Source organism: Lethenteron reissneri, chromosome 71, assembly GCF_015708825.2.
Source record: "Lethenteron reissneri isolate LAM-NWPU_2019-01 chromosome 71, ASM1570882v1, whole genome shotgun sequence".
Lineage (NCBI taxonomy): Eukaryota > Metazoa > Chordata > Hyperoartia > Petromyzontiformes > Petromyzontidae > Lethenteron > Lethenteron reissneri.
In genome coordinates, this window is record NC_083849.1 from 2,573,978 (window position 1) to 2,634,952 (window position 60,975).

Here is a 60,975-nt window from a genome sequence, read left to right on the forward strand (position 1 = left end):
AGGCCCTATTCACGTAAAAAGAAAAATACTAATCTACTTCAACAGCTGATCGCCGAACGAAAGATACTCTGGAGTAAATGTCAACTGCGCGATGTTATTTTAAAGTAAGACATTCGTATTTCATTTTAGTTGTTTCAGCATTTCTCAGCAGCCGCGTGGATTTGTAGATTGTGAAGATACAGTGGGCACCGACACAAATTAGCATTTCAGTATTTCAATGGGGAGAATATAAAACTAGAAATGTTTTCTTGGCTTGGTAAGTCTTAAATTTCGATTTAAAGCTTTCGTGACTGCAGGGATTCATCTTCTTGGTTCTTTCGGTAAAGTCACGTAGAATGGAAATAATAAAATAATAAAATACAACATAATAAGATATAATTAAATTTCGATTTAAAGCTTTCGTGACTGCAGGGATTCATCTTCTTGGTTCTTTCGGTAAAGTCACGTAGAAGGGAAATAAAAATAAAACATAATAAAATAATTCTCACGACGTTTCGGCCACAACGCAAGCAGCCGTCCTCAGGTGGAGAACAGGTCTGTCGAGAAGACAGAGTCTGAATGTCGTGAGAATTATTTTATTATGTTTTATTTTTATTATTTTATTATTTCCATTCTACGTGACTTTACCGAAAAAACCAAGAAGTTGGTAAGTTTTGTCGCGAACTGATCATTGTTTTTCTCAAATTTTTTTACGTGATTCCTTTCATCAGTCCACTGCTAGATGAAGGCCTCCCCACACTTTTATTCATGGTGGGTTGTTCGACATACTTCACCTTCAGTTTAACACGTGTGAGGCTTTCGCGACCAGTATTATTCATAATCAACGTTTTTGGGTTTAGATCGCGTTATTTATAAATGTGTCGTAACCCTCCACCACCCGACACGGCCAATCAGTAAAAAAGTGTCACGTTGACAAAAGACAAATAGTTCACTGCTTTAGCCCACCGGTGTGTTGAAGCGTGAAACCACAACATTTCCAATTTGAGTTGTACGACGTTTCGCTGGTAATTGCATCCATGGTAATTGCATCCAGCACCATCGGGCAATTCGCCCGATGATGCTGGATGCAATTACCAGCGAAACGTCGTACTCACAAATTGTAAATGTTGTAGTTTCACGCTTCAACACACCGGTGGGCTAAAGCAGTGAACTAATTGACTTTTGTCAACGTGACACTTTTTTTACTGATTGGCCGTGTCGGGTGTTGGAGGGTTACGACACATTTATAAATAACGCGATCTAACCCAAAAACGTTGATTATGAATACTTCACCGTGCTGGTCAGTGCGAGTTGGCAAAGGGAGACACCCCAGAACTGGCTCCCAATCTTGATTTGAATTTCACTTGTCTCTGGGATGTTAGCTGTCACCAGGAAACCACTCCACCCCCCCTCCCCCCTCAATTTTGTCTACAGACAATTTATGTGCAATGCCGATAAAGTCATGAGTCATTGTCCTTCGTTTTATTTTAGTCGTGTTCATGAAACGTTAAAATATTGCCAAAAATTCTCTATGAATTCTTGAAAAGAGAACGTGAGATATTTGTCATTTTTACAAACTTTTTTTTTTCGCGACGTAATAGGACCTCCCACCACATACTATCAGTGTTGTGTATTTTCCACGCACGCTTGAAATATGAAACAAGCTTCTCAATCAGTGTTTGTCTTCATTCAAATCGCTTTTTATGAACACAATTTTGCTGTCACCACCCACTCCAGTCCATGAATCTTGGCCAGACTAGGCAAATGGTCTCATGAGTCTATAAATGTGTGGGCCAGTTGACAAACTCAATTGGTGCATCTTTCCTCGGCAATTTGGCACCGCGGTGTTATTATATCAGCCAAGAAGTCCACGGCAGCAGGTAAAGGAGGAGTCCTGCAATTTCTTGCTAAGGCCCCTGCAGAGAGAAGGGCCTTCACTCGAGGGAGCTAAAGGGCATTTGGCCTCTTCTTTCACACTGACCAGATGAGTTGTAAGAGTTTCGATTTAAAGCTTTCGTGACTGCAGGGATTCATCTTCTTGGTTCTTTCGGTAAAGTCACATCATTCAGACGCTGTCTTTCCGACAGACCTGTTCTTCACCTGAGGACGGCTGCTTGCGTTGTGGCCGAAACGTCGTGAGAATTATTTTATTATGTTTTATTTTTATTCTTTTATTATATCCCTTCTACGTGACTTTGCCGAAAGAACCAAGAAGATGAGTTGTAAGAGGTGAGAGTACGCCCACCTTACCCCATCACAGGTGACCAACCAGGCAACTGTACCCATTTATATTGCTGCTGGGTGGACAGAGGCGTGAGGGCAGGGGGGGGTGAGGGTTTAAGAAATCCGGCCCCGTGGTTTCAACTGCAGTTGCCTTGGGATCGAACCGGCGATCTTGGGATCGCAAGGCCAGCGAACTCACCATGAACACCTCGGCAGCATTCCCCCGAAATCCAGGGCGCGCTCCTAATTAAATCCCTCGCAAGTCACGTGGTCGCGTGTCAGCAGCACCAGGGTTCATGAGCTGCAGACAGAGGTGTGCAATTTGAATTTGAAAGAGAGAGAGGGGGAAAACAACATTACTCGCGAAAAGGAGCACATTTTTAATTATATATTTTCTACAATTCAGCCACTGTGCTTATCTGAGGCACATTTTGCTGGCTATTCTGTCCGAGCCAAACCTCAAAGCCTGGGTGTTTGCGTCGAATATTATCAAAAAAAGCGAAGACGTCATCCTTATCTCTGACGCCGTCCTCTGGTCAGCCTGTGTCTCTAGATTGAGCACAGCCTCAAGACAACTGCCATATATGAGACGAAATAATCACTCATTTTAAAAAAAAACGTGACATTTTATTATTATTGTGCTATAAAGTTTTGCACCAAACCAGGACGTAATTATCTTACAAAAAGGGTATTTGCGTTGGTTCAAGCAAGCCTGCCTCACGCTGATGAGACACTTCAGTGTAAACACCGGTTCAGAGCTTGCTTGTATTGAACCATTGCTGAGAATATGCATTCCCACAATGCCGAGCAGCCAAAGGGTTGTGTACAACAACAAAAAACACCCCACGTGAATGCTGTATCCATAATACAGGTTTTATTTTGGGTTAGATCGCGTAAATATAAATGTGGCGTTAAACCCGCCACCACCCGACACGGCCAATTATTAAGGTTTGTCACGTAAACAGAAAATGCCAATTCGTTACTAATACACCACACCGGTGTGTTGGAGAGCAAATCAACAACATTTACAATCTGAGGACGACGTTTCGCCGGTAATTGAATGTTTTAATGCGGAAGGACAAATATGGGAAGGATGCATGGTTTATTTTGCTACAGATGACGATCACACTAAAATGATTTGCATTGACTACGTGTGAGAGCTTGCGTTAATGCATGGGCGGTATGGTCGCCATTTATAATTAGTTTTACCCAATGTTTTGTGATTGCGTGTGTTTATGAGTTGCTATTCTAATGCAGTTATTATCATGCTTATGTACTCACGGCAAGTATTTTCCCACGAAAGCCTCACTGAGTCTCAAGACTCATTTTCAGGAAGTTTCCTGCATTGGGGGACGAATAGCCAGGAAGGTTCGTGAATGGTGAGACTCGGTCTGTGACATTTCTTGGAAATGGTCTAAAAAAATTATACTAATGTCCATGTCGTTTTTGAAAGCATCACCATCATCCGAAGAAGTTTCCGAGTGCGCGTGAAAATATTGTAAACTGCCCTTGATATAGTCTGAAAAGAGGGGGGGGGGGTGCATTTCGTGAAATGTAAGACTGCTATTGTCTTAATTTGCCAGAGTAGTACGCCGTTCTTTGGCCTTTGCCAAGTGTTTTGTTCCAAAAAAGTGGGCTCATAGGCTTTCATTTAATGGATATCAATCGGCAAATTAATCTTTAACAAAAAAATAAAATCATAACAACGTAATATCAATGACTCTTGTTCTCGTGAAACGCTCACCCAAAAGAAAATTCCACGTCAACTGTATCATTATTATTATTCACATTCCAAGGCTTTTCCTTTCGGTGACATCATTCCCATCGGCATCCGTGGCCAGGACAAACTGCTCAGGAGGTGGTGCGCTGCTGCGGCGAAGCGAGTGCCACGAATGTTCTGATACCACGTGCTCGCGTGCCTATTTGTTGAACCGGTCCTGGGCCTCCCCCCTAGGTCGACTCAGCCTCAAATGAGTACCTGGTGCGGTGCGCAAACATCGCCACTGTGGAGACAAAGGCGGCCGGGCGAGGTGCTGGCCACCACCCCCTCGTGTGCCGTGCCGGCCTTCATAGGTGCTCGCTAACAGCACTTGCCCCAACATTCTGTTCAGGCGACACGGGGAGTGTTTGTTGTCACGAGTAGCGGGTTTATTGGAAGGGCGACGCGAGTAGTGGGACGCACGATCTGCCACCGAGTGAGACGAGCCCCACCATCACAACAACAACAACAAAGACAACATTGGACGCGCCGCGTTTGTGCGACGCCTCCAATCGGTGTTCTGCGACTGTTGGCCGTGAATAGACTTCACCTTGTTTCGTCACGTGCACTTAACGTGTTGTTACGCTGCTGCAACAATCGTAGCGAGTGGTAAAACAACAAAAAAGGAAGCCGTTGAACCGCGCATACAGCTACGCCGGGAGCGTAAATGTCCTTGTAATTTTTGCACTTTTTCTTTGTCACAATCAGAACTCCCACTCGAGCACAATGGGTGACGCGAATGAGGGCACGGTGTGACGTAGCGGTCCCATAATGGTGGGAACACATGGCTGGCAAATAAATCCCCATGACACTGAATGGGATCTGAAAACCTCCCTTGATCTGGGAAATTACCTCAAAAGGAGGGGTCGCGCAACGGGTTCAAAGGTCACCGCAGATGTTATTGTTTGGCTACAGCTGACTTTTCAAAGTTTCCTCCAAAAAAGCACACACTCTCACTCAGTCACACACTCACACATTCTCACTCACTCTCTCTCACTCACACTCACACACTCTCACTTACACACTCACACTCTCACACACTCTCACTCACACACTCTCACTCACACACTCACTCACACCCTCATACACTCACTCACACACTCTCACACACTCACACACACTCACTCACACTCACTCACCCACTCTCGCTCACACACTCTCACTCACTCTCACTCAGTCACACACTCTCACTCACTCTCACTCACTCACACTCACTCACACTCTCTCACTCACACACTCTCACTCACTCACACTCTCACTCACACATTCTCACACACTCTCACTCACTCACACACTCACACATTCTCACTCACTCACTCTCACTCACTCTCACTCACTCTCACTCACACTCTCTCACTCACACTCACTCACACACTCACACATTCTCACTCACTCACTCTCACTCACTCACACACTCACACATTCTCACTCACTCACTCTCACTCACTCACACTCTCTCTCACTCTCACTCACTCTCACTCACTCACACTCTCTCTCACTCACACATTCTCACTCACTCTCACTCACTCACACACTCTCACTCACTCACTCACACACTCTCACTCACACACTCACACACTCTCACTCACTCTCACACACTCACACTCACTCACACTTTCACTCACTCACACACTTTCACTCACTCACACACTCTCACTCACACACACTCTCACTCACACACTCTCACTCACACACTCTCACTCACTCACACTCCCTCACTCACACACTCACTCACTCACACACTCTCACTCACTCACACTCACTCACTCTCAATCACTCACACTCTCACTCACTCACACACTCACACACTCTCACTCACACACTCTCACTCACACACTCTCACTCACTCACACTCCCTCACTCACACACTCACTCACTCACACTCACTCACTCTCAATCACTCACACTCTCACTCACTCACACACTCACACACTCTCACTCACTCTCACTCACTCACATACTCTCACTCACAGACTCTCACTCACACACACTCACACACTCTCACTCACAGACTCTCACTCACTCACTCGCCCACTCACTCACTCACTAACACACTCACTCACTCAAACACTCACTCACCCACTCACCCACTCACTTACTCACCCACTCACTCACCCACTCACTCACACACTCTCTCACTCACACACTCTCACTCACACACTCTCACTCACACACGCCCTCACTGACACACTCTCACTCACACACTCTCACTCACTCTCACTCACACACTCTCACACTCTCATACACTTTCACTCAATTACTCACTCACTCTCACACACACTCTCTCACACGCACTCACTCACACTCTCACACACTCGCACGAAAGACTAAAACAAATGGAGACGAGTCAATGCCCGGTCGCGTTTTTGAATGGCGCGTTGACCACACGGAGAGAAGGAGGTGGGGGGGGAGGGGGGGAGTTCGTTGGGGGCACGGGGTGGTGGGCACAAGCGGGTCGAGTGGAGAGAGCCGTGCGCGCGCGTGCCGATGTCACTGCCCCACTTTCCCCGCGAGGTTCCTTATTCTATTTCCGATTTTTTTTTTCAAGCTGCACGATTTTGCGTCACGCATGCCCCGCTGGGGTTACTGTCCTTTTTATTCTTAGGTTTTTTTTCGGTAAAGTCACGTAGGTAAAAAAAATTTAAATTAATAAAATAAAATCAAAATCACGACGTTTCGGAGGCAACACAAGCCTCCGTCTTCAGGTGGAACCGTCACAGCACGATAGCTGTATCAAGAGAAAGTTACTGTCCTTGATCGGATAATGTGTTCGCTTCGCCTGGTTAAATAAGCACGCACGTGTGTGTCTGCGTTACGTACGTAATCATTACCATCAGACATGATCGATCCACTGCTGGATGAAGCCTCCCCCCCCGTTCCAAAAGCCCTCAACATCCCTCATGCTTTCGCAATGTAACAATCTGCCCAGCACCTGGCACGCGAGCTGGTCTTATCGCTCCATCGCCGTGGTAAAGGCGTCCTCTTGAATGAATTCCCTGGAATTCCCTGGAATTCACCTCGGTATTCGCGTATTAGAGTTTGCAGAAATAATAATTGAATAATGAGCATCGTAAGGGTTTATCCACGCATCTCCAGCAGGGCTCTCTTGATTTGTCTTTAGAATCGGCAAGGCGTCCATACGCAAATAAATTAAGATTATTATTTTGCGAAAACACGCCGTAATATCTGCTTTGCTGAGTGTACAGTGTGTAAAATGTGTCGGTAAATTTTACGTGAAAATTAAGTAAAAATGTTATACCCCTGACAAAGAGATTATTCAGAATACTAAGGGGTTTTTTATACCTTGCAATTAATTTTCAAGTTATGAAATCACCAAAAAAGTTCAACCCATTGTGAGCAAAAAAAAAGTTAAATAAAAAAAAATGTCCGTCCATTCCCAATCCACCAATGGGTGAACGCCTCCCCGAGTAACGTCAGTCAGGGTGATTTTTTTTCGTGACCATACTTCACCACGCTGGTCAGTGTGGTTCGTGAAGGAGGTAGGCAGTGCAAGGGCCCGTTGTGATGTCACTCGTCACCGGCTTTAGCCGTGAACGGGAATCAAACTTGGCGGCCGGGTCCCAAGCAGCGACGCGCCAACCACAGAGCTACCACTCAACCATTGGGGTGTATATATTCTTGGTTCTTTCGGTAAAGTCACGTAGAAGGGAAGTAATAAAATAATAAAAATAAAACATAATAAAATAATTCTCACGACGTTTCGGCCACAATGCAAGCAGCCGTCCTCAGGTGAAGACCAGGTCTGTCGGGGAGACAGCGTCTCTGCTGTCATGCGCTCTGATGCCCACTTTATTGAGGCCGATATTGGCACGCAAATTATATATTATCCATGATAGAAATTTGTTTTGGGGGGGGGAGTTGCATGGTGTAAATATAAATGCGTCGTTAAACCCGCCACCACCCGACACAGCCAATTAGTAAAGTTCTGAAAAGTTTAAATTTCGATTTAAAGCTTTCGTGACTACAGGGATTCATCTTCTTGGTTCTTTCGGTAAAGTCACGTACAAGGGAAATAATAAAATAAAATAAATAAAACATAATAAAATAAAATACAATTCTCACGACGTTTCGGCCACAACGCAAGCAGCCGACCTCAGGTGAAGAAACGTCGTGAAAATTATCTTGTTATGTTATATTTTTATTATTTTATTATTTCCCTTCTACGTGACTTTACCGAAAGAACCAAGAAGATTCTGCAAGGTTTGTTAAACGTTACGAATTGGCTGCATACGGTGGTGGCGCGTTTAAAGTTTTTGCGATCTAACCCAAATGAAAACCTCTGTAATGGATAATATTGGTCTCAAAAGCCGACGTGTTGATTGATTGGTCCAATGAAATGTCGCAAATCGGTGTCATGATTTGATCCCCTTCATTTTTGTCTCTGTTTCTCCTTTTGTTCCGTCTCATTTGTACACTTTTTGTTTCAGCCCCATTAGCCTAAGTGTAGCATTAGCATAAGGTTTGCATATACCGCAATTTGCATGCATCCGTAAATAATCAATTCTCACGCGCGCAATTTGATGCGTGTATGGTGAGCGTAGGTGGCGATTTTAATCAATTATTCGATGCATCACTGCACGCCCCTGCTGTTGATTCCAGGGTTTATTTGAATTTGGCAGCCCCAGGACAGCATTCATCGTCGTGCAAAATGCAACAAAGAAATGAACAGCGACCATCAGAGGGTGGCAATATAAGTAGAGCACTCAAATAGCCGATTAGAGCTAGTGAGGTCGTGTGTGGTGGCCAACATCAAAAAGAAATAGGCCAAAATATCATGGAGAGGAATCTACTGAGCTATTAAATAAATACAATTTATTTTACCAGGTAAGGCCCACCTGAGCCATAGAGCTCTTTTTCAGAAGCGACCTGGTCACAGATGATAACTCAACGAATTGGCTCATCGTATGGAAATCTATAGCAGCCAAAGACTCTAAACACAAGTTTTTATCAATGTGGGGGACAACACGCAAATTCCAAATATACAGCAGGCGTCAGGGTGGGGATCGAACACACGGCCTCCTGCATACCAGGCGAGGTAGTTAACATCTCCTAGCCACCGTGGCGCCCCAATAAAACTTCCTATAGTGGAAGCCTTTCCACCAGGAGTGGCATGAGCAAGCAATTGCAGGGCTGCACCTTTATCACCTTTACCATGAAAATAAAAAAAAACTAGATTTGGTTTCACAATTTTCGCATTTGGTATTTAAAAAAATACTTACGTAAATTAAAACTACATGCAATCTTAATAAAACTACTATTACATTGATATGTCTTGATGTGTCTTCATCACGGTTTGAATCATTTTGCCGTTGAAGCAATTTGCTGCACTACGAGCCCAGCGACCCGAGTTCGATTCCCGCTCGCGGCCAACATCGCTGACAATTACTGGAACCGGCCCTGCGCCTCCCCTAGGTCGACTCAGCCTCAAATGTGTACCTCGTGCGATGTGTAAACATTGCCACTGGGGAGACAAAGGCGACCGCGCGTGGTACACACCCTCGTGTGCCGTGCCGGCCTGCCTACGAAGGCCGGTAGGGTGCTCGCTAGCAGAAATTTCCCTCGAGAAGTCTGTTCAGGCTATACGGAGGGCGGTGTGAGCGGGGGGGGGGGGGGGGATCTTTGTCTTTGGTGTCTGGGGTTAAGCATGTGCATTGGCGTGTATGCATGTTAGACCCCCCCCATTCCCCACTACCACAACGCCTCCCCTTCCCCCCCATCACCTCATGCCACCCATTCTTCAAGCAGGCAAATACATGCAAAAAAAAACCCGGGCAGACATGACAATAGCATTTTTTTCCCCTCCCCCCTCCTCTCCCCCCACGGCTCCGCGAGACATCCATTCTCACTGTGGGGCCCCTCGGCACAGTCAGCGAGAGAAAGTTGTTCTCTGCGCCATTGTGTGAAGGAAATAGGTAGAGAGCCCCCACCCACCCACCCACCCCACCACCACCCCCGCCCCCACCCCGAGCCCATTGAGGGGACCTGACGCTCAGAAAAATGTGGCAAAACTTTGTATTCAGGCCAATGAAGAGGGCATATTGTGCAGGGCCTTTGCGGCAGCAATGAATGAGCACACTTTGTAGTTTTTTTTTGTGGAGGGCCCGAGGTTTTTTAAGAAAGCCTTTTCCTTCCAGACTCTTTTAAAAAGGCAAATAGACTCAAGCGCTTGTGCCCAAGACCGCTGCTCACCCCCCCCCCTACTCCCACCTCATGATTAATGCAGATAAATATGAGGTCCGAATTCTTTTCTCATACTCTCTCAAGATGACCACAATCGCCATTCTTCCAGTGCCCGTCACAATGGCCCGCTGGTGTTCCGCCAAGAATGTCCACTCTGAGAAGCATGAAATGAAAAAAAAATGTTGAACTTAGCCGTGTTTAATGACGGGGGGTGCGGTGTTGGTGGTGGTGGTGGAGGGGTGGGGGGTGATTGATTAACTTTTTCGCTGTCTGTCTGATGCATCTGCTTGTCACATCTTAATTTCATAGTTGTTTTATCACAAAAATCGATTCCTCGCCATGTCTCTCTCTCTCGCTCTCATTTGTTCATTTTTAGCCGTTGTGGATTTTTTTGTACGCAACAGTTTGCGCACTCACTTTGCTATTAGTTTGTCACGGTATGTAATTTATATTACATTGATATTAAATAGCACCGAACAAAAAAAAAATCCACCCTTGTATCATAACTTTTGAGTCATAACGTATCTATCCAATGCACGCAGTACATATTTAAATATGAAACAAATATTGACCCAGTATTTCACATGAAGACAAATACTCAAATTGCAATATCCTCGCACAAAACAACAATACACTTTTAACGTTACGAAAACAGCGTCTCATTTACCACGCACGGTTTAAACCAAACAGGCCCCACGACGTACAAACACCGTCGCTTTGCAGAAAACTTCCAAACGCGGTTCGCTCGCGATGCGATGATCACATCTGTTTCATGCGTCTTATTTCGCCCGACATATTAGCTGTTGGTACTTAACATATCCATTGGCCAAGGCCCTGTGGATGAGTTATGTGGGGGTCTCCCGGTCTCTGCTAACACCCCCTTTTTCCCAGCCCAGAGCCTCCCAGCAAAAGGGGAATTTTCTCATAACAATCGCACCCTTCTGATCACAGAGCGTGCACACATTCCAGCGGAGCACAGGCCTAATGGATTGCACTGAACCTCTCCTCCCTGCTCACTTCTCCATTCACTGAGGCCGCTCGCAGGGACACCGTATACTTTCTAGCGGTGGTGCCAAGGACACACCGCTAGTCCATTGGGGCACTTTAACTTTTTTTTTACTCTTTCTGTTTCTTAAGAGGAAAAAGGATGTCTCGTTTAAGCCATAGGCCTTGCAAGAAGCTATTTGTTTGAATTAATTTCACCTTGATAAGGCCCCACTGAGCTCTATAGCGCTCTTATTTTCGAAAGGCGACCTGGCCACAAATGATAGCTCAACGAAGTGACTTGTCACGTGGACATTTCTAGCGGTCAGAAACCGGAGGACCCGGAGAAACATTCCACGTGACCACGGGGGAGAGAGAGAGAACATGAGCCTGAAAAGCAATTCATTCATGTTGGGCCATGATCAATCCGCCGCTGGCTGAAGGCCTCCGCAAGCTGCAGACGTCTCTCAACATGCTGTGATGTAGCAATCCACCGAGCACCTACACAGGAGCTGATTTCACCGCTCCATCTCCCTTCGGCGAACGTCCACGCGGACGTGCTCCGTTCCCTGGCTGCAGCAATTCATAAACTAAATTTCAGACTCTTTATTTAAACTGCAGGAGGAATCCGATGAGCTGTGAAACTCTTTTACACGGATGTCCAGTGGGGTCAAGGTGCACTTGAAGTTGCTGCAGGAGTCGATGCAAAACACAAAATGAATTGATAATTGGTTTTTTACCCTTATATCTGGCAACAAAACTGACACCTTTTTACAAGGAGTCATGTTTGCATAGACTGCAATACCTGCAGTCATAATACAAACAAAAAAACATAACTCTGATAATATATGCACTGTCCTTGAAGTTGATTGGTCCACACCACAGACAGCTTTCCTTAGAGCCTAGTCTCACATGGTGTTGGACCAGATGACGCCAAAAGGCGCACAACTCAAAGACAATGCACCATCAGAGTATGAGAGCTCGGGGCAAGCATCTAGGTTCCCATAGTGACAAAATGAATTGTTCTTATTTATATATTATCTAAAATAACAAAGAATACAATTTGCAACTGACCTTTACAAAATTGTAATTTGCAATATTTATATCAAAAACATGCCACTGATGTCCACTTTGTATTCATGCTAAGGCTACAACGGTTGCACACTTCGTCTTTAATTGCAATGCATTGCTACAATTGCAATTAATTTGGTCATTGAACATAACTGGCAAAAACACAATTAATTTGGTCATTGAACATAACTGGCAAAAACACAGCATCGGGTTGAGACTTTATTTCTGAGTATGAGAAGTCATTAATGCGTGCACATCTTCTGCTAATTAAAAAAGAATACATTCAATCATTTTCAAAATGATTTCGCTAACATGCAGGACACATCCGAGTGGCTGTTGACAAGCATCTCCGAAACGCGACCACGCAACAACAACAAAAATTAACCCGTAAAAACAAAGTTTTTCACTATAAATCCTTTATATGCGTGGCGGCTAGAGTCCTCTCGTCCTCTGGCTTGAGATGGCTGCCACCTATGGGTCAGATGATTGCCTGCCACCATTAAGCAATTGGTAATTAAATATAATTATTTTTTTCCTAAAAAGTGTAAAATTTAGGAGAAAATTTTTTTTCACGAAAATTAATTGTCACGCACAACGAGTCTGTGTGCAAAATGTCAGCTCGATTGAATCACGGGAAGTGGGTTAAAAAACGACCGAAAGATTTGCACGGTCGTAAGCGCGCAAGCAAGCAAGTGAACTTAATATAAAGGATTTAAAAAGAACAAAGCCTCCATGGGAACAGGACGGATCATTCACGCTGGCTCCGCACACGTTTGAGAAACGTAGCGGTGGAGAAAGTTCCAAGACGCATCTTGAGACGCACGCTGCACTCCGCTTGCTGTACGTGCGGCATGGCGGTGTACACACACACACACACAAAAGTTTATTACTTTGAGAATGAACAACTTGTTTCATTATGCAAAAAAAAAAACACCTCCCATTCATGCCTTGTTAGTTCCCTCTGAGACTCAGACATGTAAAGTATGCCAGGGCCTTTTAAAAGGCTGGCCACCCAAGATGTCTCCCCCCCCCCCCCCCGCCATTGGCAAGAGGCCTAATTTAATTGTGAGTTGGGTTGTAATTTTGTAGTTGTTTTGTAGCTCCTTTGTCTTAGGTTGGCCGCATGAGCCATAAATAATGTTTGTTTGGTTTTCGTCCTTTTGTTAAAATGCTTATACGTGCAATGGCCAGTGTATAGTTACATACGTCCTTTTCATACGAGCGCATTCATTAAATATGAGCTAATGCGCCAGCACATCGAGATACAATATCTCTTAAGGATGGGGGGGGAGGGAGGAAACCTGGCTAACCATCTAAGGAAAGGCTCCTATTATTCTTTCCTGTAATTTAATTGCGGGTAGTTTTCAATTCCAAACTCGAGCTATGGACTATTAAACCAGCGCACAATTGCCTGGCCTTGCGAATGATGTCAGAGGGTCTTTAGTGTCCACTTTACAGCAGACGGCGTGTTTTCATAATGCCCCCCAGCATTACCGCTGAGCCAATTTGCGCGAAACCCTCGCAAACCGGCTCCGTGGCAAGTCGGACAGTTATGCTGTCCGTACCCATCGGCCTTCTTCAGCGAAATAAATCGCTTTCATATTCATCTTCTTGGTTCTTTCGGTAAAGTCACGTAGAAGGGAAATAATAAAATAATAAAAATAAAACATAATAAAATATTATGCAGGGATTCATCTTCTTGGTTCTTTCGGTAAAGTCACGTAGAAGGGAAATAATAAAATAATAAAAATAAAACAATAAAATATTATGCAGGGATTCATCTTCTTGGTTCTTTCGGTAAAGTCACGTAGAAGGGAAATAATAAAATAATAAAAATAAAACATAATAAAATATTATGCAGGGAGTCATCTTCTTGGTTCTTTCGGTAAAGTCACGTAGAAGGGAAATAATAAAATAATAAAAATATAACATTATAAAATAATTCTCACGACGTTTCGGAGGCGACACAAGCTTCCGTCTTCAGGTGGAACCGTCACAGCACGATAGCTGTATCAAGTAAGAGAAATTCCAAGATAACAGTCCTTGTATATATACTGGTTGAGGGTGGGAGGAGCCAAGGTAGGCCCTGAATATTATTATTGTGAGGTTCGGTGCGGCTGAAACACGCTGTTGGGAATGCGCCTTTGTTGTGTAGACTGGTTGAACTCGGAGATTCCAAGAGTTGATGGGCACTTTCATATTGTGCTTTTTGTTTGAATTTCCTGCATTTAAATATTGCCTCCCGATTATTCTAGGTGCCCATCGACCGCCATGGCCAATCCACTCCTGGAGAAAGGCCTCCCCGAAGCCGTCGCGACCCAACTCGCTTTCCTGAGGTGTGACCATCCACCGAGCACTTTGCCATGAATGCGATGCAACGATTCACATTCGTTGCTGCACGCCAGCTGATTTCATCACTCCGTCTCCGTGGTCAATGTTCCCTCGGGTGCATTCCCTCCTCTTTGCTACCACTCGTAGGCTTCCATCCAGAGCAGTGGATAGATCATGTATGGCGATTGATGGTGATGATTGATGCATTTGCAAAAAAAAAATGGCCTTTCAGTAACAAAAAAAAGAAAATGAGCCTTTTTTTGGGTTATTTTTGTTCGATTTTTTTCGCATTTTATTTTTTCATTCATGCAGTATCGCTCATACAACCCAAGACATTGTCCTTACATCTGCGAGATGTCAGATCTGGTATGTCCATCTGATTAACAGTGCGTTTTAAGTTAATCAAAGAGGACATTTCTCATTTTAAATCTGATCCAATGTCATGTCTAACGTCCTCATCTTATACTCACGCTGTCAGAACGCTCAGGGTAACACAAATCAATTACTCTCTTACCAGCTCTGATCCAGCAGCGTCACTTGAGTGAGCTACCCGTTGAACATCTGTGGATGATACATTATTAACAAGCTAATATCCGTCGATATTTTAACAATCATTTCGTTTCAAAAGCGTCATTCATGCTAATAGCATCTCATAACACTAAAACAAAGATCGTGCTGAACCTAATCAGGATAGTAATGGTCCTGGTTGCATAAGACTGTGGATCACGTGTGTAAATTGAACGGCCATTCATGAATACATTAATTAATTTGTTTTTTATTGCTTATTTATTTATTGCGCGTGCACGATGACTGTCATGCCCCATGGTTTCAACGTATCCGCCCGTGCACACAAACGCCTTTGTTGACGAGAAGGCCCCGTGTGTGCGTTGCGTTTCGGTTAATATGTAACGCCTATTTATTGTGGGTGGTTAATTTGGCCATGACACGGCACACAATGACCCAGGCTTATGATCACGGGGATCTTTCATGTCCACGAGTGAGTCGATGGCATCCGGAGGGTTTTTTTTTGTTGTTGCTGTTGTTGGTATCGTGCCCACAATACATTATCAGGGAGCCGCGGTTGGGGACTTGAACCAGGAAACTTTGGACTGGACCTGCACACCACCCCAGCCAACCCAAGCGTCAATACACAAGTACCGTAGATAACGATACGGCAGTTCCCGTGTTGATGAACGTCGAGAACTCTTTGGACAGGAGTCGCTGAAGAAACAGCACGCGTATCCAGCCCCAGGATTCATGAGGTCAAGTGGGCCGGCAGCATCGGACCCGTTTAGACTGTGGTGCAGTGGTTCGCTCAATGTTCAAAGAACCTAGCAAACTGAGTTTGATTCTATTCTTTGGGTCTTTCGGTAAAGTCACGTAGATAGGTTCAAGAAAATAATTATTTAAAAAAACCTACGACGTTTCGACCGCAACACAAGTGATCGATGGATATCGATCATCAGGTGGATGTTGATCGCTTGTGTTGTGATCGAAACGTCGTAGTTTTTTTATTTAAAAAATTACCTATCTACGTGACTTTACCGAAAGACCCAAGGAATGTGAATATTTGGAGTTTGCATGTCTCTCGTCGATTTTTCTCCGGGTCCTCCGTGTTTTTCTCTCCGCATTTGGAATCAACGTGTGTTTAGAGTTATTTGGCTGGCTGCTGTACAATTCCACATGATGATAAGCCACTTCGTTGAGCTATAATTTCTGATTTCCAGGTCCCTTATGAAAAAGAGCTGAACAGCTCAGAGGGCCTTACCAGGTAAAATAAAAATACTCTATACTTCTTCTTGGTTTTTTCGGTAAAGTCACGTAGAATAATAAAAATAAAACATAATAAAATAATTCTCACGACGTTTCGGCCACAACGCAAGCAGCCGTCCTCAGGTGAAAACCAGGTCTGTCGAGGCTGCTTGCGTTGTGGCCGAAACGTCGTGAGAATTGTTTTATTATGTCTTATTTTTATTATTTTATTACTTCCCTTCTACGTGACTTTACCGAAAAAACCAAGAAGATGAATCCCTGCAGTCACGAAAGCTTTGAATCGAAATACTCTATCCTTCCCTCTAAAAATACAATGCGAGGTGGCGTAAACCCCATTATTCACAATTAGCGCGTTCCTCCTTTAACGATGCATTCCCAATGCGGAGAGGTCGCCAGAATAATGTCAAGGGCGCGATGACCCTGGCGGAGGCCCTTGCAGGGCACTCGTAGCATTGCGGAGGAATTCTGCAACTCTGGGCAGTCATCATGGCGCGCAGACTTCGAGTCACATTTTTGGGTCACCTTTAGGGAAGGGGCAAGAGAGAATGCAATTTTTGGGGGTGCGTTGACCATCGGACGGGCTCTAAATGTGATATAGAGGTTGGTACTTTTAGCGGCTACAGTCGATTTAATTTTGTTGATGTAATAACTTTAGGAGGTCATCATCCAGCAGTGGATAGAGCATGGCCAATTGATGATGATGATGATGATGGCGTGCTAAACTGGTTTACAAAGAAAGCATGGTTATTGAGAGGTTATGAACTCTTAGCTTAATGGCATGCAGAGACAATGATGCATTTCTGCTGAAACCATCGTTAAGAATCTGCATCGAGCCTCATTAATTATTTGGCACATTATTATAATGCATGGAAGCCACTCTTTAAGAAGGAATTGGCCAGACATTCCATTGCGATAACCTCAAAAAAACAGATCCTTCATACTTTGCAACAAAAAAATCAGTGAACAAATAGATAAAAAAATATAACATGTATCGAAATTAAGTTTTAATTGCATTACTACTCATTCGGGCTAAACGTGGACATTGCATACTCAACTGCAAAAAAAGATGAGAATTACTCCACATAATGTATGAACGTAGATGACAATGAGCGTTTGCATGCGCAGCGTACATTATATTTAAAGTATCTAACAGAGTAGTTATCAGATGCGTCCACTAATTCACGTCTTGGATATTGCTCTTGAAATTAGAGCTTCGCGTTCCTGTGGAATGGAAGAGAGCAGTCTTGCCACGTAATTACAACGTGTGTGCGGTTGACGACCACAAACACGTTAAAAGAAGGATCATCACGGCACTACTAGGGACCTAGACATTGCCAGCGCAGAAGCAGCAGCAGCAGCAGTGGCGGCAAGGCCATCAACAAACGATGCTCAGAGGGAATTGCTTTAGTGCAGCGGTTCATCACCTTTTACTGCAGCCTTGCACCCCTTTGGTTCTCAATCGCAATATGTGTTTCATGTTAATAAATAAATAGGGGTTTGATTAAACAAAGTAGTCGTATCTTCTTGGTTCTTTCAGTAAAGTCACGTAGAATGGAAATAATAAAATAATAAAAATAAAACATAATAAAATAATTCTCACGACGTTTTATTATGTTTTATTTTCATTATTTTATTATTTCTATTCTACGTGACTTTACCGAAAGATTTCGATTTAAAGCTTTCGTGACTGCAGGGATTCATCTTCTTGGTTTTTTCGGTAAAGTCACGTAGAAGGCAAGGGAAAGAACCAAGAAGATGAATCCCTGCAGTCACGAAAGCTTTAAATCGAAAAGTAGTTGTACTTACGTGGCCGTACTTAATTTGTGCGTTTCGATTATTTACCTTCTAAAATAATCTGTCCCACGTCTCGCACCCCCAGAAAAGGGCATCTCGCACCCCCAGGGGGTTCAGCGTGCACCCCAGGTTAAGAAGAAGAAGAGGAACCACTGTGTAGTGTAAAATAATCAATGCCCTGGATGAATGAACGAGTGAATGAATCAATTACAAGGGGGTGGGCAAAGACATTGGGGGGCAAATAAAATAAATGAGGAGGGGGGGAGGGGCTGGTGGTGGAAGTAAATAATACATTTCCAGGGGAATGGTTGGCGGGCCGACTTTTGTGGTGTGAGCTTACGTGGCCCAATGCCCTTGTGTGGGGCAATAGGGAACAGAGAAAAGGAGAGAGGGGGGGTAGTGGGGGTGGGGGAGAGGCTAAGGAAGGGGATGGGGGGGTGAGGAGGAGGTATGGGGGCGAGGGTGGAATGCCTCTGACACTGTGTGGCCTTGGATAATTGCAGGAATGTACGAGCTTAAAAGCAGGCATGAGAACCCGACCCGCCCGGGCCAATGGATCGAGAGAGGAGGCGGTGGGTCCAGTCTGCTGACAGCCTCCAACAGTGACCTTTACGAATGAACGCTACTGGCCGCACATGTTAATGACCCGGCCAATAGTATAAAATTCATACATTTTCAATTGACCCACAGTCCTTCGACGGAGAAAGCAACTGTCTTGTTAAACGACGATCTCAAAAGCGTGTTAGTTGACACGCGTGACGTGGGGGGGGGGGGGGGGAAGCGATGATTAGCTGAACAATTGCGCTTGGCGAACGAACACGGGTGATGAATATTTTTTTTGCTTGGCTATGAAGTGCAACGTCGCATGTCCGACTCGCTGGGGAATGAGAGTCGAGGTGGACACGTGAAAAGGACAGAATCAGAATCTGCATTTATACCGGAAGAATCCGATGAACTATGAAGCTCTTTTTCACACATGTCCAGGTCAGACATATATACGAACCCACGCGTCGAAAATGACAATCCCGCCGGGCAGAAATATTGCCCTGGGTGTGTCGAGGGGCGGACACGTGACGGGTCTCGGATATTCGACGGACTGCACAGAGAACGTTGGCCGCGATGTACACTGCGTGGTTGTCTTCTCTTACGCCCACGGAATGACCTGCAGAACGCTCAACTAGGGGCAAGATCATCTCTGACGCACGTTTTCGTTGCGTACTTTTACAAACGACGACCCCTTTACATCATTGCGCACACACACGCACGGCCGTTTCGAATCAATATTGTTCATTGAAAAAGAAGACACGCATGTCCAGCTCTCAAAATAATCACGCCACGGTCATTATTTTGACAAGCAAAAGAGAACCCCCACAAATCGATGCACCGAAACGAACTTCGATCACGCGATAAATAAACAAAATCTACATTTTCGGCGTCTTCCGTAAATCGACCGCGGCTCTTCTTAACCACGGTACGTATTCAGAGTTTACTTATGAACGTGTGCGAAGAGTCGGACGGTCAGCCGCTGCAGTTTTTGCAATTGGCGGTGCGCATTGCTTGAATGAGAGAGAGAGAGAGTGACATCGTGGACAGGAAGTTTTGGCGTAATTAGACCGTCCCAGGTGACTCCCTGACGCAGTTAACGGGGCCACGCGGTGCACGAATTCGCGTGACTTCTCACAGTCCTGCTCCAGTGTGGGGGGAGGTTGGAGGGGTGGATTTTTCTTCAACCTCTGAGCCAAAGGGTGAAAGAGGTGTCACTGATGACTTGCAGGCTGAGATAGATCTCATAGATTTTTTTGCGCGGGGGGGGGGGGGTAGTCAGCAATTGGAATGTGACCAGTAAATACTCTTTATACATCGTAAATTCCATACTTGAAATTGCTAAAAAAATATATATATATATATGATTTTACTTTTGCAGTGGTTGGGGGAAAATGCGGTGTGTTGAAATCTAGCAGGTCACGGTGCAATCATTTGATCTGTTTTTCGGTCACCTGATAATACGAGGGACTTCTGACTGCGTATATTTGTCGTTCATTGATAGTCAAATTATTTTTGTAAAAAAAAAAGTAAAGTACAACTTTTAGCAACGTACATCTTTATTGCATGTGTTAGTGTTTTATTATTATGAGGATGATCATGATAGTTGTAGATTCCAGGGGTGGGGCGGCGGGGTAGGGGGCGATGGGGACAATCTCCCTCCCCCCAGAAAATGTAAGGGACCACTCCTCCAGCCCCACTGGGAAATTTCTAGATCAACCTCTGGAGGATGATACAGTCATGATGAAGTAATTAATTATGATGATGATGAACAAAGGTAATGATGATTCCTCCACCTCCTCTTTTGACTGAAACATAAAACTTTTTCATGAGAATGGTCAATTCTTTTCCATTCTATTGGGTTTCATTTTCCCCCTGTTGTGCATGAACACACACACACGCGCACGCGCGCGCTCCACTATAACTCTCTTCAGAGTAGGACCCAACCTCGTGGCCTCCTCATTGTGTGTTGTGGGGAGCGTTCACAAAATTAGGGCTGTCCCTCTTCGAGCAAAGTCCCATCTGCTTGCTTACGAACATTAAAAAAAACGGGCAGAGAAATCTGACATCATCGCGCGTGCAAGAAAAGGCCCATTGTGTGGCAATGTCATGGCCAAAGTTGAACCCACAATTTGGCCCACATTTCTCCAAATTCACGACTGGAGGGTGCCATCAAAAAAGTCAGCTCATTGCCGCCGAGCATGCTGGCGTGATTAAACGAAAGCCGCGATCGGTGGCACCAAAACTTGGTGCTCTGCCCAAATCTGCACAAAGCCCCACCTTAGCATAGTCAATGGGGTTGTAGCAGGCATGGGTGGGGTGGGGGGACCTGAAATAATTCATAGATTATTTTTTAAAATATATATTTATGTGTATACGTATCGTCGTACTTATTGCTTTATTTCCACATGTGTTAGCGGCTCACATCAGTGAGACTTCCTGCAATCAGTTATTCCGTATATACTCTTAAAGGAGGGATTGCGTTACTGCAAGCCTGACTTTACGTCGGTTTAACATTTCTTTAAAGTGTCTCATTCAGAGCAAGCCCTCAATATACAATATATATTTACATACATGTCTTTAATAACCCGTACTTAAATTATCACCCTTGTGCACATTCGCCATTAATAAAAAAAAAACCTTATTGACATTATAAACCAATAAGCCGCTGGATGCCTTAACAAAATTCGGAATTTACCATTATTAAGTCTGCAAGTCGTTAACCGGAGCACTCTGGGTTTGTGTAACCACCCAGCAGCAACCATTCTTTATTATGCTTGTGCTTACAGCCTTTGCTTATAGTCACAGGAGCAGCTTTCCAGTCAGCTTAGCTACAGGATATTAAGCAAAAGATTACAAAAATACAGCCTCTGGCCCTCAGGGAAGGTATCCAGGAGGGAGGGCATTTTCATATAAGAAATAAAGGCATTATATTCGCCGGGTTTCGCACACTTCCTGCACGCGCGCGTGTGTGTGTGCGTGCGTGCCGTGTTTTTGCATGTTCTAAGTGCTACCTCTTGCCCCTGCTTCCACACAACACTTTGCACAAATACCGGTTTGAGTGCTCGGTGAAAAAAGCTAAATAATACCTTGAAAATGGCACCCATTCAGAATTGTTCTCCACGAGAAGGGTGGGGGGGGGGGGCAAAGTGTTGCGGCCCCCTCTATTGATTTAATGATGGAAAGTTGTGTTTTCTTAAATGTATTGGTTGAAGTGCCATTTATCAGATGCTGTAGATGAAACGATAGCTGTATGTGTTGCATATAGTCATGCAGAGTTCATTTAGAAAATGTCTATTGAGCAATAAAACGTATTGGTTCATGCTTTAAGGAATTGCAATCATTTGTTTACTTAATATTTTTGCGGGCAGTAGATGATGCTCCAAAGAGCCTATTTTACAGAGTATGCGGGCACATCGATGATGATACTTTGCATCAGTGGAAAGGTGGCATGGTGTTTCGCACACCGCAGTGGCGAGTTCAATTCCTGGCGAGTGACATCTGACTGTTGCTGAGCCTCCCATCCTAGACCCACGTGCTCTGACCCGAAATGATGGTCAGTGAAATATGGTCAGGCAAACCCCACCACTGACACAGCATGGTGAGGGGTGGGGGGGCATTCATCCAGCAGTGGATTGATAAAGAGCCCTACACTATTATTATATTCATAATCAACGTTTTTGGGTTTAGATCGCGTTATTTATAAATGTGTTGTAACCCTCCACCACCCGACAAGGCCAATCAGTAAAAAAGTGTCACGTTGGCAAAAGACAACTAACTAGTTCACTGCTTTAGCCCACCGGTGTGTTGAAGCGTGAAACCACAACATTTACAATTTGAGTACGACGTTTCGCTGGAAATTGCATCCAGCATCATCGGGTCGCGGTGAAGAAGGAATGCGAATTGCCCGATGATGCTGGATGCAATTTCCAGCGAAACGTCGTACTCAAATTGTAAATGTTGTGGTTTCACGCTTCAACACACCGGTGGGCTAAAGCAGTGAACTAGTTAGTTGTCTTTTGCCAACGTGACACTTTTTTACTGATTGGCCTTGTCGGGTGGTGGAGGGTTACAACACATTTATAAATAACGCGATCTAAACCCAAAAACGTTGATTATGAATAATATTGGTCGCGAAAGCCTACGTGTTCCACTGACTATTATTATATGCGGCTGCATTCATGCAAACGTTCATTCATTGGGGGGCGCGCATTCATTCACATATCTACGATCGGCGAGGAAAGGGAAATCAGCGGACAGAAAACATTGGGGGTCCATGAACAGAATGCTTTTAATGCACCCACTTACGCACACAATGAACTACGGGACAGGAAGGGCCGCATGCCCGCATCGCGTAGCACTTTTGGAAGAGAGGGGGGGGGGAGAAAAACGAGTGACCAGAACACAGACAACATTTTTTGAGACTTGTCACCAATTCATCACTCTCGCGGTGCCCTGCAACTGACGGGTCTGCTCTCGCCTCCTCTTTATTATCGAGGAGCAGCGCCGATCGAGAAGCGGCTCACAAGGCCCCCCGTGAGATAGAGAGAGGTGGGGGGGCGACGGTGGCCGAACCCACCCCCCCCACCCCCGCCACCACCTCCGTGTCCTCCCAGCAGGGTGGGTAACGGGTCGCGTTGAAGAAGGAATGCGAGCGCGGAATGGGGGGCGCCACAAGCGATGGGTTTCCCTCGACCAGTCCGGCTGACCTCCGGGTGCAGCTGTTAACTCCGTGTTTAGACGCGCCGGTCTCCCGCACTGACCCTGCCTGTCACTCCTTGCCACTTAAGCCCGTTACTCTTTCACGCTTGCCTCCCCTTGCGCTCTCAATCTTGGTGTTGGCCTGACCGCCCTCGCGACCGAGGGGGGAACGGGGGACAAGACACGCCAACTTGGTTGCCCTCCCAAGCCCCCCCCCCCTTTTTTGCCCCCCCCACCCACCCACCTACCTCTCTACAGCCAATTGCGTTCCCCCAAAATCGAATTACTGTACCCATTCGTTCGTCGTCCATCATCTGTGGTGCCCAACGCGCTCGCCATTGTGGCCGGGAGCCTCCCCCCGCCCGCGTGTCTCTCTGGCACGGCCTTTGTGCGTCGTCGTCGTCACGTGTGTGCGTGTACGTGTGTGTGCGTGTGTGTGTGTGCGCGTGTGTGTACGTGTGTGTGTGTACGTGTGTGCGCGTGTGTGTGTGTGTGCGCGCGCGCGCGTGTGTGTGTGTACGTATGTGTGTGCGCGCGTGTGTGTGTGTGCGCGTGTGTGTGTGTACGCGCGTGTGTGCGTGTGTGCGCGCGTGTGTGTGTGTGTACGTATATGTGTGCGCGCGTGTTTATGCACCGAACAAGGTGCGCTGCTGCTAACCCACCGGTCCCATTGATTTGTTTGTGTTCATTTCCTGTCCGTCAGTCCCCACCCCCCACCCGCCGGCCCAGCCGCCGCACCTCCGCTTGGCACGGTTATCTACGTACGGCGCGAAAGAAGTTCGGCGTACATGCACGAGGAAAAGAGCGAACCGCGTCTCAATTCGCGTCGGCCGCTCTCCCCCGCCCCGCTCCCCCCGCGTTGTTACCTGTTGTCGCGAAGAGCTTGGCTCGTGCCCTCGTTTCCCGCTTACGTAATGTCAAAAAAAAGAAGGGGGCTGTTTCACTTGGCCGGGTTCCCGAAAAATATAACGCACGCACGCACAGCACAGCCCCCAGCGTCCACCGGTCCCCCAGGGGACCAGGGCCATCCTTTATTTTTTTATTCAGAGGCGCTGCCACGCTTGCAGGATGCGACGGCGACGCACAAGGCCAAGCAATGAAACACTCTCCGCTCGTTATTCTTTGGTTCTTTCGGTAAAGTCACGTATAAAGATAAACTAATAAATTAAATACTAGCATACGACGTTTAGATTGCAACACAAGCAATCATCATCAGGTATGAATGAAATAGCGACATAAAATCTAACCAGAAAACTATAGACAGACATATAAGCAGACAGACATCACCAAGATACATTGTATTTGCGCACGCAAATATACACGTCGGCGTGCGTGGAGCCCGCACGAGGGGCCCGGACAGTGGCCCTGTGGTTAGTGCACTGCGCTTTGACCCCGGTGACCTTAGTTCATTGGTGGCGAGTGATATTTGACCTTGCCCCCCACCCTTTACCAACCCCTACTCCCACTCACCAGCGCGGTAAAGTGTGGTCAAACTAGCCTTTGTGACCCAAAACAAATCTGGGAAAGGCCTTGATCTAGCAGTGGATTGACAGAGCGCTGTAATTTTTTTATGAATGTGTACAAATGTAGAGATGTGCCGTTATGAATCACCACATTAAAGGAAGCACCATCAGCGTTTTGCCCGCGCCAAACTTTGTGTAGAGCAAGACCACGTGGATATAGGAGCCTACAATACCACACACGTGCAAAATACAAAGATCTCCCATATCCCCGTATAAACCACAGAGGAAGTCCTACGCGTCAGCGTTCATTGAGGCCAGCATGGCACACAAATTGAGTTGTGCGGCTAATGCCACGCCCAGTCATCTTTGTTTCCCAAGTGCTGAGGTGTTCACACCACACTGTCGCCTCGACAGACCTGGTTTTCACCTGAGGACGGCTGCTTGCGTTGTGGCCGAAACGTCGTGAGAATTATTTTATTGTTTTATTTTTATTATTTTATTATTTCCCTTCTACATGACTTTACCGAAAGAACCAAGAAGATGAATCCCTGCAGTCACGAAAGCTTTAAATCGAAATTTAACCACACCAAGCCTTCATTGAAGGATGCGTAGACATAGATGATGCCAAGGACAGGTGCTATTTATACGTGCAATCGATATTGACCGTGGCCGGGAATTGAACTCAAGACATTGGGTTACACAGTGCCACCATTTTCCACACACGTGCACACAACACTCCACTGGTGACGTGCAAGTGCACGCGTGCACACATACCAACAATAAAATACATTAGAAAATACAATTCTCACGACGTTTCGGCCACAACGCAAGCAGCCGTCCTCAGGTGAAGAACAGGTTCTTCACCCTGTCTTTCCGACAGACCTGTTCTTCACCTGAGGACGGCTGCTTGCGTTGTGGCCGAAACGTCGTGAGAATTGTATTTTATTATGTTTTATTTTTATTAATTTATTATTTCCCTTCTACGTGACTTTACCGAAAGAACCAAGAAGATGAATCCCTGCAGTCACGAAAGCTTTAAATCAAAAAAAAATTACATAAATCCACCCTTATAGCCTTAACAGACTGTTGGGGCAAGGGCTGTTAGCGAGCACCTATGAAGGCTGACACATAACACAAAGAGGGGTGGGTGGCCAGCACCACGCCCGGCCGCCTTTGTCTCCCCAGTGGCGATGTGTACACACACCACACCATGTACTCGCTTGACCTTGGAGAGGCCGAGTACCGCTTCAGGTGTTCGTCACTTGCCTTGGCCGTGAGCGGTAATTGAAATCTGGTCACCGGGCTTGTAGTGCAGCGAGCTAACCACTGGCACTACCGCTCCTCAAAAACGCACGAGCCCAACATGTTATTAAAGTAAGTGCGAAATGCAAACTGGTGCATTGTCTTTGAGTTGTGCGCCTTTTGGCGTCATCTGGTCCAACCCATGTGAGACTAGGCTCTAAGGAAAGCTGTCTCGGGTGTGGAACAATCAACTTCAAGGACAGTGCATACATTATCAAAGTTATGTTTTTTGTTTGCATCATGACTGCAGGTATTTATGGTCTATGCAAACATGACTCCTTGTAAAAAAGGTGTCAGTTTTGTTGCCAGATAGAAGGGTAAAAAAACAATTATCATGGCCAGTGATTATTATTATTTTTACCAAAGTCTTCAATTTTTTTCGCAGCCTCAAAGTTGTAGGCCCACACTGCTTCGTCTTCTTCTTCTTCGACTGACCGAACGCACGTGAGGAAAGGCCCTTTGCGGGTAACCTGGAAACTCCCAGTCACTTCCTCTCCCCCCCCACCACCACCTCCCCATGACTGCATAAACATGCCTCGCTCTTCGAAACATGCCGTGGCTATATTTTACTCTTGACAGACAAATTTGCTTTCCTGTTTTACAGGCCAATTAGAGCGGAAGGGAGATTGTTGGGTCCAGCGGGGGCGTTTCTGGGCAAGGGAGAGAAGCCTCAGCCCCCCCAGCCCCCCCCCCCCCCCAGGGAACAATACCTTTCAGTGGAACACAAAAGCGGTGATGGTGTCCGTTCATAATAAATAAAAAAATCTCTTCGGAGGGTTTGTGTTTGTAATCCCCGTTTGTTTTTCCTCCATCACCAGGCGTAATCCCAAAACACCCAGAACACACGTACGCCATGGTGGGGGCTCTGTTTATTTCCTGACTTGAATTGGGAATAAAGATGGTTTTTTTTGTTTGTTTGTTACTTAAAATAAATAAAATTGCTCTTATCTTGTTGGTGCTTTACTTAGACTGCGGTGTCCTCGGCCTGCCCGATGTATATTCTACGCTTCGTTGATGAGACAGGAGATTTCAAAGTTGTTCTTGTGATGCGCTCTTGTGATGTTACCGCAGCCGTATTGTCGTGAAATGCTACGTGACGTGGGATGTCATGAGAGCGATTTGGCGGAGCGCCTGAAAGTCACTTGAAAGCGTGTTTTCTTTATCTCGTTAGGGGCCGTCCATAAATGACGTCACGCGATTTTGAACGATTTTTGACCCCCCCCCCCCCCCCTTCGTCACACGGCGTCACAGTCAGACCCCCCTCCTCAAATATGACGTCACAAAGCTCTGCCCCCCCCCCCCAAAAATAAAACATGCTTCAAATCGCTTTAAACTACTGTCATTATAGTGCGTATTTAATGTGGTGCTGCACTCTGATGTTGTAGGAGAATTTTTTTTAAGTCTATTTAATTAAGTAGAACGTGTTGTCTATATTTATTTAAAGTTGCGCATTTTAATGTGAAGTCACATTTCTCAACCCCCCCCCCCCGTCGTCACACATCGTCACAAATGTCTGACCCCCACCCCCAGGTGCGTGACGTCATTTATGGACGGCCCCTTAACAAAGCTTCAGGTGAGTATCTGCCCACATGTGATTGACTGGATTTTGTTTTAAAATTGCAACTTCCTTCAAAAAATACGTAGTTGGATGTCATGTTCATTTGTATCTTGTTTTCAGCCACACACATTCAACAATGTCATGTGTTTAATGCACATGCATTAGCATATGCTTCTACATGCCAATTGTGACAACACTGATGCAGCAGAGGCTGGATATAAGCACACCCCTTGGGAGCAAGTCCAGCTGTGCTTATATCTGATGTAGTGTGCTTATATCAGAAGTTTATCTTTGCCTTCCCCTGCCAGTGTAATGTGAGGATGTGTTGTTTATTTCAGAACTTAACTTATATAAGGTGTGCCTATATACAGGTTTTACTGTACATGGATTTTAATGTGCATTTTTTGCAAGATCCGTAGAACTGTCAAGACGTGTACATTTATTTTAGTGCAGATTGGCCTAACCAAAACTACTCTTGAAAGCTTCAACAAACAAACACATTCCTGCGGAGGGAGCAGGTAGGAACGTTGGGTTGCTCGGTTAATGGCCAGGGTCAACAGCGGCATGGTGTATTCCGCAAATATGCCCGACTGTGAGGGCGGGCACAAGCCGGCGTGAGTAGGTTAAACGTTGAGTTTATAAGGGCACCACGGGGTGACCAGCCCCTCCCCACCCAGCCCCCACCCCATACCCATCCCCACCCACCACACCACACAGCCCGTGCCCCCACCACCCCCCCCCCCCACCACACGCGTGCCCCACCCCCCCCCACCCCCCCCCACCACACAGACGTGCCCCCCACCACCCCCCCCACCACACAGACGTGCCCCCCACCACCCCCCCCCACACAGACGTCCCACCACCCCCACCACCCCCCCCACCACACAGAGTGCCCCCCACCACCCCCCCACCACCACACAGCCGTGCCCCCCACACCACCCCCCACCACACCCCCCACACACACAGCCGTGCCCCACCACCCCCACCACCCCCGACGTGCCCCCCCACCACCCCCCCCACCACACAGACGTGCCCCCCACCACCCCCCCACCACCACACAGACGTTGCCCCCCACCACCCCCCCACCACCACCCCCCCCACCACACAGACGTGCCCCCCACCACCCCCCCCACCACCACCCCCCCCCCACCACACAGACGTGCCCCCCACCACCCCCCCACCACACAGACGTGCCCCCCACCACCCCCCCACCACACAGACGTGCCCCCCAACACCCACCCACCACACAGACGTGCCCCCCACCACCCACCACACAGCCGTGCCCCCCACCACCCACCCACCACACAGCCGTGCCCCCCACCACACCTCTCTGTGTGCCGCCTAACGGGAACCCTCGATTCCGTTACCTTGCTTCTCGAGTTTCCCCGACATGCTTCTGCTGCTGGTGGTGGTGGCTGTTGTTGATCAAGGTGGTGGTGGCTGTTGTTGATCAAGGTGGTGGTGGTTGTTGTTGATCAAGGTGGTGGTGGCTGTTGTTGTTGTTGTTGATCAAGGTGGTGGTTGTTGTTGATCAAGGTGGTGGTGGCTGTTGTTGTTGTTGTTGATCAAGGTGGTGGTTGTTGTTGATCAAGGTGGTGGTGGTTGTTGTTGATCAAGGTGGTGGTGGTTGTTGTTGATCAAGGTGGTGGTGGTGGCTGTTGTTGATCAAGGTGGTGGTGGTGGTGGTTGTTGTTGTTGTTGATCAAGGTGGTGGTGGTGGCTGTTGTTGATCAAAGTGGTGGTGGTGGTGGTTGTTGTTGTTGATCAAGGTGGTGGTGGTGGTTGTTGTTGACCACGGCGGCGGCGGCGGTGGTGGTGGTGATGATGGCGATGGAGCCGATAACGCCGCTGCCCTGCTGATGGAAGCTTCCCCCGCTTGCTGCTGCTGCTGATGATGATGAAGCTCCTGCTGCTGATGATGATGAAGCTCCTGCTGATGATGATGATGAAGCTCCTGCTGATGATGATGATGAAGGCGAATCTGATGATGCTGCTGATGATGACGAAGGCGAATCTGCTGATGATGCTGATGATGATGATGCTGCTGCTGCTGATGATGCTGATGATGACGAAGCTCCTGCTGCTGCTGCTGATGGCGAAGCTGCTGATGATCCTGACGAAAGCAAAGCGCCTGCTGCTGCTGCTGATGATGATGACGAAGCTGCTGATGATGCTGACGAAGGCAAAGCTCCTGCTGCTGATGATGTCGAAGCTGCTGATGATCCTGACGAAGGCAAAGCTCCTGCTGCTGCTGCGGCTGCTGTCGAAGCTACTGATGATGCTGACGAAGGCAAAGCTCCTGCTGCTCCTGCTGATGATGATTATCGACACGAGACTTCCCCGCGTAGCAGCGGCGGCGGCGACGTCGGTGTCGGCTTCTCCGTCAGCCCGCGGGCCTCGGGCCCAAATCCCGCGGCATCGAAGGCCCCGGGGGGGGGGGGGTCGGGAGGGCGACGGCGTCACCCGCGCGGCGACCTCGCAGCCCGGCGTCTCGCACACGACTGAGGCGAGAGTCGTGGGGTGGGCGGGTGGGGTGGCTAAGCACCGCCCCCTTTCACCCCGCTAGCCACGCCCACAATGGGGGTGGGCGGGTGGGGGGTAGCTAAGCACCGCCCCCTTTCACCCCGCTAGCCACGCCCACAATGTGTGAGGAGGGGGTGGGCGGGTGGGGTAGCTAAGCCCCGCCCCCTATCACCCCTCTAACCACGCCCACAATGTGTGAGGAGGGGGTGGGGGGGTAGCTAAGCAACGCCCACAATGTGTGAGGAGGGGGTGGGGGGGTAGCTAAGCAACGCCCACAATGTGTGAGGAGGGGGTGGGGGGTAGCTAAGCACCGCCCCCTTTCACCCCGCTAACCACGCCCACAATGTGTGAGGAGGGGGTGGGGGGGTAGCTAAGCAACGCCCCCTATCACCTCGCTAGCCACGCCCACAATGTGTGAGGAGGGGGTGGGGGGGGTAGCTAGCCACGCCCACAATGTGTGAGGAGGGGGTGGGGGGGGTAGCTAAGCACCGCCCCCTATCACCTCGCTAGCCACGCCCACAATGTGTGAGGAGGGGGTGGGGGGGGGTTTGTGTGAGCTCATATTCTTAGGTTTTTTCGGTAAAGTGACGTAGGTAAAAAATTTATTTTATTTTATTTTTATTTTACTTTTATTTATTTAAATTTTATTTTTTACCTACGTGACTTTACCGAAAAAAACCTAAGAATATGAATATTTGCAGTCACGAAATCTTCACATCTAGAATGCATGGGCTCGCTTAAACTGTGAGGGGGTGATGGGGTGTGAAATAAAGGTGACGCCCCTGTCCCTGAAACCACTCCTCCCCTACTATATATTCATGAGCTCGCTCAACCACCTTTTACTGATGACGTCGTGATTTTTGTTTTTATTTTTTTATTTTACTTTTTCTTACTGAAAACAACACAATAAGTTTACATTATAGACTGTCAGTACGCTCACTTTTATTATTTTTAATTATTTTTTATCTACGTGACTTTACCGAAATAACCAAAGAATGCTCACTCACCAGGGCGGAGGGTGTGCACAAAAAGTAGTCCCACCACTATCACTCAAACCACTCCTCCGCTACTATATATTCATGAGCTCGCACTTTACACAAGGCAATGAGTAAATCCGAGGAGCTATTAAGCTCTTGTTTCACAGACGTCAGAACGTTACAACAACAACAATGCAAAGGCAAAAGTCACGTAGAAGGGAAATAATAAAATAAAAAAATAAACGATTAAAAAAAATTTAAAATTTTCTTCTTGTTGATTTCACACCTGCTGACGATTGCTTGTGTTGCAGTCGAAACGTCGTGAGCATTTTATTGTTTGATACTTTTATTATTTTATTATTTCCCTGCTAGAGATGGGTTTCGTGTCGTTATTTGTAACGTGTGGCCCAGGTGACTTGTTTAGCTGTCTTCTACTTTACACCACCACCGTCGTGTTTGCGTGACTCTGTTCGTTGTCGTCACGTTCTTTGACAAAGAGCTTTGCAGATCATCGGGTTTACTACTCCCAGTGTAAAAGGAAAATTCTGGTTCAGTTTACCACGATCCCTCGTTACCATGGTTACCCCTGGGGTCAACATCCCCCCCACCCCTCACTTTGCCAACCGTTGCCCCGGGCCCCGCCTCTCGGTCCCGTCGCCATAGAGACGAGTGACGTCACCAACCCCCCCCTTTCGCATTACGTCACGCCCCCCTCCCTAGGGAGGGAGGGGGCTGTGGGCGTGGTCACGTGACGACGACACCAGCCAATGGGACGCGAGACGCGTGAGCACGTGTGCGCACGCGCGCCTTCGGCGGTGACCTCATCGGGCGAGAGTGCGCATGCGCGGCGTGCCCAGACATGACGTCACCGCCCAGTCATTCATTCAATGCTTCCCATTCGCTCAATCAGTGCCTATTCATTCACTCAATCACCGCTCATTCACTCACTCAATCACGGCTCATTCACTCACTCAATCAGTGCCCAATCATTCACTCCGTCAGTGCTCATTCACTCACTCAATCAGTGCCCAATCATTCACTGAATCACCGCTCATTCACTCACTCAATCAGTGCCCAATGATTCACTCAATCACGGCTCATTCACTCACTCAATCAGTGGCCAATCATTCACTCAATCACGGCTCATTCACTCACTCAATCAGTGCCCAATCATTCACTCAGTCAGTGCTCATTCACTCACTCAATCAGTGCCCAATCATTCACTGAATCACCGCTCATTCACTCACTCAATCAGTGCCCAATCATTCACTCAATCACGGCTCATTCACTCACTCAATCAGTGCCCAATCATTCACTCAATCACGGCTCATTCACTCACTCAATCAGTGGCCAATCATTCACTCAATCACGGCTCATTCACTCACTCAATCAGTGCCCAATCATTCACTCAATCACGGCTCATTCACTCACTCAATCAGTGCCCAATCATTCACTCAATCACGGCTCATTCACTCACTCAAGCAGTGCCGAATCATTCACTCAATCACGGCTCATTGACTCACTCAATCAGTGCCCAATCATTCACTCAATCACGGCTCATTCACTCACTCAATCAGTGCCCATTCAATCACTCAATCACGGCTCATTCACTCACTCAATCAGTACTCAAGCATTCACTCAATCACGGCTCATTCACTCACTCAGTCAGTGCCAAATCATTCACTCAATCACGGCTCATTCACTCACTCAATCAGTGCCCAATCATTCACTCAATCACGGCTCATTCACTCACTCAACCAGTGCCCAATGATTCACTCAATCACGGCTCATTCACTCACTCAATCAGTGCCCAATGATTCACTCAATCACGGCTCATTCACTCACTCAACCAGTGCCCAATCATTCACTCAATCGCGGCTCATTCATTCACTCAATCAGTGCCCAATCATTCACTCAATCACGGCTCATTCACTCACTCAATCAGTGCCCAATCATTCACTCAATCACGGCTCATTCACTCACTCAATCAGTGCCCAATGATTCACTCAATCACGGCTCATTCACTCACTCAATCAGTGCCCAATCATTCACTCAATCACGGCTCATTCACTCACTCAATCAGTGGCCAATCATTCACTCAATCACGGCTCATTCACTCACTCAATCAGTGCCCAATCATTCACTCAATCACGGCTCATTCACTCACTCAATCAGTGCCCAATCATTCACTCAATCACGGCTCATTCACTCACTCAAGCAGTGCCGAATCATTCACTCAATCACGGCTCATTGACTCACTCAATCAGTGCCCAATCATTCACTCAATCACGGCTCATTCACTCACTCAATCAGTGCCCATTCAATCACTCAATCACGGCTCATTCACTCACTCAATCAGTACTCAAGCATTCACTCAATCACGGCTCATTCACTCACTCAGTCAGTGCCAAATCATTCACTCAATCACGGCTCATTCACTCACTCAATCAGTGCCCAATCATTCACTCAATCACGGCTCATTCACTCACTCAACCAGTGCCCAATGATTCACTCAATCACGGCTCATTCACTCACTCAATCAGTGCCCAATGATTCACTCAATCACGGCTCATTCACTCACTCAACCAGTGCCCAATCATTCACTCAATCACGGCTCATTCACTCACTCAATCAGTGCCCAATGATTCACTCAATCACGGCTCATTCACTCACTCAATCAGTGCCCAATGATTCACTCAATCACGGCTCATTCACTCACTCAATCAGTGCCCAATGATTCACTCAATCACGGCTCATTCACTCACTCAATCAGTGCCCAATCATTCACTCAATCGCGGCTCATTCATTCACTCAATCAGTGCCCAATCATTCACTCAATCATGGCTCATTCACTCACTCAACCAGTGCCCAATCATTCACTCAATCACTGCTCATTCACTCACTCAATCAGTGCCCAATCATTCACTCAAACAGCAGCTGCATCGCAGCCCATTTTGGGCCTTGCCTGGTAACAATGAATACTTTTTTAAAAACACTCAACCGTTTCAATAGTTCACCATCAGGTTCACCTCTAGGTCCGCTCGGCCTGAAACGCGGCGTCGCATGAAACGTGTTGCAACGAGTCTGATGTCTTTATTTGGGGTTGGGGGGGGGTAATTAATAACGACGTCTCAGATCAGGGACCGTCCATAAATGACGTCACGCACCTGGGGGGGGGGGGGGTCAGACATTTGTGACGATGTGTGACGAGGGGGGGGGGGGTGAGAAATGTGACGTCACGTCAAAATGCGCAACTTTAATAAATAAATGTAGACAACACGTTCTACTTAACTAAATAGACTTAGTAATAAATGTTTTCTCCTACAACATCAGAGTGCAGCGCCACATTAAATACGCACTACAATGACAATAGTTTAAAGCGATTTGAAGCATGTTTTTTTTTATTGGGGGGGGGGGGGGGCAGAGCTTTGTGACGTCATATTCGAGGGGGGGGGGGTCTGAAATTTTGTGACGTCGTAGGGGGAGGGGGGGGTCAAAATCGTCCAAAAACGCGTGACGTCATTTATGGACGGCCCCTGTCCCGCTCCCTCCGTGAGGGGTGGTGGGGGGGGGGGCGCAGCGAGGTGGTGGGGGGCGCAGCGAGGTGGTGGAGAGTGGGGAGAGGTGGGGGGGGGGAGAAGTGGTGGGGAGGAGAGGTGGTGGGGGGGAGAGGTGGAGGGTGGGGAGAGGTGGGGGGGGTGGTGGGGGGCGAGGTGGTGGGGGGGTGGTGGGGGGGGGAGAGGTGGTGGCGGGGTGTTGGGGGGGGAAGAGGTGGGGGGGAGAGGTGGTGGGGGGTGTGGTGGGGGGGAGAGGTGGGGGGGGGAGAGGTGGGGGGGGTGGTGGGGGGGGGAGAGGTGGTGGGGGGGGAGAGGTGGGGGGGGCGCGGTGAGGTGGTGGAGGGTGGGGAGAGGAGGTGGGGGGTGGTGGGGGGGAGGAGAGGTGGTGGGGGGTGGTGAGGGGGGGACGCAGCGTAGTGGTGGAGGGTGGGGAGAGGTGGGGGGGGGTTGTGGAGGGGGGTTGCGCAGTTGCACCGCCTGCACACTCGACGCGCGCGCGTTGGCCTCGTAACAACAACAACACGGGGAGGACAAAGCGAGGAAGTTGGAGGGGAGGGGCGAAGAGGAAGGGGGGGGGGGGCTGGGACCCCCCCTGGGACCCCCCCCCGTGCCCCCCCCCCAGCAGCGCGTTACATTTTCCTATCCGGAAAGGGACACTCATGACGTCAGGCGACACAAAGTGCATCACGCAGCAGTGGAGTGAACCTGGCAGTGAATGGGGGGGGGCAGGGTGACGTCACCAGCAGTGGAGTGAACCTGGCAGTGAATGGGGGGGGGCAGGGTGACGTCACCAGCAGTGGAGTGAACCTGGCAGTGAATGGGGGGGGGGCAGGGTGACGTCACCAGCAGTGGAGTGAACCTGGCAGTGAATGGGGGGGGGGGGGCAGGGTGACGTCACCAGCAGTGGAGTGAACCTGGCAGTGAATGGGGGGGGGGGCAGGGTGACGTCACCAGCAGTGGAGTGAACCTGGCACTGAATGGGGGGCAGGGTGACGTCACCAGCAGTGGAGTGAACCTGGCAGTGAATGGGGGGCAGGGTGACGTCACCAGCAGTGGAGTGAACCTGGCAGTGAATGGGGGGGGCAGGGTGACGTCACCAGCAGTGGAGTGAACCTGGCAGTGAATGAGGGGGGGGGGTGACGTCACCAGCAGTGGAGTGAACCTGGCACTGAATGGGGGGCAGGGTGACGTCACCAGCAGTGGAGTGAACCTGGCAGTGAATGGGGGGGCAGGGTGACGTCACCAGCAGTGGAGTGAACCTGGCAGTGAATGGGGGGGCAGGTTGACGTCACCAGCAGTGGAGTGAACCTGGCACTGAATGGGGGCAGGGTGACGTCACCAGCAGTGGAGTGAACCTGGCAGTGAATGGGGGGGGGGCAGGGTGACGTCACCAGCAGTGGAGTGAACCTGGCAGTGAATGGGGGGGCAGGTTGACGTCACCAGCAGTGGAGTGAACCTGGCACTGAATGGGGGGCAGGGTGACGTCACCAGCAGTGGAGTGAACCTGGCAGTGAATGGGGGGGCAGGGTGACGTCACCAGCAGTGGAGTGAACCTGGCACTGAATGGGGGGCAGGGTGACGTCACCAGCAGTGGAGAGAGCCTGGCACAGAATGGGGGGCAGGGTGACGTCACCAGCAGTGGAGTGAACCTGGCAGTGAATGGGGGGGGGCAGGGTGACGTCACCAGCAGTGGAGTGAACCTGGCAGTGAATGGGGGGGCAGGGTGACGTCACCAGCAGTGGAGTGAACCTGGCACTGAATGGGGGGGGGGCAGGGTGACGTCACCAGCAGTGGAGTGAACCTGGCACTGAATGGGGGGGGGCAGGGTGACGTCACCAGCAGTGGAGTGAACCTGGCAGGGGTCGTGGCGCTGTGGCGAGGAGCAACAGCGACCCCTGCCGACAGCAAGCGGCCTAGCGGCGTGGTGCAGGCAGTGTTAGTCTGTGGGCAGTGTTAGTCTGTGACTCTATGGGCAATGTTAGTCTCTAGGCAATGTTACTCTATGACTCTATGGGCAATGTTAGACTTTGGGAAATGTTAGTGACAGGCTGAGTGAGTGACAGGCTGAGTGACAGGCAGAGTGAGTGACAGGCTGAGTGAGTGACAGGCAGAGTGACAGGCTGAGTGAGTGACAGGCTGAGTGAGTGACAGGCTGAGTGACAGGCTGAGTGAGTGACAGGCTGAATGAGTCAGTGAGTGGCTGAGTGAGTGAGTGGCTGAATGAGTGACAGGCTGAGTGAGTGACAGACTGAGTGAGTGACAGGCTGAGTGAGTGACAGGCTGAGTGACAGACTGAGTGAGTGACAGACTGAGTGAGTGAGTAGCTGAGTGACAGACTGAGTGAGTGGCTGAGTGACAGGCTGAGTGAGTGACAGGCTGAGTGACAGGCTGAGTGAGTGGCTGAGTGAGTGACAGGCTGAGTTAGTGAGTGGCTGAGTGAGTGACAGTCCGAGTGAGTGACAGTCCGAGTGAGTGACAGTCCGAGTGAGTGACAGGCTGAGTGAGTGACAGGCTGAGTGACAGGCCGAGTGAGTGACAGGCAGAGTGAGTGACATATTCACACGTGGCCCCCCAGGGCACGCTGTAGATTGTTGTATTTTTAAATCCTTTATATTAAGTTTGCTTGCTTGCGTGCTTGCTTGCTTACGACCGTGCAAATCTTTCGGTCGTTTTTTAACCCACTTCCCGTGATCCAATCGAGCTGACATTTTGCACAGACTCGATGTGCGTGACAATTTATTTTCGTGAAAATTTTTTTCCTAAATTTTCCACTTTTTAGGGGGAAAAAATTTCATATTTAATTTAAAATACCAATGTGATAAAAATGAAACTCTTACTCAAGAAAAACAGAAATTAATACTAAAATAAAACCGATGCCACGCATGTAAAGGATTTATAGTGAAAAACTTTGTTTTTACGGGTTAATTTTTTATTCGTAGTGTGTTGTGTGTGTGGTGCGTGTGGTGTGGATAGTCCGACGTTTCGCTGGTGGTTACAGCCATCAGCATCAGGCACCTTGCCAGGATCAACCGCGTGGCTGCTGCTGCTGCCTCCCCACTCGTCTCTGGTTCCTCCTCCTGGCGAGTCGCTCTCTCGGAATCATCATCACTCTCTCTCCAAGTCGTCCACTGTCATCCTCTCTCCAAGTCGTCCCCTCTCTCTGAGTCGTCCACTCCAAGTCATTCTCTCTCTGTCGTCCTCTCTCTCCAAGTCGTCCCCTTTCCCCAAGTCGTCCTCTGTCATCCTCTCTCTCCGTCATTCTCTCTTGTCATCCTCTCTCTCTCTCCAAGTCGTCCACTCTCTCTAAGTCGTCCTCTCTGACTCGTCCGACTCATCCCATCTCTGCACGAGAGACACCGACGGCGCCAGCGGATGTCACCACCACCACCACCAGCCGTGGTCACTCTACTGCACGATGCGTTGTGTAGCGTTACGCACTCCTCCGTGGTACGCGTAGCAGCCGTGGTCACTCCACTGCTGGATGATGCCCGGTTGTTCCACCCATACCTCTACCACGTTGGTCAGTGGCAGGTTTCAAGGTGGTTTGGGAGCATAGATGCGGGGGTGCAGTTCAGTACAACGCCCAAGAACGCATGCTCGCATAGACTGAACCAAGATCCTGCGCGCCATGTAGCCTCCAACAGGACGTTGGTGCAAGTGCTGTTAGCACCGCCTATTGAAAGCCGGCACGGCAGAGGTCGCAAACGGGTTTTGATTCCTTACCCGTACCCGGCCGCACCAGGGTCGCAAACGGGTACCCGTACCCGGCCAACACCCCTACCCTACCCGGCCGGGTATCGGGTAGGGTATCGGGTACCTGATTGCGACCTCTGGGATGAAGCCACGTTGCAGGCACGGGTGGGTTGATTCTAGGAACTTGAATTGTGAGAAGAGACAAGACGTTGGGAAATGAGTGACAAACGGCGACTCACCAGTGACTCACAACCTACCCGTACCCGGCCGCACCATGACCAGCACCACGCTCGGCCGCCTTTGTCTCCCCAGTGGCGATGTTGACTGCACACGCTACTCCATTTAAGGCCAAGTCCACCTAGAGGAGGCTCGGAGCCTGGGTCGTAGCGCGGGTGTGCCGACCGCTGCGCCACCGCCCCACACACCACGTCAACACTACCAGCAACACACACTGCCAGCAACACGCGCTCCATACCACTACCTCCACAATGCCTGCACACTCCACCCGCTCTACCCTACTCCACAATGCCTGCACCCTGCACACCACTCTACTTCACTCTGCCCACACTCCACTCTACAATATCTGCACACCACTCTGCCCACTCTCTCCACTCCGCCCACACTCCCCACCCCACTCTGTCCACTCTGCCCACACTCTCCACTCTGCCCACTCTCCCCACCCCACTCTGTCCACTCTGCCCACACTCTCCACTCTGCCCACTCTCCCCACACTCTGCCCACTCTCTCCACACTCTGCCCACTCTCTCCACCCCACTGTCCACTGTCTCCACTCTGCCCACACTCTCCACTCTGCCCACTCTCCCCACACTCTGCCCACTCTCTCCACCCCACTGTCCACTGTCTCCACTCTGCCCACACTACTCCACTCTGCCCACTCTCCACTCTGCCCGCTCTCCCCACCCCACTGTACTGTCTCCACTCTACTCCGCCCACTCTCCCCACACTCTCCACTCTGCCCACTCTCTCCACTCCACTCTGCCCACTCTCCACTCTGCCCACTCTCCACTGCCCACAACCACTCCACTCCCCACACCCAATCTACTCCACACGTTGAACTACTCTACAATGCCTGAACACTCCACTCTACAATGCCTGCACACTCCACTCCGCCCACTCTCCACTCCACTCTACACTGCCCACAACCACTCCACTCCCCACACCCACTCTACTCCACACGTTGAACTACTCTACAATGCCTGAACACTCCACACCACTCCACTCTACAATGCCTGCACACTCCACTTCACTCTGCCCACAACCACTCCACTCTGCCTGCACCACTCCACAACCACTCTACTCCACTCTTCCCGCACACTCCACAGCATCCCCACCACACCAAACCCACCCACTATCCCCACCCCGCTCGCAGCACAGAGCCAAGCACACGTAGTCACGCCATTGGGAGAAAACTGTCTTTATTGACTTCACGGACGGGCGGGGATGGCGGGCGAGGAGCGTGGCGTGGCGAGTGAGCGAGCCTCAGCCCAGCTTGTTCGCCAGCTCCTTGGCCTTGGCCTTCTCCAGCTTGGCGATCCGCGCCAGCGACTTGGCGCCGTTGATGCCGCCACCCCAGTGGCGCCGGATCTGACGGTGGTGGTGGTGGGTTTTGGGGGTGTGGGGGAAAACGACATCGTCACCACCTCCTCCTCCACGCGTCACCTCGCCTGCTGCTGCTCGTGCGTACGTTTAGTTTGTTCCACACCCCGCACCCACAATTTGCACAGTTCGCTACGTACGGTGCGGAAAGTTCACGCATACCTCGTTTGTGTGACCCCTCAACAGAGGGTCACCTCGTCTGTGTGACCCCTCAACTGAGCGTCACCTCGTCTGTGACCCCCCCCCGACAGAGCATCACCTCGTCTGTGTGACCCCCCCCGAAAAAGTGTCACCTCGACTGTGTGCCCCCCACTAAGCGTCACCTCGTCTGTGTGACCCCCGACTACCCATCACCTCGTTTGTGTGCCCCCCCCCCCCCCGACAGAGCGTCACCTCGTCTGTGTGACCCCCCGAAAGAGCGTCACCTCGTCTGCCCCCTCCGTGTGTGCGTGCTCACCTCGTCGAAGCGGTCGTTGTAGTTGGTCTTGATGGCATCCACGAGCTTGCCTAGCACGGCCTTGTCCTCCCTGCACGACGGCAGTCACCCACACACGCACGCACCGGTCACCCACGCACGCATACACACCTCCGTCACTCGCAACACTCTACTGGTCCCGCACCAGTGCTGCTATCGCCACCGCCACTCAAGAAAACACTCGCAACTACTACACCACCACTCAAGAAAACACTCCAAACTACTCCAACACCAATACAACCGCTAACAAGAGGTCACTGGACAGACCCAGGTGCCATGGGTCGACTGAACGAGATCACTGGCCGATGCACACCACCTGTGCCCCCCCCCCCCCCCTACGGTGCCAACATCGCTGCAGATTCACCCGCCCAGGGCTCACGCTCGTTGCTGCGAGCGTCGCTCTCCTGCCCTCCCCGCTGTTGCTGCCGGAGGGCGACTGCCTCCGCTCCAGAGGCCGATCCTCGACACCGCTGGTAACGGCGTCCACCGGCTAGTTTCCACCGCCACCACCGCCGCCGCCACCACCGCCACCACCACCACCGCCGCTTAAATATCTCGGGCTACCACCACCCCCCCCCACCACAGCCCCGCTGTGACTGACACGAGGGATGACCGTCTGCGATCAGACAGAACCATCTTCTTGGTTCTTTCGGTAAAGTCACGTAGAAGGGAAATAATAAAATAAAAAATATAAAACATAATAAAAAAGTTTTATTTTCATTATTTTATTATTTCCCTTCTACTTGACTTTACCGAAAAAACCAAGAAGATGAATCCCTGCAGTCACGAAAGCTTTACACAGAACCAGTTCAAGTGCCAGCCATACACGTCCACTTCTCGGAATCTACATTTATTTATTCCTGGACCAATCCGATGCGCTATAAAGCTCTTTGTCACACATGTTGCCAAGCAGGGGTACGGGGACATCACCCCCCCCACCCCCACCCACCCCCAGGGTGCGTGCGGCGTCGCTCAGGGTTAAAAAGCTCGAGAATCCACACGGAGATTCGGTCGCAAAAGTCCTCATCAGCACGACGAGCCGGCAACCGGGGGGGGTTCTGCTTGTACGACCAGCCGTGGTGAGACACTCACGAGCGGAGGATCGATGTGGAGGCGAGCGGGTGGGCGAGCGGGTGGGTGAGCTGGTGGGCGAGCGACTCATAGGTGGGCGAGCGGGTGGGCAAGCGGGTGGGCGAGCGAGTCACGGGTGGGCCTGCGTGAAGGCGAGCGGGTGGGTGGGTAGCGGGCGAGTGGGTGGGCGAGCGGGTGGGCGAGCGACTGGGTGGCGGGCGAGTGGGTGGCTGTGTGAGTGGGTGGTCGAGCGGGCGACTCACGGGTTGACCTGGGTGAAGGGGCAAGCGGGCGGGTGGCTGTGTGAGTGGGTGGGCGAGCGGGTGGGCGAGCGACAGGGTGAGCGGGCGAGCGACTGGCTGTGTGAGTGGGCGAGCGGGTGGGCGACTCACGGGTTGACCTGGGTGAAGGCGACGGCGGCGCAGGTCTTGCGGTGGACGAGGCGCCCCACGCGCGCCTTGCCCTTCACGATGCAGTAGGGGACGCCCATCTTGCGGCACAGCGCCGGCATGAACAGCACCAGCTGCACAAAGACAAAGGGTCCCCAGCAGGGTGTGTAGACTTAACAAGACTGTCGGGGCAAGTGCTGTGAGCAAGCAGAACACGCCCCAGCGGCGATGTTCACTACGACGAGTCGACCTAGGGGTGGGCCCAGGACCGGCTCGAATAATCGTGAACTGGGGTTAGTGGCCGTGATCGGGAACCAAACTCGACACTACTGATCCCCAAAGACACAGATCCCCCATATAGCCCGATCAGAATGTTGGGGAAAGTGCTCTTAGCGAGTAACACCAGCCAAACGCTCAGCTGGCAGGAGGTCACGGAACAGAACCAGGTGCCATGGGTTGACCGACTAAGATGACCGACACACACACACAAGGCTGTAGTTGTCACACCCTCCGTGCTCTTGAAACGTGACCCCCCCCCTCATTCTAAGTTCCGGTCCCCCCTCTTAAGCACCAATCCCTTCTGGTCCCTCACACCGGCGTAAAGACTAAGGGGGGTAGGCGTGGTGGTATTATGTTGGTGGTGGTGGTGGAGTTTGTGGGGCGCGCTCAGGGTTAAAAAGCTCGTTGGCTTGATCCACACGGAGATTCAGGTGAAGAAATTCAGAGTGACATCATCGCGCAGCCCGCTACCACCACCACCCACCCCCCCCCCTCTCAACACGGCCACTCAACTCCACCCCCCCTCCCTCCCCGCTACAGACAGCGCCGGCGTGCGAGCGTCACCTCGATGGGGTCGACGTCGTGAGCGATGACCACCAGCTGCGCCTTCTTGCTCTCAATGAGCGTCGTCACCGTGTTCACGCCTACGTGCGCGCGCGCGGGGACACGGGGAGACACGCACACGGGAGACACGCAGACACACACGGGGGAGACACGCACACACGGGGCAAGGGGAGACACACACACGGGCAAGGGGAGACACACACACGGGCAAGGGGAGACACGCGCACACACACACACACGGGGCAAGGGGAGACACACACGGGCAAGGGGAGACACACACACGGGCAAGGGAAGACACGCGCACACACACACACACGGGGCAAGGGGAGACACACACACGGGCAAGGGGAGACACGCGCACACACACACACACGGGGCAAGGGGAGACACACACACGGGCAAGGGGAGACACACACACGGGCAAGGGGAGACACGCGCACACACACACACACGGGGCAAGGGGAGACACACACACGGGCAAGGGGAGACACACACACAATGGCAAGGGGAGACACGCGCACACACACACGGGGCAAGGGGAGACACACACACGGGGCAAGGGGAGACACACACACGGGCAAGGGGAGACACGCGCACACACACACGGGGCAAGGGGAGACACACACACGGGGCAAGGGGAGACACACACACGGGCAAGGGGAGACACGCAGACACACACGGGGCAAGGGGAGACACGCAGACACACACGGGGGAGACGCACACACACGGGCAAGGGGAGACACACACGGGAGACACACACACGGGGCAAGGGGAGACACGCACACACACACGGGGGAGACACAAGGAGATGCGAGGAGTTAAAAGCGGCACCATCGCCCCTGGCCGGACCCGCGCGTGTGTGAGCGGTGCGTGCGCGAGTGCGTGAGCTCGGTGGGCCAAACGCCACAGCCGGTGCACGCTGGCGGTGGCAACAAGGAGGCAGGCGGCGGGCATCAGAGATCTTGGTGGTAACCAGGTTGTCGTCATTAAGACTCCGCTAGCAAATATTCAGTAGCATCATCTGCAACCGCGCGCCCGAAGCCACTCCGTCCGCACTCCGCTAAACTTATTTTGTCAGCTTCTTGGTTCTTTCGGTAAAGTCACGTAGAATGGAAATAAAACATAATAAAATTATTCTCACGACGTTTCGGCCACAACGCAAGCAGCCGTTCTCAGGTAAAGAACAGGTCTGTCGAGAAGACAGAGTCTGAATGAAACAACCCCAGGCTTGGAGCGTCTATTTAAGCTGGGTTGGAAGGGGGAAGAGCACCTTGACAAAATCGTCAGGGCCGGGATCGAACCCACAACCTCCTGTATACCAGCCGAAGTAGTTAACATTTCGCCACAAACACTAATCCCGGAGGACTAAACATAGTTTGTAAATACATAATTTTGTTCTCATTGTTTAGAATGTTCTACTTACACGTCGAGTTTAAATGTGGGGACGGCGCTTCGAGTGGCAGATTTGCGCCACGAAGGTGCCACGTATATGCAAACAAAAATATTGACTAGACTGCACATAAGTGGCGTGTGTGTATAGTTTGTGTGTGGATGTCGTGCACAGTGCGTGTGTAGTGCACGTGTACGTAGTGCGTGTGTGCAGTACACGTGTGGTGTGTGCGTATAGTACGTGTGTAGTCGGCGTGCGTAGTGTGTGCGTGTGCAGTGTACGCGTGCAGTGCGTTTGCAGTGTACGCGTGCACAGTGCGTGTGTAGTACGTGCGTGTAATACCCGCGTGCAGTGTGTGCGTGTGCAGTGTACGCGTGTGTAGTGGGCGTGCAGTGCGTGTGTAATACCCGCGTACAGTGTGTGCGTGCGGAGCGTGCGGTACACGCGTGTGTGTGGTACACGCGTGTGTGTGCGGTGCGTACCCGAGCGGATCACGGGGGGCCGCTTGGTTGGAACGTCCTCCTTCCCGGCGGCCTTCTGCTCGGCGCGCGCCATCAAGCGAGCCTTCTTCTCCTGCTTGGTCTCCGGGCGATACTTGTGGGCCAGCTTGAACAGCTGTGTGGCTGCGCACGCACCGCCAAACACAAAGATTCACCACCGCCCCCCCATGTCGCCTTTAAATCAGAGGTCGCAAACGGGTTTTGATTCCTTACCCGTACCCGGACCCGGCCGCACCAGGGTCACAAATGGGTACCCGTACGCTACCCGTACCCTACCCGAAATGAGTGACAAACGGTTACTCACCAGTGACTCACGGCCTACCCGTACCCGGCCGCACCAGGGTCGCAAATGGGTACCCGTTCCCTACCCGAAATGAGTGACAAACGGTTACTCACCAGTGACTCACGGCCTACCCGTACCCGGCCGCACCAGGGTCGCAAACGGGTACCCGTACCCGGCCGGGTAGCCAGGTATCGGGTAGGGTACGGGTATCGGGTACCCGGTTGCGACCTCTGCTTTAAATGAGACTGTTGGGGCAAGTTATTGTTCGCGAGCAGCACCTATCAAGAAGCCGGCACAATAAAATCTCTCGTTGCGTAGTGCGGCGAGCGCGGCGGCTGCCCCTCCCCCCCTCTCTCTCCCCTGCTGGTAGCCGCCGCGGGGTTGATTGGTGGGCGCGGGCGGGCATCAGAGATCTTGGTGGTTATGGTGTCGTCATCAAAACCTCCGCTAGCAAATATTCGGTAGCATCATCTGCACCGCCCGCCGCCACTTGCCCGCGATTTAAACGGCGGCGACATTGGCGACGCCGCTGTGAACGCGACGGTGGTGTGGAGGACACGATGGCGAAGTAACTGTGGTGACATGGTCATTAAACTTAATTTGGAGCTTTCGTGACTGCAGGAATTACTCTTTGGTTCTTTCGGTAAAGTCACGTATAAAGAGAATTTTTTTTTTTTATACATTTTTATTTATTATTTTGACATGGTCATTGTATGTGATGCGATCTTCTATCATCTAAAAAAAATTAAATACAATTTAATTTTTTATTTTGACATGGTCATTGTATGTGATGCGATCCTCTGTCATCTAAAAAAAATAAAATACAATTGAATTTATTATTTTGACATGGTCATTGTATGTGATGCGATCCTCTCATCTCCACTGGCCATCAGTCAGCTATCGCGTACAATTTTAGTTAGTTGCAATGACTTGCAAAGACCACAACGGGCCTTGGGGTCGTGGCCCCCCAGACTATACTCAAAAAATAAATAGAATGAATGAAAATTGAACGGCGGTTACGTGACGGTGGTCACGATGGCGACGTAACCGTGGTGCTATTGGTGTGAAGACGATGATGGTGTGGAGATGATTGTGAAGCAACGGTGCCGACGGTGGCGATATAACGGTGACAACATTGGTGATGGTGGGTATGGAGACGATTTCCAAGTAACGGTGGTGACACTGGTGATGATGTAGTGACGGCGATGGTGGCGGTGCGGCGATGGTTACCCGTCTGCCGGTCCAGGGCCTGTGTGAACTGGTTGATGGCCGGAGGCACCTTGAGGCGCTTGTAGAGGATCGCTCGCTGGCGCTGCAGGCGCACGTAGCGAGGCCAGCGCACAAACCGCGTCAGGTCCCGCTTCGGCTGGATGTCCTGGCCTGGGCCACGGTGAACGAGGGGACAAACTGCGTCAGCACACGCCCGCACGCCACTCACCCCCCTTACACCGGGCAAACGCCCGGCAAAAACTAAAAAACGTTTCTGAGGGGTTGCAGCTGACGTGCGAGCTCCCCACAAAAAGTGAGATGCAGTGGGGGGGGGGGGGGGGGAGGCGGTGGTGGGGTTGTTTTTGGGGCGCGCTCAGGGTTAAAAAGCTCGTTGGGTTTGATCCACACGGAGATTCAGGTGAAGAAATTCTGTTTGACATCATCGCGCAGCCCTGCTCCCACCCACCACCAACCCATGGCCACAGGAGATGTGTAGGAGTGGAGATGGAGGGGAGAGGAGATGAGGAAAGCAGAGACGGAGCAAATGAATGAAGGCGAGGGGAGATAGGATATGTAGGAGAGGGGAGATGTAGGAGAGGAAAGATGGATGACAGGAGAGATGAAGGAGGGGAGAGGAGATGGAGAGATTCTAGATTTGAAGCTTTCGTGACTGCAAGGATTCATATCCTTAGGTTTTTTTCAGTAAAGTCACGTAGGTAAAAAATTAAAATTAATAAAAGTTTAATAAAACTAAAGTAAAAATCACGACGTTTCGGAGGCAACACAAACTTCCGTCTTCAGGTGGAAGATGGAGAGAGATGGAGGGAATGAAGAATGGAGAGGGGAGAAGGAAGGCAGGAGATGCAGGAGAGAGGAGACTTAGTTGTGGGAGTCGTAGTTACCGATCGAGTAGTTCTTTGGCCGCTTCTCAAACAGGGGGTTGACGGTCTTCTTCGCCTCATGCTTCTTGACGGCGAAGGGCGCCGGCGCGACCTTCTTCCCCTTCGACTTGGCCTTCTTCCCCTTGGGCTGGGGGGGGGCGGGAGTAGAGGGACGGGAGGGGGTAGCACGGGGTGGCTCAGTCAATTCTAGATGTGAAGCTTTCGTGACTGCAAGGATTCATACTCTTAGGTTTTTTAGGTAAAGTCACGTAGGTAAAAAATTTTAATAAAAGTAAAATAAGTATTTTATTTTACTAAAACAATAGTTATTTTATTATTTTAATTTTTTTACTTTCATAAATTTTAATTTTTTACCTACGTGACTTTACCGAAAAAAACCTAAGAATGTTTATCATAATAAAAAAACTCCTATCCAGGGGCCTACCCTGGCTCCTCACCCCTCAATCAGTATACTGTATATACAAGGTCGGATCTATTGGAATCTCTCTTTACTTGATACAGCTATCGTGCTGTGACGGTTCCACCTGAAGACGGAAGCTTGTGTTGCCTCCGAAACGTCCTGATTTTTTATTTTACTTTTATTAATTTTAATTTTATTTTTTACCTACGTTACTCAGTCAAGCTGTTGGACGTCACCACGCCAGCAGTTTGCATCTTGACGCGCCAGCTCCCCGCAAAAAGTGAAGACACAGTGTGGGAGGTGGCAGTGACAGCATTGTTTGTGGGCTGCGCTCGTTGGGTTTGATCCACACGTGAGATTCAGGTGAAGAAATTCTGAGTGACTTAATCGCGCAGCCCGCTCCCCACCCCGCTACTGCACCTGAGTCTGAACCGCGTGCAACACCGCAATTCTCGCCCAGTGGTCACCGTGTGTGTAACAAGTGGGACGTATTGGGCGGTAACACCGGTTGCAGCGTAAAAACACACACCGGTCCCTCGTAAAAAAAATTCGAAACGGCAACAATCTGTTTGATCAGTCTTGAAACGACCCTTGTCGCCAAGTTTGACGCGCGCGATTCCGAGGTTTATTCAGTCTGCCGAGGCTTGCCAAGGGCTCAATGTTGACGGCCGATTTGGGGGTCCCGTCGAATCGAGGGGGAACCGTTCGACCAAGCCTAGGTTAGTTAGCTACGTGCACGTCAAGGGCACGTGCAAGTGTCGGACATCCGCTGGCAAGGAGGTCACGGGACAGACCCAGTTGCCATGGGTCGACTGACCGAGATCAGTGGACGATGCACCACCCGTGCCCCCTACTGTGCCAACTTGCTGTGTTTTAGCCACCCGGCGCTCCGCCCGTTGTTGTGAGCGTCGCTTCTCTGCTGGAGGGCGACTGCCTCCAACTAACCAGCAGCGTCCTTCACGAGCCTCCTCCTCCACAGAGGCCGATCTTGACACGGCTGGTACCAGTCATCAGCAAGACCGCTCAGCTCCACATCCTCTTGTACATCAGCTCCATCTCGTCTCTATCCCGAGCCGCGCCCGTTTATCCCCCTCGATCCGGCCGAACAAAAGCTCCATAAGACAGATTTTTTTTGGGGTTATACCGTGTCAATGTGTCGTTAAACCCACCACACATCTGCGTAGCTGCGCGCACCGACAAAGATCCACACCCCCCCCCCCCCCGTGTCGCCTTTAAATGAGACTTGAGGCAAGTTATTGTTCGCGAGCTGCACTATCAAATCTCTCGCTCCGTAGTGCGGCGAGTGCGATTGATTGGTGGACGCGGGCGGGCATCAGAGATCTTGGTGGTTAAGGTGTCGTCATCAGAACCTCCGTTAGCAAATATTCAGTAGCATCATTTGCACCGCCCGCTGTCAACTTGCTCGCGATTTTAACGGCGGCAGAGACAGATTTTTGTGGGTTATATCGTGTCAATGTGTCGTCAAACCCACCACACAACCAACTAGTAATGGTTCGTCACGTAAACAGAACGTGGCCAATTCGTTGCTAGTACAGCAACACCAGTGTGTGTGTTGGAAGAGCCAAGCCTCGACATCTACAATCAGAGCACGACGTTTCGCCAGTAATTGCAACCAGCTTCATCAGGCAACACAGCCAGATGTGGCACATTTATATATTTACACGATCTAACACAAAAAAACTGTATCATGGATGATATTGAACGCAAGCCGTTCAGGGCATGCGGGCTACATGACCACAGACAGACAAACAAAGATAAAGACAAAGATCCCCCGTATAGCCTTTACGTACTGTAGGGGCAAGTGCTGTTAACGAGCACCTATGAAGGCCGGAACGGCACACGAGGGGGGTGGGTGGCCAGCACCACGCCCGACCGCCTTTGTCTCCCCAGTGGCGATGTTTACTACACACCGCACAAGGTAATCATTTGAGGCCGAGTCGACCTAGGGGAGGCCCAGGACCGGTTCAGATCATCGTCACTGGGTGTTGGCCGTGAGCGGGGAATCGAACCCGGGTCGCCGGGTTCACAGCGCAGCGCAGCGCTAATCACTACACCCACCGCTCCCCACATCCAGACAGACACAAAGATAAAGATCCCCCGTATAGGCCTGACCAGGCTGTTGGGGCAAGTGCTGTTACTGCGTTGGCAAGTGGTGCACAAGGCACAAAAGGAACGACCCAATACGTTAATCAATAATACTGCTGATATTAAGGGCCATAGCCCGAAACGTCGTCTATTAATCTCTGGAAAACACGAAATACGTGGGCCAATTACCCCAAGTGGAAGTTACCTCACGTTACACCAGTTACCCTACTAGTTACCACGGCAAGTGTTACCTTTACACAAGTATTACACGTGGAAGTTACCTCACTCCACATTACATCAGTTACCCTACTAGTTACCACGGCAAGTGTTACATTCACATCATTGGGAGTTACCAAAGCCTGCCACGTTACCAGAGCAAACGTTACCCTTCACACAATTACCTCGCGTGGAAGTTACCTCACATTACACCAGTTACCCTACTAGTTACCACGGCAGTTACCTTAACACCATCGAGTTACCAAAGCCTGCCACGTTACCAGAGCAAACGTTACTCTTCACACAATGACCTCACGTGGAAGTTACCTCACATTACACCAGTTACCCTACTAGTTACCACGGCAGTGTTACCTTAACACAATTGGGAGTTACCAAAGCCTGCCACGTTACCAGAGCAAACGTTACCCTTCACACAATTACCTCACGTGGAAGTTACCTCACTCCACATTACACAAGTTACCTTACTAATCACAAGCCGCTGCGTTAACCAATCACACCACCAAGATAACCAGTTACCACGCGCATTAAGTTACCCTCACGCGATGTTAGGTTACCACGGTGCGCGGTTGCAAGAGAAAGAGGGCAAACAAAAACATTAAAATAAAAACTTTACCCCATTCGCCAGCTAAGAGAAACGGACGCTGCCGAGTCGGGCCTCCTCCGCCATCGCCGCGTGAGCGAAGACGAAATAAAAACTAAATAAAATATCGACTCTTGCACGTAGCGGGGAACGCGGGGCGTGCGCGGAGATGCGTCGCGGCGGCGGCGGCACTCGGGAAGGGGACGGATGCCGACGGATTGACTTCGCGTGAGGAGAGCGATGCAACGGCAGCGACTACTCACCATGATGGCGGCGTGGAGAGAGAGAGGGTCGAGGGGAGGGGGTAGTTGGGGTGGGGGGGGGGTGCCGCGCGCGAGACGACAACCACCCTCGCGATTGGCTGAGCGCGGTCACGTGGACCGGTTTTGTCCAATCAGAAGCGGATATTTTTTTTTGCACGCGGTACTATCGTTGTTGGATGAGGGGGGCGGGGTTTGGGGGAAGGGGGCCCCGGACTGTGAATTCTCACCACGTGGGGGTCGCTGTGTGGTGACGTCACTGCCATCTTAGGTCGGTTAACCCCTCACCCCCCCCGCGACCCCTTAACATTGATAAAAACTTCAAATTAAGATTTAAAAAGGTGAAATTAAGACGACGTTTCGAGGGACGGCCCTACTTATTATTATTCACATAGAGACGAGGCCAGAAGAAGAGAGAGTTGATGATAAGAGTTTGAAGACTGCCACTTGCTTTCCAACCATGGGGTTCTGGATAAGAATACAACTTTATCTTTTTTTAACCGATCAAACCCTTTATTAAACGGGATACGAACGATCACTCTATTAGTGGATATTCACATCACCAAAAAAAATAATAATGGAAAATATGAATTTTATTTAACAAAAAAATTGTAAAAAATTTGTGTCCTGGCACATTGCATTATGGGTGGCTCCCATTGTTCCACCCCTACGTAAGATGGCGGCGCGCGGCTCATTGATAGCCGAGCTCTCTCCACTGCTGCCCTAAGGCCTGCTTCTCTCTCCACTGCTGCCCCTAGGGAGAGCCGTGCTCTCTCCACTGCTCCCCTGAGGCCTGCTTCTCTCTCCACTGCTGCCCCTAGGGAGAGCCGTGCTCTCTCCACTGCTCCCCTGAGGCCTGCTTCTCTCTCTACTGCTGCCCCTAGGGAGAGCCGTGCTCTCTCCACTGCTCCCCTGAGGCCTGCTTCTCACTCCACTGCTGCCCTGAGAGAGAGCCGTGCTCTCTCCACTGCTGCCCTAAGGCCTGCTTCTCTCTCTACTGCTGCCCTGAGAGAGAGCCGTGCTCTCTCCACTGCTGCCCCTAGGGAGAGCCGTGCTCTCTCCACTGCTGCCCTAAGGCCTGCTTCTCTCTCTACTGCTGCCCTGAGAGAGAGCCGCACTCTCTCTACTGCTGCCCCTAGGGAGAGCCGTGCTCTCTCCACTGCTCCCCTGAGGCCTGCTTCTCTCTCCACTGCTGCCCTGAGAGAGAGCCGTGCTCTCTCCACTGCTGCTGCTGCTGCTGCCCCGTGATGTCGCGTGCGCTGCCCCAGAGCAAGGAGGCGCTGCTGCAGTCGTTTAACAAGCGGCTCAAGGACGACGTGCGCTCCATCCTGGACAACTTCACGGAGATCGTCAAGACGGCCAAGGTTCGCCTCACACACACTGACACACACACCGTGACACACACACCGCACACACACCGTGACACACACACTGACACACACACACACCACACACACACCGTGACACACACACTGACACACACACACCGTGACACACACACTGACACACACACACACCACACACACACCGTGACACACACACTGACACACACACTGACACACACACACACACACCGTGACACACACACTGACACACACACACACCACACACACACCGTGACACACACACTGACACACACACACACCACACACACACCGTGACACAAAGACAAAGATAAAGATCCCCCGTATAGCCTGAACAGACTGTAGGGGCAAGTGCTGTTAGCGAGCACCTATGAAGGCCGGAACGGTACACGAGGGGGTGGGTGGCCAGCACCACGCCCGACCGCCTTTGTCTCCCTAGTGGCGATGTTTACACACCGCACCAGGTACTCATTTAAGGCTGAGTCGACCTAGGGGAGGCCCAGGACCGGTTCAGATAATCGTCACTGGTGTTAGCCGTGAGCGGGAATCGAACCCGGGTCGCCAGGTTCATAGCGCAGCGCGCTAACCGCTACACTACCGCTCCCCACACACACACACACCGTGACACACACAGTGGCACTCACACACTGACACACACACACCGTGACACACACAGTGGCACTCACACACTGACACACACACACCGTGACACACACAGTGGCACTCACACACTGACACACACACACCGTGACACACACAGTGGCACTCACACACTGACACACACACACCGTGACACACACACAGTGACACACACACACCGTGACACACACACAGACACAGTGACGCACACACCGTGACACACACCGTGACACACACCGTGGCACTCACACACTGACACACACACACCGTGACACACACACACACCGTGACACACAGACACCGTGACACACACACACACCCACTGACAGACACACCGTGACACACACACACAGTGACACACACACACCGTGACACACACAGTGGCACTCACACACTGACACACACACACCGTGACACACACACACAGTGACACACACACACCTTGACACACACAGTGGCACTCACACACTGACACACACACACACCGTGACACACACACACAGTGACACACACACACCGTGACACACACAGTGGCACTCACACACTGACACACACACACCGTGACACACACACAGTGACACACACACACCGTGACACACACAGTGGCACTCACACACTGACACACACACACCGTGACACACACACCGTGACACAAACACCGTGACACACTCGGTGATACACACACACACCGTGACACACACAGTGGCACTCACACACTGACAACAACAACAACCGCAATTCGCCAATAAGTAGTGGTGACGTCACCACGACGCTTGTGCCAGGCCATGTGCACCTTGAGGCTACGAGGCAAGTCTATGGGTCTCTGTGTGACGAGTCTGTGGGTCTCTGTGTGATGAGTCTGTGGGTCTCTGTGTGATGAGTCTATGGGTCTCTGTGTAATGAGTCTATGGGTCTCTGTGTGATGAGTCTATGGGTCTCTGTGTGATGAGTCTATGAGTCTCTGTGTGATGAGTCTGTGGGTCTCTGTGTGTTGAGTCTAGTGGTCTCTGTGTGTTGAGTCTAGTGGTCTCTGTGTGGTGAGTCTATGGGTCTCTGTGTGATGAGTCTATGGGTCTTTGTGCGACGAGTCTATGGGTCTCTGTGTAATGAGTCTATGGGTCTCTGTGTGGTGAGTCTATGGGTCTCTGTGTGATGAGTCTATGAGTATCTGTGTGATGAGTCTATGGGTCTCTGTGTGATGAGTCTGTGAGTCTCTGTGTGATGAGTCTATGGGTCTCTGTGTGATGAGTCTATGGGTCTCTGTGTGATGAGTCTATGGGTCTCTGTGTGGTGAGTCTATGGGTCTCTGTGTGATGAGTCTGTGGGTCTCTGCGTGATGAGTCTGTGGGTCTCTGTGCGACGAGTCTATGGGTCTCTGTGTGGTGAGTCAATGGGTCTCTGTGTGGTGAGTCTATGGGTCTCTGTGTGATGAGTCTGTGGGTCTCTGCGTGATGAGTCTATGGGTCTCTGTGCGACGAGTCTGTGAGTTTCTGTGTGATGAGTCTATGGGTCTCTGTGTGATGAGTCTGTGGGTCTCTGTGTGATGAGTCTATGAGTCTCTGTGTGATGAGTCTATGGGTCCCTGTGTGCTGAGTCTAGGGGTATCTGTGTGTTGAGTCTATGGGTCTCTGTGTGTTGAGTCTATGGGTCTCTGTGTGATGAGTCTATGGGTCTCTGTGTGTTGAGTCTAGGGGTCTCTGTGTGATGAGTCTATGGGTCTCTGTGTGATGAGTCTATGTGTTGAGTCTAGTGGTCTCTGTGTGTTGAGTCTAGTGGTCTCTGTGTGGTGAGACTATGGGTCTCTGTGTGATGAGTCTATGGGTCTCTGTGTGGTGAGTCTATGGGTCTCTGTGTGATGAGTCTGTGGGTCTCTGCGTGATGAGTCTATGGGTCTCTGTGTGACGAGTCTGTGAGTTTCTGTGTGATGAGTCTATGGGTCTCTGTGTGATGAGTCTATGAGTCTCTGTGTGATGAGTCTATGGGTCTCTGTGTGATGAGTCTGTGGGTCTCTGTGTGATGAGTCTATGAGTCTCTGTGTGATGAGTCTATGGGTCTCTGTGTGATGAGTCTGTGGGTCTCTGTGTGATGAGTCTATGAGTCTCTGTGTGATGAGTCTATGGGGCTCTGTGTGATGAGTCTATGGGTCTCTGTGTGATGAGTCTGTGGGTCTCTGTGTGATGAGTCTATGAGTCTCTGTGTGATGAGTCTATGGGTCTCTGTGTGATGAGTCTGTGGGTCTCTGTGTGATGAGTCTATGAGTCTCTGTGTGATGAGTCTATGGGGCTCTGTTTGGTGAATCTATGGGTGTCTGTGTGGTGAGCCTATGGGTATCTGTGTGGTGAGTCTATGGGTCTCTGTGTGGTGAGTCTACGGGTCTCTGTGTGATGAGTCTATGGGTCTCTGTGTGGTGAGTCTATGAGCATCTGTGTGCTGAGTCTATGGGTCTCTGTGTGATGAGTCTGTGTCTCTGCGTGATGAGTCTATGTGTCTCTGCGTGATGAGTCTGTGTCTCTGCGTGATGAGTCTATGTGTCTCTGCGTGATGAGTCTATGGGTCTCTGTGCGACGAGTCTATGGGTCTCTTTTTAATGAGTCTATGGGTCTCTGTGTGATGAGTCTGTGGGTCTCTGTGTAATGAGTCTATGAGTATCTGTGTAGTGAGCCTATGGGTATCTGTGTGATGAGTATATGGGTCTCTGTGTGATGAGTCTATGAGCATCTGTGTGCTGAGTCTATGGCTCTCTGTGAGTCTACGGGTGTATATTCGTGTCAATCTCGATGAAGCCACTGTGAGGCATAGCCCACACTGACATCGAAAGCGAAGAGCGTTCCAGACGGCCACCGTGACGCTGACATACCTGACTTGCCCCCCACCCACCACCCCCCCCGCCCACCACCACCACTGCCCCCCCCCCCACCACCACCACCACTGCCCCCCCCCCCCGCCCCCCCCCCGTAGGTGGAGGAGGAGAGCCAGGTGTCCCGCACCACGCAGTCGGAGCAGGACCACTACGAGATGCACGTCCGCGCGTCCAACATCGTGAGTGGCGGCACCGGCAGCGGCCAATCGCGGCCCAGGCTTACGCAACTAGCCCAAAGACAAAGGTGCCTCCAACCACCCGTGTAGCCTTCAACAGGACGGTCGGGGCAAGTGTCGTTAGCGGGTTGGCAGCACCTACCCAGGCTACGCACGGACCACGGGTGCATCGTGTGATGAGTCTGTGTCTCTGTGTGGTGAGTCTGTGTGTCTCTGTGTGATGAGTATGTGGGTCTCTGTGTGGTGAGTCTGTGTCTCTGTGTGGTGAGTCTGTGTGTCTCTGTGTGGTGAGTCTGTGAGTCTCTGCTGTGTGGTGAGTCTGTGTGTCTCTGTGTGATGAGTCTGTGTGTCTCTGTGTGATGAGTCTGTGGGTCTCTGTGTGATGAGTCTGTGGGTCTCTGTGTGGTGAGTCTGTGGGTCTCTGTGTGATGAGTCTGTGTGTCTCTGTGTGATGAGTCTGTGTGTCTCTGTGTGATGAGTCTGTGTCTCTGTGTGATGAGTCTGTGTCTCTGTGTGGTGAGTCTGTGGGTCTCTGTGTGGTGAGTCTGTGGGTCTCTGTGTGATGAGTCTGTGGGTCTCTGCTGTGTGGTGAGTCTGTGGGTCTCTGTGTGATGAGTCTATGGGTCTCTGTATGGGTGAGTCTATGTATCTCTGTGTGATGAGTCTGTGGGTCTCTGTGAGTCTACCGGTCTCTGAGTCTATGGGACTCTGTGTGGTGAGTCTGGGTCTCTGTGTGTCTATGGGTCTCTGTGAGTCTACGGGTCTCTGAGTCTATGGGACTCTATGAGTCTGGGTCTCTGTGAGTCTACGGGTCTCTGAGTCTATGGGACTCTGTGAGTCTGGGTCTCTGTGAGTCTACGGGTCTCTGAGTCTATGGGACTCTGTGTGGTGAGTCTGGGTCTCTGTGTGTCTATGGGTCTCTGTGAGTCTACGGGTCTCCGAGTCTATGGGACTTTGTGTGGTGAATCTGGGTCTCTGTGTGTCTATGGGTCTCTGTGAGTCTACGGGTCTCTGAGTCTACGGGTCTCTGAGTCTATGGGTCTCTGTGTGGTGAGTCTGGGTATCTTGTGTGTCGAATGGACAACAAACTAACACACAACAACAACAATCAGTTCTAAACAAATTAGTTTTCAATATAGTTGCGTCATGTCGTGTATAATAGTGCTGTTGTGTAAAAATGTAGTTCATAGTGTAGTGTGTAGTAGTGGCATTGTGTAGTATGTAGTTTACAGCGTATGTATAGCAGTGGTGTTGTGTAGTATGTAGTGTATAGTAGTGGTGTTGTGTCGTATGTAGTTTACAGTAGTGTATAGCAGTGGTATTGTGCAGTATGTAGTTTATAGTGTATAGTAGTGGTGTTGTGTAGTATGTAGTTTATAGTGTAGTGTATAGCAGTGGCATTGTGTCGTATGTAGTTTATAGTGTAGTGTATAGCAGCGAGTCAACGGGTCTCTCTCACCGACAACTCCCCTCCTTCCACCCCCCCACCCTTACCCCCCACCTGCCCCCCACCTGCCCCCCTCCACCAGGTGAGGGCAGGTGAGTCCCTGACGAAGCTGGTGTCGGAGCTGAAGCAGTTCCTGATCCTCAACGACTTTGCGGCGGTGAACGAGGCGGTGTCGCAGCGTGCCGCTCACCTTCGCGCCACGCACGACGAGTGTGACCGCAAGCTCGTGTCTCTGCGCGACGACATCGCCACCGACCTCTACGAACTCGAGGAGGAGTTCTACTCCAGGTGCCGTGGGGTGGACGTGGTGGGGGGAGTGGGGGGGTGATTGTGAGTGTCTGTACGTGTTTGTGTGTCTGTGTGGGTGGTGTGTGTGTCTGTGTGTATGGGTGATGTGTGTGTCTGTGTGTATGGGTGATGTGTGTGTCTGTGTGTGTGGGTGATGTGTGTGTGTGTGTCTGTGTGTATTATGATGTGTGTGTATGTATGAGTGATGTGTGTCTGTGTGTATGAGTGATGTGTGTGTCGGTATGGGTGATGTGTGTGTCTGTATGGTGATGTGTGTGTCTGTGTATGGGGGTGATGTGTCTGTATGAGTGATGTGTGTGTCTGTGTGAATGTATGGGTGATGTGTGTGTGTCTGTGTGTGTGGGTGATATGTGTGTGTGACTGTGTATGGGTGATGTGTGTGTGTGTGTGTCTGTATGAGTGTGGAGAGAGTGGAGAGTTTCCCATACCTGGGCAGTGTGCTTATGACCGGCTCCAGTCTATCAGCAGAGGTCTCACTCCGAATCAGTCGAGCGGCAATATCTTTTCATCGGTTGCGTAACGCTGTGTGGAAGCTACCTGGTCTGTCGCTCCGCACGAAGCTTCAGGTCTTCTCGGCCACGGTCATTCCCTCCCTTCTCTACGCTTGCGAGACGTGGACCCCCCTGGTGGAGCATCTTCGCCGGTTGGAAACATTTAGGCTGGCCTGCCTACGATCCATCCTGGGTTTAACCAGGCTGGATTGTGTGAGGAGCTCACAAATCCTTGAAAGATCTGGGCAAAGTCCCATCAGTGAGCTCCTCCGGCAGGCAAGGCTGCGTTGGCTGGGTCATGTAGCCCGCATGCCCAGCCACCGCATGCCTAAACAGCTTTTGTTCGGCCGGATCGAGGGGGCTAGACGGGCGCGGCACGGGCTGGAGAAGAGATGGAGTGATGTGGTACAGGAGGACGTGGAGCTGAGTGGACTTGCCGATGACTGGTACCAGCGGTGTCAAGATCGGCCTCAGTGGAGGAGGCTCGTGAAGGACGCTACTGGGCAGTTGGAGGCAGTCGCCCTCCAACAACAACGGAGGGCGGAGGAGCGACGCTCACAACAACGAGCGGAGCGCCGGGTGGCTAAAGCACAGCAAGTTGGCACAGTAGGGGGCACAGGTGGTGCATCAGCCAGTCATCTCGGTCATCTCGGTCAGTCGACCAGTGGCACCTGGGTCTGCCCCGTGACCTCCTGCCAGCGGGCTTTCGACACTTCACGTGGCCTCAAGGTGCACTTGGCCTGGCACAAGCATCGTGGTGACGTCACCGCCACTTAGTGGCGAATGGCGGTTGTTGTTGTTGTTGTTGTATGAGTGATGTGTGTTGTCTGTGTGTATGAGTGATGTGTGTCTGTGTGTATGAGTGATGTGTGTGTCTGTATGGGTGATGTGGTGGGTGTATGTATGGTGGTGATGTGTGTGTCTGTGTATGGGTGATCTGTGTGTCTGTATGTATGTATGGGTGATGTGGTGGCTGTGTGTATGGGGATGATGTGTCTGTATGAGTGATGTGTGTGTCTGTGTATGGGTGATCTGTGTGTCTGTATGTATGTATGGGTGATGTGGTGGCTGTGTGTATGGGGATGATGTGTCTGTATGAGTGATGTGTGTGTCTGTGTATGGGTGATGTGTGTCTGTATGCGGGTGATGTGGTGGGTGTCTGTTTGCGGGTGATGTGTGTGTCTATATTCTACTCCAGCTGCGGGGCGTATGGATTGCTGCTGCTTATGATGATGCTGCTGCTGATAATGTTGCTGATAATGCTGCTAATGATGTTGCTGCTGATGTTTCTGATGATCCTGCTTATGATGCTGCTGATGATGATGATGAAGCTGCTGCTGATGTTTCTGATGATGATGATGATGATGCTGATGATGTTGCTGCTGATGATGATGCTGATGATGTTTAGTGGGAGAGCCCAAACTCGGACTCATCACAATCTCACCCCCCCACCTTCTCACCCCCCCCCCCACCTTCTCACCCCCCCCCCATCTTCTCACCCCCCCATCTTCTCACCCCCCCACCTTCTCACCCCCCCCTTCTCACCCCCCCACCTTCTCACCCCCCCCACCTCACCCCCCCCCCACCTTGTCACCTTCTCACTTTCTCATCCCCCCACCCCCCCTTCTCACCCCCCCCCATCTTCTCACCCCCCCCATCTTCTCACCCCCCCCTTCTCACCCCCCCACCTTCTCACCCCCCCCACCTCACCCCCCCCCCCACCTTGTCACCTTCTCACTTTCTCATCCCCCCACCCCCCCTTCTCACCCCCCCCCTCCCCCCCCATCCAGCAGCTGGATCCCAGAGCCCCCCGCAGGCCCCGAGGGAGGCCCCCCCCCGCCGCCGTGTGGGGGGGGGGGAGGGGGGGAGCCGGGCGCTGAGCGCAGCTCTCAGGGCGGCCCCAGTGGTGGCCCCGGTGGGGTGGGGGCGGTGGGGGGGGGCGACCCCACGGGGCCCACGGCTCCCGCGGCCTTCCTGGGCCCACGCGGAGGCGGAGGAGGAGGGCCCGGCAGCCTGGGGGACGGGAGGCCCTCGCACGCACAGTGACGGGCAGGGGGCAGGGGAGAGGGGCAGGGTAGGGCAGGGTAGGGCAGGGAAGGGCATGATGAGGGGCAGGGAAGGGTAGGAAGAGGGGCAGGGAAGGGCATGATGAGGGGCAGGGAAGGGTAGGAAGAGGGGCAGGGAAGGGCATTACGAGGGGCAGGGAAGGGTAGGAAGAGGGGCAGGGAAGGGCATGATGAGGGACGGGGAGAGGGGCAGGGGAGAGGGGCAGGGGGGAGAGGCAGGGTTAGGGTAGGGCAGGGAAGGGCAGGGAAGGGCATGATGAGGGGCAGGGAAGGGCGGCACGGGGGGCAGGACGAGGGGCAAGGGGAGGGGCAGGGAAGGGCATGATGAAGGGCAGGGAAGGGCGGCACGGGGAGCAGGACGAGGGGCAGGGAAGGGCAGGGTAGAGAGAGGGACAAGGCAGAGAGGGGCAGAGCGGTGAGGGGTAGGTGTGGGGCAGTGTGAAGGGCAGGATACACAGAAGGGCAGGCAGTGCTTCCTGGGAGGCAGCGTGAACACACTGGGGGGTGTTTGTGATGGAACGTCGTGCAACGCGGGGAGCGGTGGCGCAGCGGTTAGTACGCGGCGCCGCAAACCCAGCCACCCCGAGTTCGATTCCCGCTCCATTATCTGAACAGGGTCCTGGGCACCTCCCCCGGAGGTCAAATGCGCACCTGGTGTAGCGGTGTGTAGTAAACATCGCCACTGGGGAGACAAAGGTGGCCGGGCGTGGTGCTGGCCACCCACCCCCCTCGTGTGCCACAGTGCCGGTAGCCTTCATAGGCGCTGCTGCTTGCCCCGACAGTCTGTCGAGACTACACTGAGGGGCTGGGGGGGGGCGATCTTTGTCCTTGTTTGTGAAATAAAAGTGTGAACGTGAAGTCGACTCCGCCGTGTCCGAGTCTTTCCCAGCGCCACCACGAGTGGGTGCGACGGTGGCTAGGAGATGTTG

General features: G+C 50.8%; 2 protein-coding genes and 6 non-coding genes across 8 annotated transcripts; 1 reads left to right on the top strand and 7 right to left on the bottom strand.

Annotated features, from left to right (window-relative positions):
- Nucleotides 1–39,851: 39,851 nt before the first annotated feature.
- On the bottom strand, nucleotides 39,852–50,736 carry RPL7A (ribosomal protein L7a). The gene is made up of 8 exons (XM_061579999.1): nucleotides 50,698–50,736; nucleotides 47,112–47,238; nucleotides 46,231–46,380; nucleotides 44,700–44,840; nucleotides 42,828–42,907; nucleotides 41,988–42,118; nucleotides 40,507–40,576; nucleotides 39,852–40,037 (listed from the first exon to the last, which is right to left on the bottom strand). Exons 1-8 carry the CDS (start codon nucleotides 50,698–50,700, stop codon nucleotides 39,933–39,935), a joined length of 807 nt encoding a protein of 268 aa, XP_061435983.1. The 5' UTR covers nucleotides 50,701–50,736; the 3' UTR covers nucleotides 39,852–39,932.
- LOC133361248 (small nucleolar RNA SNORD36) lies at nucleotides 41,492–41,559 on the bottom strand. Its single transcript, XR_009757344.1, has one exon. It is a non-coding gene; the product is annotated as a small nucleolar RNA SNORD36 (small nucleolar RNA).
- On the bottom strand, nucleotides 42,646–42,724 carry LOC133361247 (small nucleolar RNA SNORD36). Its single transcript, XR_009757343.1, has one exon. It is a non-coding gene; the product is annotated as a small nucleolar RNA SNORD36 (small nucleolar RNA).
- Nucleotides 43,777–43,853, bottom strand: LOC133361246 (small nucleolar RNA SNORD24). The gene has a single exon (XR_009757342.1). It is a non-coding gene; the product is annotated as a small nucleolar RNA SNORD24 (small nucleolar RNA).
- LOC133361251 (small nucleolar RNA SNORD24) lies at nucleotides 45,402–45,476 on the bottom strand. The gene has a single exon (XR_009757347.1). It is a non-coding gene; the product is annotated as a small nucleolar RNA SNORD24 (small nucleolar RNA).
- LOC133361245 (small nucleolar RNA SNORD36) lies at nucleotides 46,578–46,657 on the bottom strand. Its single transcript, XR_009757341.1, has one exon. It is a non-coding gene; the product is annotated as a small nucleolar RNA SNORD36 (small nucleolar RNA).
- On the bottom strand, nucleotides 48,841–48,915 carry LOC133361249 (small nucleolar RNA SNORD24). The gene has a single exon (XR_009757345.1). It is a non-coding gene; the product is annotated as a small nucleolar RNA SNORD24 (small nucleolar RNA).
- Nucleotides 50,737–51,329: 593 nt separating the features above from the next.
- Nucleotides 51,330–60,026, top strand: MED22 (mediator complex subunit 22). The gene is made up of 4 exons (XM_061580003.1): nucleotides 51,330–52,058; nucleotides 55,656–55,736; nucleotides 57,263–57,468; nucleotides 59,771–60,026. Exons 1-4 carry the CDS (start codon nucleotides 51,942–51,944, stop codon nucleotides 60,024–60,026), a joined length of 660 nt encoding a protein of 219 aa, XP_061435987.1. The 5' UTR covers nucleotides 51,330–51,941.
- Nucleotides 60,027–60,975: the final 949 nt, after the last annotated feature.

Bases quoted from the DNA above. Each gene is read 5' to 3' on its own strand.
- RPL7A (XM_061579999.1), bottom strand. The intron at 46,381-47,111 runs GTAACTACGACT...ACCGTGGCCCAG, and splicing joins GCCAAAGAACTACTCGATCG to GCCAGGACATCCAGCCGAAG. The intron at 44,841-46,230 runs GTAACCATCGCC...GTGCGTGCGCAG, and splicing joins GGCCCTGGACCGGCAGACGG to CCACACAGCTGTTCAAGCTG.
- MED22 (XM_061580003.1), top strand. From the start codon at position 51,942: ATGTCGCGTGCGCTGCCCCAGAGCAAGGAGGCGCTGCTGCAGTCGTTT. The intron at 52,059-55,655 runs GTTCGCCTCACA...CCCCCCCCGTAG, and splicing joins AGATCGTCAAGACGGCCAAG to GTGGAGGAGGAGAGCCAGGT. The intron at 55,737-57,262 runs GTGAGTGGCGGC...CCCCTCCACCAG, and splicing joins ACGTCCGCGCGTCCAACATC to GTGAGGGCAGGTGAGTCCCT.